This window comes from Saccopteryx bilineata, chromosome 3, assembly GCF_036850765.1.
Source record: "Saccopteryx bilineata isolate mSacBil1 chromosome 3, mSacBil1_pri_phased_curated, whole genome shotgun sequence".
Lineage (NCBI taxonomy): Eukaryota > Metazoa > Chordata > Mammalia > Chiroptera > Emballonuridae > Saccopteryx > Saccopteryx bilineata.
Window position 1 is genome coordinate 113,403,774 of NC_089492.1, and position 72,089 is coordinate 113,475,862.

At 35.8% G+C, this 72,089-nt stretch overlaps 2 non-coding genes across 2 annotated transcripts; one reads left to right on the forward strand and one right to left on the reverse strand.

The window, feature by feature from the left end:
• Positions 1-15,725: 15,725 nt before the first annotated feature.
• On the reverse strand, positions 15,726-15,889 carry LOC136332477 (U1 spliceosomal RNA). The gene has a single exon (XR_010730734.1). It is a non-coding gene; the product is annotated as a U1 spliceosomal RNA (small nuclear RNA).
• A 7,654-nt stretch (positions 15,890-23,543) lies between these two features.
• Positions 23,544-23,698, forward strand: LOC136332794 (small nucleolar RNA SNORA62/SNORA6 family). Its single transcript, XR_010730932.1, has one exon. It is a non-coding gene; the product is annotated as a small nucleolar RNA SNORA62/SNORA6 family (small nucleolar RNA).
• The last annotated feature ends 48,391 nt before the right edge of the window (positions 23,699-72,089 follow it).

Below are 72,089 nucleotides of genomic sequence, written 5' to 3' on the forward strand. Positions count from 1 at the left end.
TTCCAGGTTCATCCATGTTGTTGCAAAATGTAATATATCCTTCTTTTTCATGGCCCCATAGTATTCCACTGTATATATGTACCACTGCTTTTTAATCCACTCATCATTGACGGACACTTGGGCTGTTTCCAGATTTTTGCTATTGTGAACAATGCTGCCATAGACATGGGGGTGCATTTCATTTTTTGAATCAGTGATATGGTGTTCTTGGGATATATTCCTATAAGTGGGATGGCTGGGTCAACAGGCAGTTTAATTATTATTTTATTTTTTTGTATTTTTCCGAAGCCGGAAACGGGGAGAGACAGTCAGACAGACTCCCACATGCGCCCGACCGGGATCCACCCGGCACACCCACCAAGGGCAACTCTCTGCCCACCAGAGGGTGATGCTCTGCCCCTCTGGAGCGTCGCTCTGTCGCAACCAGAGCCACCCCAGTGCCTGGGGCAGAGGCCAAGGAGCCATCACCAGTGCCCGGGCCATCTCTGCTCCAATGGAGCCTTGCTGTGGGAGGGGAAGAGAGAGACAGAGAGGAAGGAGAGGGGGAGGGGTGGAGAAGCAGATGGGTGCCTCTCCTGTGTGCCCTGGCCGGGAATCGAACCTGGGACCCCTGCACGCCAGGTCGATACTCCACCACTGAGCCAACCGGCCAGGGCCTAATTTTTATTTTTTGAGAAATCTCCATACTGTTTTTCACAGTGGTTGCACCAGTCTGCATTCCCACCAGCAGTGCAGGAGGGTTCCCTTTTCTCCACACCCTTACCAGCACTTATAATATGTTGCTTTGTTAATGAGCGCCATTCTGACTGGTGTGAGGTGGTATTTTATTGTGGCTTTAATTTGCATTTCTCTAATGAATAGTGATGTTGAACATTTTTTTATCTGTCTGTTGGCCATCTGTATGTCCTCTTTGGAGAAGTGTCTATTCATTTCTTTTGCCCACTTTTGATTGGATTGTTTGTCTTCCTGGTGTTGAGTTTTACAAGTTCTTTATAAATTTTGGTTATTAACCCCTTATCAGATGTATTGTCGAATATATTCTCCAATTGTGTGGTTTGTCTTTTTATTCTGTTCATATTGTCTTTAGCTGTACAAAAGCTTTTTTTAGTTTGATATAGTCCCACATGTTTATCTTGCCTTTTATTTTATTTGCCCGTGGAGATAAATCAACAAATGTATTTCTGCGAGAGATGTCAGAGAGCTTACTGCCTATGTTTTCTTCTAAGATGCTTATGGTTTCATGACTTACATTTAAGTCTTTTATCCATTTTGAGTTTATTTTTGTGAATGATATAAGTTGGTGGTCTAGTTTCATTTTTTTTTCAGGTAGCTGTCCACTTTTCCCAACATCATTTGTTAAAGATACTGTCTTTACTCCATTGAATGTTCTTACTTCCTTTGTCAAATATTAATTGTCCATAAAGGCGTGGGTTTATTTCTAGGTTCTCTGTTCTGTTCCATTGATCTATATGCCTGTTCTTAGGCCAGTACCAAGTTGTTTTGAGTACAATGGCCTTGTAGTATAACTTGATATTAGGAAATGTGATACCTCCCACTTTATTCTTCTTTTTCAAGATTGCTGAGGCTATTCGTGTTCTTTTTTGGTTCCATATGAATGTTTGGAATATGTGTTCTATATCTTTGAAGTATGTCATTGGTATTTTAATTGGTTTTGCATTGAATTTATAAATTGCTTTGGGTAGTATAGACATTTTGATGATGTTTATTCTTTCTAACCATGAGCATAGTATATGCTTCCACTTGTTTGTATCTTCCTTGATTTCTTGTATCAATGTTTTATAATTTTTCGAGTACAAGTCTTTAGTCTCCTTGTTTAAATTTACTCCTAGGTACTTTATTTTTTTGGTTGCAATAGTGAAGGGATTTGTTTCCTTAATTTTTCTTTCTGACAGTTCATTGTTAGTGCATAAAAATGCCTCTGATTCTGTGTATTAATTTTATACCCTGCCACCTTGCTGAATTCATTTATAAGGTCCAGTAATTTTTTGACTGAAACTTTAGGGTTTTCTATATCAGTACCATATCATCTGCAAATAATGATAGTTTTACTTTTTCCAATTTGGATGCCTTTTATTTCTTCTTTTTGTCTGATTGCTGTAGATAGGACTTCCAGAACTATGTTGAATAAGAGTGGTGAAAGGGGTCACCCTTGTCTGGTTCCTGATCTTAGGAGGATTGCTTTAATTTTTGCCCATTAAGTATGATGTTGGCTGTGGGTTTGTCATAGATGGCCTTTATCATGTTGAGGTATGTTTCCTGTATTCCCACTTTGCTGAGAGTTTTGATCATAAATGGGTGCTAGATAATATCAAATGTTTTTTCTGCATCTATTAAAATTATCATGTGGTTTTTCTCCTTCCTTTTGTTTATGTGATGAATCACATTGATTGATTTAGAAATATTGTATCATCCTTGCTTCCCCAGAATAAGTCCTACTTGATCATGATGTATGATTTTTTTTTTTATGTATTGCTGGATCCAGTTTGCTAATATTTTGTTGAGGATTTTAGCATCTAAATTCATCAGGGAAATTGGCCTATAATATTCTTTCTTTGTGTTGCCTTTGCCTGATTTTGAAATCAGAATTATGCTCGTCTCATAAGAGGAGCTTGGAAGTCTTCCTTTACTTGAATTTTTTGAAATAGCTTGAGAAGGATAGGAGTTAGTTCTTTGAATCTTTGGTAGAATTCACCAGTGAAGCCATCTGGCCCAGGGCTTTTGTTAGTTGGGAGTTTTATGATAACTGTTTCGATCTCATTTATTGTAATTGGTCTGTTAGGTTTTCTGATTTTTCCAGATTGATTTTTGAAAGATTATATGTTTCAAGAAATTTGTCCATTTCATCTAGGTTTCCTAGTTTTTTGGCATACAGTTCTTCATAGTATTTTCTTACACTATTTTGTATTTCTGTTGTGTCAGTTGTTATTTCTCCACTCTCATTTCTAATTTCATTTATTTGAATCCTCTCTCTTTTTTTTTCTTGGTGAGTCTGGTTAAAGGTTCATCGATCTTGTATACCTTTTCAAAGAAACAGCTCTTGGTTTCATTGATCCTCTGTATTGTTTCTTTAGCCTCTATGTCATTTATTTCTGCTCTGATCTTTATTATTTCCTTCCTTCTACTACCTCTGGGCTTTACTTGCTCTTCTTTTTCTAGTTCTTTTAGATGCAGGGTTAGGTTGTTCATTTGAGCTTTTTCTAGCTTCTTAAGGTATGCGTGTAGTGCTATGAATTTTCCTCTCAGTACTACTTGTGCTGTGTCCCATAAATTTTGAGTTGTTGTATGCTTGTTATCATTCATTTCGAGGAATTTTTAAATTTTTTCCTTGATCTCATTGTTAATCCATTTGTTATTTAATATCATGCTATTTAGTGTGCATGTGTTTGAGTTTTTTTCAGTATTTCTGTTGTGGTTGATTTCTAGTTTCATGCCATTGTGATCAGAGAAAATGCTTGATATGATTTCAATCTTCTTAAATTTGTTGAGACCACTTTTGTGCCCTAACATGTGGTCTATCCTAGAGAGTGTACCATGAGCACCTGAAAAGAATGAATATTCTGCTGCTTTAGTGTGAAAGGTTCTGAAGATATCTATTAAATCCAGTTGATCTAGTGCAGCAGTTCTCAATCTGTGGGTCGTGACCCCGGCAGGGGTCGAACGACCAAAACACAGGGGTCGCCTAAAGCCATCGGAAATACATATTTTAATAAATATTTTAATAAATATGTATTTTCTGATGGCTTTAGGTGACCCCTGTGTTTTGGTCGTTCGACCCCTGCCAGGGTCACGACCCACAGGTTGAGAATCGCTGAGCTATGATTTGATTTAAAAAGGTTTTTATCCTTTGTTCTATCTTTTCTTCTTCAGGAACCCCTATGATGCAGATGTTATTTCTCTTCATGTTGTCACAGAGTCCTCTTAGAGTTTCGTTAGACTTTTTTGATTCTCTTTTCTTTTTGCTGCTCTGCTTCCATGCCTTCATTTATCTTGTCCTCTAACTCATTGATTCGATCCTCAGCTTCAGCCATCCTGCTTTTAAGTCCTTCCATGTGGTCTTCATTTCTGATATTGTATTTGTCATTTCTGACTGATTCTTTTTTATTATTTCAGTGTCCTTTCTTAAATTTGCTATCTCTTTAGGTGCTCATTATATCCATCTATTGCTGTTCTAAGATCTTTGAGCATCCTAACAATCATTATTTTAAACTCTGCTTCCAGTAATTTGTTTATATCTGACTCATTCAAGTCCTTTCCTGGGGATTTCTCTTGATTCATTTGTGTTGCATTTCTCTGCCTTCCCATTCTGTCTGTGTATAAGAAGGTGTGGCCACAGGAGTCCAATGGGTGTGGCCTCTGTATTCCCTAAGTGTGGTCTGTCTGCAGGCCCTTTATCCCCTCTGCCACTGCCTCAGGCATTCGATTACAGGCATTGTGTACTTTTAAAAATGGTGAATATTACTATTTTGAAATATACATAAATAAAATAGACTTTTAAATTATTGCACTACCTGTTCTGAGCTCCAATATATAATATCAATACTATAACTTTATTTTAATATAATATATTAAAATAAGCTTAATTGAATTTATTGGGGTGACTCTGGTTAAGAAAATTATATGGTTTCTGCTGCTCAATTCTATAATATATCTCTGTATTACCATAGTGTATGTCCATCTCCCCAAGTCAAGTCTTTGTCCATTACCATTTATCCCAACAAGTGACATGAGCATAGAGCAATCAGGAGTGGAACTTACAAATTTTAAGGTAGGTGCCATGTTCTCCATTTTATATATTAGGAAGCCCAACATGTGAGACATTAAATGATTTCTCTAAGATTAGACTGATATGCTAGAGTGTGGATTTGAATTCTAGTCTATTTGCCTCCAATGACCTTATGGTTATTCATTACATAATACTGTTTTACGTACTTCTCATTTTTAAAAGGATATTTTTTCTAGAAGACATTGTAACAGATGCTGTCAATGCTCTACCATATCCTCTGAGCACTTACCTATTCCCTGAACTCCAGCCTAACTTCCAGCACATTTTCTAACATCTATCACCTCCTGAATCTTCTTGCCTGAGGAATTCTTTGACCCAAGAACTTGCTCTGCACACATGGACAACAGGTAAGAAATACCAGGTAACTAAGGCCTCCCTAGGAACAGTCTCCTGACCAATGATTGATGGGAATTAAATGGTGAAGACCCTATCTCTTAACACTTCAATTGCAAAACTCTTGAGGTATGTGTCTCTGCTGTTCCCCAGTAGAATTGGCTCTCATCAATTTTTTGAAAATGATTAGCTTATCTTATATAATATAGTTTTCTATAAATATGTTATCTATAGAATATAATATTCTATAAATAAGTATATAAATTTGATGTCATATCAAAGCAAATTAATTAACTAGAAAATTCATATCATACTCTTCTCAGAAAACTATGTAAAGCTGCAGTTATTCTTCAAATATACTTCAAAGTATTAATTTTCTATTTCTATCTATAGTGGGTTCAGGCCTATCAAATGTAGAATGCCCAATAATTCAAGTTATTATAACTACAGAAAACATTTTATAACATAAAATATTTAAAGGTTGCTTAATTGAAAAGGCTTGAAAATACAAAGTTGCCTATATAATTAAAAATAGGTCTTTCATCTAACATTTTAGGCCATAGTCTGAAATATGATAATAATTAAATGATAGTCATTCTCTTATATTGTAGGTATTAAAGTATTTCAGATTTTTATTTCTTATATGCATAATATCATTTATCATTCAAATGTTCAGTATTAAATAATTCTGTATCCTTTTAAGAAATTCTTAAATTTTAGAATAAATGAAATAGTTTAAAATGCCTCATGTAGTGCTTGGTGTAAGTGGGTGCTGAACAATCATTACTTTCCTTTCCCCATTTCTGATTATTAGTTTTATTGTCAGTACATTAAAAAAATAATTATGCTTAAAAAACATAATTATGTAATCAACTTTCTTGAATAAAATTACCTTTATATTCATATGTTCAGTATTTCAAGAAGGGAGGTACTAAAAGGATCGGGGGATTGTTATAGTGGATCTGGCAACTTCTCATTTCCCCAAAGGAGAAGGTGTATGCATCATTTCTAATGCTCAGGAGGTCTAGACATTGGCATAGGGACCTCAAGAAGCACCATGGACACTGGATATTTTGGGAGGACTCCAGATGTACCAAATTTACAATCTCAGTGTCCACCAACCCATCTCTGTAATAAAAAATGGGATGTGCCTCTATGTTTGGAGCACTCACTTTGGAATTTAGTGCAGTGTTTTACATGAGATTTATATACTGTGTTTTGGGAACACTCATTCTGTGGTAAATTAATAGAATCACAAAAATACCAAGAGGTTCTGTGGTCACATAAACTTGGAAATGTTGTGATAAACAAATGTCAGTCTGATATTTAGCAATTGTAATGTTCTGAGAGGAAGATAGAAAAGACAAGCAAAAGAGGGGGGTGGATAAAAAAGACAGGAAAGAAAAACTACATAGAACCGATTTTGCATAACTGCATCTCTAAAGACCCGTGTTCTACATATCACACCTATGTACTTGGGAAATTTGTATAATACCTGAGCGTAACCTTTAGTGTAACATGAAAATCACCTTAGTTAGTGGAAGAGTAAAAAAAAACAACCCAAAAAACAAAAAGAAAGTACAACATTCTCTCTACTGGGTATACAGAGTGGGGCAAAAGTAGGTTTACAGCTATATGTCTGTAGAACACAGAGTTTATTTTTGTATTACTTATTAATTATTGTATTGTTTCCATAAAAACAAGTATAAACCTATTTTTCCCCACCCTGTATTTTTAAAGAAATAACTAACATAATTACAGGCTGTCTCACCATGCCCTCAAAATCCTCCAAAACACAGTTGGAAGAACAAATAGGAACAATGTTATAATATACAATGTTATGATATAGATTCTGAACAGGACAGTGTGGAAATTCTGTGAAGAGAAAGGGATAATAGAGTAAAAGTATCCTGTAAATTTAATCATTAGGCAAATAAAAGGGTGATTAGCAAATATTGGTACTAAAAATACAAACATACATTTAAGTTAAATGGTAAATAAAATAAAAAATCTCACTATATAAAATTAAAAAATCTCTTTACATAACATGATATTTACCTCCCTACATTTATAGTTTTTAAGATATTTGCAGGACTTAAATGTTAATTGTTTTCATGAATGTTCCATGTAATGAATATTCAAGTTTAAATAACTGTGGAAAGGAAATATACATGATAAAATCAGTCAGGATATTGTGTATTCTACTTTACATAATTCCATCCTACCTGATTGGAAAGGATTAGAAATGCATGTACTTTACTTATTTCTGATGGTGTGAAAAATGCAGTCACTTTCCCACATGGTAAGTACTGTGGTGTATTCTTCCTAGGGTTGGGCTCCAGTAATGGAAAATACCTCACATTTGGGGGAAAGTATGTTGCTCTAAAATAAAATGAATTTCTCCCTCTAATACTCCTTTCTATTTTTTTTATTTTAGTTTATAGCAGCTTGCTATCTAAAATATCTCAAGAGATATTTTTATGGTGGCTTTGTTTCTAGTTGTCACTATATGAATATTATTAAAGTTGAATTTAAGTGATTAAAAAAAACCCAGTCTGACCTGATTGCAAAGAAGTCCCATACCTGTTGATAACCACAGGAAGTCAGAGTATTGCACAAGAATTGTGAAAAAGCAAAAGGGAGGCTCCTTCTACCACATCATTGCTAGTTCATTTGTATTACTAATTGGCACTAACATACACCTTCTCTGTAATGTTATAATGTGGAGTACTTCAATTTAGAACCCATATCTCCACTCTAGACACACCTCACACCACACACACACACACACACACACACACACATACATCTGTACCTTCTCCCACAGTGAGAGAAAGAAAATACACATGCATCTACATGACAGAAGAAAGTCTAAAATTTCCACAAGGTAATATTTCTTCAAAGTATTAAAAATAGCAAAAGGTTAAAGATTTATATCAACAGAAATTTATTTTGATTATATATGTGAATGAAACCCATGAATGAAGTTGGTAGGAGTATGGAAGTGAAGAATAAGAAGCTGAGATCGCATCTGAAAAAGAACAGCAAGGCTGATCAAGAAGGAAAAAAGCACAGACACAGAAGGAGGACACTGGTTAGCCTGAATTGAATTTTTTTTCTAACTCTGATACAGCAGAGCAATAAAAATATCACTCTTACAGTTATTACTTCCATCACCATCACTACTAACTGCAGTTAATGTAAACAGAATAAACATGGAATCTCGGAACTAAATATAATTCTGCAAATCACATATCACCATAATTAAAGTAATAAAGCATTCTCTACACTGAATGCATCACATGCTTTATTATTTATTCCACATGTATTCAGCAGCCTTCTTACCTGCTTTCAAGTCATAAGAAACCTGAGATGACCTGGGATTTCTAGTCTCTCATCATTTGTAAGATTAAAGGTGTTTGTTTATTTGCCTATCTGTGGTTGTGCATTCAATAAATTGATGTAATCAGTGGGAGAAAGTTTATGTCCTGCAGTGATTATTTACAGATGTGAGACCCCCAAATGAAGTCAGTAAAATTTATAAAATAATAATAGTAATTAACACATTAAATAGACTTACATACTTAATATTCACAACAATACTTGGAGGTGTGTACTGTTGTGTTATTCTCATTTTATCTATGAGAAAGCTGAGGCAGAGAGTTAATAAGCCTAGCCATCAGGCAAAAATAAGAAATTTTTTTTAAAAAGTGAACAACATAAATCTTTCAGAAACAAATGTTTAATCTATCAAACTGGTTTCTTTACATTACAGATAATTTTATGAACATGTAAAATTTTGGAAAGCATCCTTAGCCAATGTTCCCAGCATTGGAAAAATGTCTCCTGGGAATGCACTCCTAGTTCTTACATTAAGGCTTTTGGCTTCTTAGCTGAATGTGGAGGTGCTATGCATTGTCCTGTAAACACCTCTATAAAAGGTTCTGACCTTGCTATGACAGTAGATGCTACACACAGAAAGGTCACATGGGATCAAAAAGACATTACTGCCTCAGATGAACTTTTCTGCTTTCTGATTGGTTTTCACTGGGCCCACATTCCAGGGTGGAGCATTCACCATAGGTCTAGGAACAAGGGGATATAGAAGAGGGCGTTTCACATCCTTCTCTGCTATTTAGAGGAAGATGTCAGAGCAGTAGTTTACAAACAAGACTAAAACGAATGGTTTATCCCACTGGCCTTCATGTGTTTATATTCTTTAAAGCAATATCAAAGCACCATCTGACATTGTCATGTCCTCAGTTTTTTCTTTACCTTCCCAATTTCACCATTGCTCATTCTTACCAGGGAAAAAAACCCTAGGAGAGTGCTAACCTAGAAAAGAGTGGAGGCGATAATTTAAAATATAAAAAAATAATAATAGTGCCAAAAGCCTAGGAAATTTAAGAAAATCTAAACTGGAAAATGTCCATTAAACTTTAGTACAATATCATAAAGTCAATAAATACAAAGACTGAGGAGGAAACAAGAAATGATAGATAAAAGTGTTTATTATTCTTTGAAATAAATTTGGTGAACTTGAAACTAAAATAACATTGAATGTCAAGTGCAGTTAAACAATAAAATAATTTTGATGAGGATGAATGGTGAGATAGAGCCCTAGCTAAAAAGGATAAAAAGATTAAGTAGTCTTTTGTTTTAAAATTGGAAGACCTGAGTATAAAAGGTAGATAAAGACAGACTAAAGAGGGTGATAGGGCCGCCATCCACAGCAGAAGAGCCAGGCTAGTTTGGGATGGGAGGAGGGACCTTATTTCCAAGAAAACCAAAATGTTGCAGAGAAAGCCTAACTGGATGGAAATGCACAGGGATATTAGTGAGAGTGAGAGAGTTCAAGGGGTTTTACACCTAATGGACTCAATCGTCATTAAGAAACAAGAGCCTAAGACATTTTCTGAGAGTGGGAAAACGGTTGTGGGGCAGAGCTGAAAGGAGTAGCAATGATACACATTACCAATTGAAGCAAAAATTTCTAAGAATATCTGAGCATACAACTAAGGCTGGGGATAATGTACATACAATAACTTCAGGGCAAACAGTTGTGGATCTTTTCCTCCAGGATTTAGTAACGGCAGGGTAAGGAGTGGAGAACTGAGCTGTTGGGTTTACACAAAGTTCTTATTTTTCTGGACACAAGTGGCTATTTTTAGATAATTTATGCTAACTTCAATAAGGAAAAGAAACGAGAAATATTAATCTAGGTATCTATTGAAGGAATGTTTGTCAGAAGAGTGTCCCTAACCTCTCTGAATCACAACTCACACATATACAACTAACAAGCCAGAGTCACAAAGTGATTATTTGCATGGGCATTGCAGTCAGAATGCTTGCTTTCAAGCCCAGCCTCTGACATTTTCTGGCTGTGTAACATCTTACTTTCCTTACTTTTAACATGGAAATAAAAGTAATTGTCTCCATTATCTCATGAATATTGAGATATTCATGAATTCATTATCTCATGAATATTGAAGACATAGAGCTAATACTCAGAACAGTGCCTGCCTGGTCATGCTAAACATTGTATAAATGTTGGTACTAATTAGACTTTATAATGGTCACTTCCTTAAATCAAGACAATCTCCAAATGATGAAATCAGGAAGTTAAACATATGCAAGGAATGAAGCCAAGAAATAATTATTTGATTTTTCTATCAATGTTATAAATAATATATGGAGTGTTTCATTTCTCAATTCCATTAACTACTGAATGAGGATAAGGTTCAGGGTTAATTTTTAAAAAGCAATTAGTTTGCTCCACTAGTGACAGAACCTATTAACTTATTGCCACTTACTCTATTTCTTTACACATGGACAAATTTTTAATTCAACTGTGAATATAGCTGTCCCAATAGCTAAGGCTTGCTTTACCAACAGCTCATTGGATCAGTTTTGAAATTTCCTGCTGAAATATGATATTTTAATGGCAACAGGTCTTCATATGCTAGGTAGAGCAAGGTAGGGAAATTTGAAGAGAATAAATTCTTCTCTAATCAGAAGCGATGAGGTGCTTAATTAAGGATGATTGGCACAACCTTATACCTATTTATAGGTCAAGAGAATAAACAATCAATTCCAAAATTCTCACTGTTCCCCTCTCTTCATTTGATCACTCATCTTGGAAAAGCGTGTGGGTCTGTGGTGGGTGGAAGAGGTGACCTTGCATAGAGTCTATATTTGGCAGTTGTGTCTGAGTAATTAATTGGACTAGCACCCCCAGCATCACCTGTTAGAAATGTAAAGTAGCAGGCCACATTTTAGACCTATGTAGACAGTTTTGTATTTCAACAAGATCTGGGCATCTGCATATATGTTAAAAAGCCCTGCCTAGTGAAGTAGCTCATACTCTGGGAAAATGAGAGCTGATTTAAGGTCTCAACATTCTGCCCTCTTCCATTCCTTTGGCTTCCGACTAACTAGAAAGATTGTTAAAGCAGACCTGGGAAATTTGAGAACAAGTCAGGAAGGCACTCCACCCCTACCTGCCTCTCTTTTCCCACATCCACGTGAAAAAGAGTCTGTGTGTTCACATACCCCCTGACCTTGATTCTCCTCATAAAGTGACACAGTTTTGGCTGAAGAAATAGGATGCTCGGGCTGTGGGTAACAGTTCAACTCATCAATTTTAGCAACCACAGTTTTTGAAAACAAAGTCATAAAATATGACTGAACCTGTAGTTTGAAGAACAGGGATAAATTTCCCTGTGACAAGAACATTTTTTAAACCCACAGGTTTGTACTGGGTAATATGTACTTTGTCAGTAAAGATAGTGGTTGTGTCAAGTTGTCACTAAGTGGATTTAAGAGAACAAGGAGGGATCGGACAACATAGCCCTAACATATTTGTTTGAAGTTATGAATTAAGGATTCCTTGCTTTATTTGTTTTACTGGCCTGGAAAATCTTCACTGTTAGTAGAGAAGGGGGGAAAATGAATTTAGTTTTCAAAACAAGATTTGAGATTAGAATTGAGTTCGAGCCTGACCAGGTGGTGGCGCAGTGGATAGAGCGTCGGACTGGGATGCGGAAGGACCCAGGTTCGAGACCCCGAGGTCGCCAGCTTGAGCGCCGGCTCATCTGGCTTGAGCAAAGAGCTCACCAGCTTGGACCCAAGGTCGCTGGCTCCAGCAGGGGGTTACTCGGTCTGCTGAAGGCCCATGGTCAAGGCACATGTGAGAAAGCAATCAATGAACAACTAAGAAGTCGCAACGCGCAACGAGAAACTGATGATTGATGCTTCTCATCTCTCTCCGTTCCTGTCTGTCTGTCCCTGTCTATCCCTCTCTCTGACTCACTCTCTGTCTCTGTAAAATAAATAAATAAATAAATAAAACTTATTTAAAAAAAAAAAAAGAATTGAGTTCGAAATGGCCCTAGTCATCTCAGATGTCGTCGTTTTAAATGATAAACCAAATCCTTATTTTGAAGTACTTAATAAAATTAAAGCCCTACAATGAAATGTGAACAAAATTTTTCTTTACCCAGTTCAAGTAGTATATATCTGAAGTAATTTTCAAATGAGATTTTCCTTCTGCAGACTAGAGTCTTTAAATATAGCAAATAGTGAGTGTCCTATTGCTGCACCATATCAATTTCTAGAAATACTTTATGTTGTCTATATTACCGTGCTGATAAGTTGAACATTTTTAAAAAGAGAACCTATTTTTCTTACCTTGATATATATTCTGTATATTAATTGCTATCTCAAAATTTACTCAAAGTTAAGAAACAATTTAAGAAAAAAAAGCTAAAATAAATGAGACAAAAAATAGTATTATTATGAATAATTTGCAGTAGTTAATCTGCAGTTTTCTTATGCTATCCATTGAGAATTTAAATGTTAGATAATCAGGCATTAGGGATTCAAGAACTATTTGGGACTTAAGAGTGACTGTTCACATTATAAGGATAATCCACACACTAGGTTACATGGTGACTGGGAACAGTGCTTCTCAACCCTGGGAGAAATGCTGAGTACAGCCTACTCCATCCCAACTGAATTAGAATCATTTAGGGGGTGTGGACTATGCATCAATATTAAAAACAAACAAACAAAAAACTCTCCAGATAATTTTAACTACAGAGTTGAGATCTACTTCCATCTGTTGGAGGATATTTATGGGCTTAGTAGTTGATGTATATAAAAAGCAATTCTAACTACAATTTTCTATAAAGAAAAATTATAACAACTTATTATACATGATGTCTGGGTATAAATTTTAAGTAGATAAAAGTCATCTTACAAGAGTATGACAATAATGCCTCTAGTTGAGTGAAATACTGGTTTAATATATAAAAATTACATCCTGCTGAAATATATGGACATATTTCTTTTGGGGGAGATCACAAATGTCACTGTTTCTTACTAGTGAAACTGAAACTTTATTGCCTTTTAAACTTTGTATAAGGAATAATATAGACTTGTAAATGTCTTTCTAAGAAAAATAGAATACAACTTACAGCTTGCATAGCTCTATCCACAACATAAAATAAACAGTTGGCCAGGAACAATATGAGGGTTAGGGGCGCCAATCATTTGCAGCTGAAGATCCACATATAACCTTTGATTGCTCTAAACTTAACTAACAACCCAGAAGCCTTACAAATAATGTAAGTCAATACATATTTTGTATGTTTTATGTATTATATACTTTATTCTTATAGTAAAGTAAGTTAGAGAAAAAAATGTTAAGAAAATCATAAAGAAGGGATTTTTTACCTATTTACTAAAAAAAAAAAAATCCAAACCCATGTTCTTCAAGGGTCAACTGTTACTGTAGTTCAGGAAATGAAAATTAATTTCTTTGTCTGATGTGATGGTCATTAAATAAAATATTGTTTAATTTTTCTTATAATGCTCAGATTTTAAAACATCAACAAGTATCACATTGAAACATTTTGGATGGCAATGAGCTAAGCCATTACCTCTATTTATGGCTTAGTGAGTTGTCCTATGTTTTGAGGGGGCAGTAGAGAAAATAGGTACTTTTTGTCCATTAATTTATCATTTTTTGTTTGGAAACATAGCTTCTCTGAGAGGTAGGTTTTATTGATATGTATGGTAAAGGAAATATTAGGAAGTGTACACATTTGCAAATAGATATAGACCTAAAATAAGAAAAGCAATATATTCTTTATATTTTAAAAACTGCTTTGAAGATTTAGAAAAGCAAACAAAGAAACCAAAAATCCTACTAAAACAATTCTTATTTTAAGACTGTAGATTGTATATTCTACTTAAATTCAAGTAACATATGATATAATAGTTTCATTAGTTTTGAGTGACTTAAAGCTGTTATCTAAAGTTTGGTAGAGAATTATTATTTTTAAATGGGTCACTATAGAATCCAATATCTCTAGTATAATTTAAAATATGTAGGAAAAGAAAGCATTTAAAAATTTAAAAGAGAGGTAACTAAGATACATACAGATGAAAGGAAATTATACATAATTTGTAATTCATGTTACTTACAGCCATTTTACAATTACACATTCAAAGAATAAGAGGCTGATTAGCTTGGGGAAGAAGGAAAAAGATATGATGATACCTAGGGAAATCATTGTTGAACAGAAAATAAAAGTGAGAGGCATTAAGATCTGAGGCTATAAATATAAAAGAGAATAAAAATCAAGAGAAGAAAACCAGGGAGCAAGACACTGATGACTTGACCTTTCACTTAGGGGTTGAAGTCTTAGAAAGGGGACTAGGAATGTGTCAGGTAAGTTTAAAGGGAAGTGTTTCCATCACTTCTCTGTATGATGCTAGTGTGGCTCTGAGTCTAACTCTGGGTCTGGGATGGCAGTTCCTCAGAGACTTATAGCTTTCACAGATAGTCAGTTCTCAAATGCCCTGTAGAGAGATAAAGAACATGTTTGATGCTGCTGAATAACAAGCTTCCCAAGGTGTTACTGAAGCTCAAGAGAAGGGATCCTATAGCTCAGCTCCACTGGGCAGCACATTTAGGTTTAAGATAAAGAAGGTGTCCAGCTATTCTCTAGAGAACCCAATCCAGGGAGAGCTAAGGTGGGGCCTGACTGAGCTGGATGGTATCATGAACAGGTTACCAGATGCAGAGAAAAAGTAGGTACTGGGAGAGCAAGCAGTGACTAAGAAGGCAAGAATACCCTCGCTGTGAAGGCCAGTGAGCATCCTGTAAGCTCTATTATACACCAGAGGTCTTCTATAGAAGAAGAGAAAGAGCCACAAACCAGTATTCAAAATTATGAAGCTGAGTTATCTAAAAAGTTTACTCAATCCCTTGAGACTAAAATATGACTGCATACTAAGTTTAAAATTTAACTTAAAGTTTAAATACCTACCTCTAGGGGGCAAAAAATAATAAAAGCAGTAGCAGAAATAAAAATGTATATTTGAGAATGTATGATGACTTTCCTATATATTTGTGATTATAGTTATCCTTCTATACTTTAGCTTCTGAAAAAGTCTTAACCATGAGAAAAGTGAAAGGTAAGCAAATGTCCCAGTTTATTTCTTCTCCACATTTACAAGTAGACTTTTACATAGGAGAGCTAGTAGTAGTGGTAACATAGTGCCATTATTTTTTTAAGATCAGGGGAGAGCACAAATGCAGTCCCTCACTACTACAAATTACACAGTCGAGTTTCCCACATTTGGGAAAATTGCAGGGGTCAGCATATCCGGAGTACAGTGGAAAAACCTCGCCCTGGGAAAACCACCTTCTTGATCATGCTATCTCCCCTGCCAGGTAAGTATGACATATTGCTTTTTATTGCTATGGCAACAATGCTTCTCCTGAGACAATGGTTATCTATTTTTGGTTCTGTTTTGAAATCATGTGTTTTCCAAGAGATATTGCTTTATGATGATGATTTTCAACTTAATCATCTCAAGCAATGTGCTTGTTGGACACTGTGCTATGTTGTATGTTGTCTAGATACTCCCACCAGGATTGAAAAATTGTTTCAACCAATTTTGAGAAGTGCCACTGTCAACCCTTTGGAAATTGACCTCAGCTTAAGAAAGCCTCCCTGTTCAAGGCCTTATCCCATTCCAGGCACAGCCTAAATCTAGTGACTGTTTAATACAGGATTTACAGCAGCAGTTCTCAACCTGTGGGTCGTGACCCCAGCGGGGGTTGAACGACCAAAACACAGGGGTTGCCTAAAGCCATCGGAAAATACATATTTATTATACAATACATCTTTAAATAAAATATGTATTTCTGATTGCATTAGGCGACCCCTGTGTTTTGGTCGTTCGACCCTCGTTGGGGTAGCGACCCACAGGTTGAGAACCCCTGATTTAGAGTAATGTCAGAAGAATGACAAAATGAGAGATCCCCTTAGTATCTCTTCTTGAAGTTTTAATAATTTAAATAACTATCATTTAAAAAAGGATTCCTTGCTCAACACACAAACATGAGAGATCTGCACATTAAGGTCTTAGAGGTGGGCAAATGGATGTGAATGGGGGGAGGGCAAGAAGGGAGAAAAGGGGAGATGGTCACAGACCAAATCTTGCAGCCAGGAGCTCATGGTGTGCTCAACCTGGAAAAGGGAGAAATCAAGTTGTGGCTTGCACGCTCATCAGCAAAAATATCTAGCAAGTATTTCTGAAGGAATGGGCAGTGAAAGTTGCAGCTAAGCCCAGTGACGTGGGCAGGAGACAAAGCACAGAGGTGCGACCTCAGTTGTCTGGAAATCAGCATTCTAGACAGAGAAACAAATCCACGAAGTCTGGCTGCCCTTTAACCTCCCCGAGCTGGCCTCCCCTCACCATTCACATGGATTGTAGAACATAGTTTCTGAAAACCTGAGAAATGGTACTATAAACTCCCTCTTTCCCTAGCAACAGGCACACTCTGTGACTAATCACAGATTTGGGTGGAGGTGCAGGGGGATGCTGTGGAGGCCCACTGGTCACAACTGCTGGGATAGACTCACTAAGGAAAAAAAAGAAAAATCTTATATAAACTAAATCAGAAATGAAAGAGAAGTTACCATATCACAGATATAAAAATGATCATATTAGAATACTATTAAAGACTATTTGCCAGCAGATTTAATAACCTAAAGGAAATGGATGTTACTAAGAGTTATATATCCTTCCTAGACTGAATTATGAAGAACTGGAAATTCTAAATAGACTAATCAACAGTGAGGAAATTGAAACAACTATCAAAAATCTCCCCTCTTAAAAAAGTCTAAGACCAGATGGCTCCAAAACTGAATTCTACCAAACATTCAAAGAAAATTTGATTTCTGTTCTTTTCAAACACTTCCAAAAATTTGAAGATGAGCCAGTAGTTCCTAAATAGTTTATGAAACCAATATAATCCTGATACCAAAAACTGGCAAAAACACAAAAAAAGAAAATTACCGACCGATATCTCTAATTAAGGCAGACTCAAAAATCCTAAACAAAATACTAGCAAATAGAATATTACAATACATTAATAAAATAGTACATAATGATCTAGTGGAGTTTATTTCAGAGGCACATGGATGGTTTAACATTTGAAAATCAATCAATGTAATACACTACACTTAAAAAACAAAGAATAAAAATCAAATGCTCATATTAATAGATGAATAAAAGCATTTGATAAGCTACAACATCCATTTATGATTAAAAAACTTAATAAAATGGGTGTAGAAGAAAACTACCTCAACATAATAAAGGTCTTATATGACAAACCATCAGGCAATATCATACTCAATGGTGAAAAACTGAAAGCTTTTCCTCTAAAACTAGGAACAAAACAAAGTTTCCCACTCTCATCATGCTTAGTCAACATAGTTCTGGAAGGCCTAGCCAGAGCAATCAATCAAGAATAAGATATGGCCCTGGCCGGTTGGCTCAGCGGTAGAGCGTCGGCCTGGCGTGCAGGGACCCGGGTTTGATTCCCGGCCAGGGCACATAGGAGAAGCGCCCATTTGCTTCTCCACCCCCCCCTCCTTCCTTTCTGTGTCTCTCTTCCCCTCCCGCAGCCGAGGCTCCATTGGAGCAAAGATGGCCCGGGTGCTGGGGATGGCTCCTTGGCCTCTGCCCCAGGTGCTAGAGTGGCTCTGGTTGCGGCAAAGCATCTCCCCAGAGGGGCAGAGCATCGCCTCCTGGTGGGCAGAGCTTCGCCCCTGGTGGGTGTGCCGGGTGGATCCCAGTCGGGCGCATGCGGGAGTCTGTCTGACTGTCTCTCCCCTTTTCCAGCTTCAGAAAAATACAAAAATACAAAAAAAAATACAAAAAAAAGAATAAGATATAAAAGGTATCCAAATTGGTAATGAAGAAGTGAAAGTGTCACTTTTGCAGATGACATGATTCTATTCAATATATATAGAAAACTCTAAAGACTCCATCAAAAAATCTTAGAAAAATAATAAACAAATACAGTAAAGTTACAGGATACAAAATCAATGTATAAAAATTTACTGTATTCCTATATACTAACAATGGCATTTCAGGAAAAAAAATTTCTTTTGCAATAGCAACAAAAAAAATACAATACTTAAGGATAAACTTAACAAACGATTGAAGAACCTATATACTGAGACAAGATAACTGTTTTTGGAAAACATTCTCGCAAAAAAATGTTCTCAAAAGATGAAAAGAGATTTGGCTAGTATATTTATAGGATATCTCATAGAAGCTTAAAAAAATAATGGCTGATAACAAGTGAAAACATGGCTATGGCCAATGACAGTCAAAGGGAAGAAACGATTCAGAGATATGGGCATGCCACAGTGGATATATGATGTAAGACTGGAAAAATTACGACATAATTATGTTCTGCAGGCTCCAGAAAGATACTTCATTTGACCAAATTTTAAGGAATATGCTGAAGCGAAAGCCATCAGCGATACAGCCTAGAGACTAAGCTAGGATATATGTTAGGAGAATGTTTTCTGAGCAGAATGGTATGTCTCCCTGATAAGAATGGTGATGGTAAATTCCCAAAATAATAGAGACAAGATAGTGGCTCTTAAAAGTTTAAAGCAAGGTTGGCTTAATGATTCTCATGGGTAGCAAGAGAAGTATGGCAAGCAGAGAGCCATAGCTAATATAGTTTTCTTGTGATCAAAATAGATGTACAAATAACAAGGGTATTATTGTTCTATTTCCTTAACACAATGATGACAACAAAAATCACAAGGGATGATTAAGAAAGGAGACTTAAGGCAGCCATCTTAGTAAAATATCTCAGTCTCTTGCCAAACATCCTGACGTGAACCAGTGTTTCAGCTCTGGGCCCACTGAGTGAAGGAGAGACTGGATCCCCGAGAGGAAGTATCCTGAAGCACTCCAGCTATAATAATTACCTCATCTTTTCCCAAAGATGCCTATACACCGAGGAAAGGGGAATACTAAAAAATTCTGAGAATTGTTACACACAAGAACTAAAGAGACACTGGTACTCAAGAACACAAACCATCTTCATAGTCCCCCTGTGAAGGTAGGAACACATAATTGCCAGGTAATAAATGGAGTCCTGGTGCAAATTCAACTCAAAACGTGTCTACTGGTTTCATGACTCAATGGAATCTTTCTCCAGTTCCAAATATATAATTTTAGTAAACCTTATTGACAATTGGCACAACCCCTAGATTAATTCCTTGGCCCAAATTGCAAAATATTATATATCATGATGGACAAGGCAAAATGAAAGTGTCTGACATATCCCACCAACACCAACACAGACAAAGTATTGAAAATATTCTAGGTAAAATGGCAAAGATTAATACCACTTTAAAGTTTAAAAGAAGCAGAGGTGATCTCTCCATAATATTTGCATTTATTTCACTATTCTGGCCCCAGAAAACTCAAACAGATCCTGGAAAATATAGATGACCACTACCTCAACCAAAAAGTAGCCACAATTAAAGCTACTAGAAGATGGAATGCCTTGGCTAGTGAAGACTGACCTCATCTCATGTGGAGGACATTTAGCCACTGACCTCCCAAACATGTTATTGTCCATCCTCATCAGAAAGGAAGAGAAAGAGTTAGCATATTCAAGTGTAATGCACAACAGCATTCATTTTCAGTTTTGGATTAAAGCTTTGCTAACTCTCCCACCCTTTGTTATCATATGGGTTGAAGAAACTCAGACCAGACCATGTGTACATCCTGTAGAACATCAAAGCAGTTCACTATGTTGATAACATCATGATGATAAACCTGTATAAGCAAGAAATAGAAAGTACAAAGGAAGGCCTGCTAAGACATGTGTGATCCAGGAGGTGGGAGATGAGCCCTATAATGGTTCATAGATTTGCAGTCAGTGAATCTGTAGGAAACTGATGGTCTGGAGCATGCTGGGACATGGCATAGATCATTTCATTTCACACCTCAATACAAAGAAAGAAGTTCTGTCAGTGATAACTTGATAGGTTTGCTTGGGATATGGAGGCAGCGTATTCTACACCTGTCACCATTATCATAGCTAAATCAGTTATGCACCAGCCATTTGATGAGGTGAAATGCTTCCAACTTTGGATGGGACTCATATGACCTGGTAGATTCTAAGCGTAAGTGATATCTGTGATAATAAAAGATGTCATGTGGAGTTTATGGTAATCCCCAATATGTGAATCATAATATGGACTAAGAGGATTCTGAAGAAAAACTATCTGTATCAGACTTTTAATATAAATCTTAATCTACATTAATTTTAATATATTTATGTTATATATTTAATATAAACACAGATCTAAACCCAGATACAATGATAAATAAGATCTATACATATATCAATATCCATATCTATATATCTATACCTTGCAGGTTCTGTTTGGCCCCCTACTGCATATATAAAATCCCCTGATTCAAATTCAAAACCCCTCTAGTTTATCATTTTCCATAAATGAGAACATTCTATAGGTCTTTAGATGCAACTAATTCAAAGTTCTCACTTGCAGAAATACTGACAGTTTGTTAAGAAAACCCAAAAGTTTAGGTATGTGAGATGTGCAAAAGATGACTAGATGATCTATTTTTTTCTTTTATATTTTATTTATTTATTTATTTAGAAAGCAAGGAAAGGGGATAGATAGAGAGAAACATTGATTTGTTGTTCCAGTTATTTATGCATTTATTAGTTGATTCTCATATATGCCCTGACTGGGGATCAAGCCCTTAACCTTGGTGAATTGGGGAGATGCTCTAAGGCAACCAGATGACCTATTAATGATGGCTGTTCAGCCAGCTCCTACATATCCAAATTATCCCCATGCATGGTTCTTTTACAAACAACATGTCATTTCCTATTCAATAGCCCCACCTCTTGGTCTAATAGCTTTGCTAGTTAACCCTGAATTTTCTGTATTTCTCTGTCTCTTTTCCTTAATGGTTGTCTACATTTGTCTCTTTACACAAAACCCTTCTGATCACCATTCCCTACACATTCCTTTGAGTGCTGGATCTGAACACATGTCATTGCCATTAGATAATTAGTTACTCTTCTATCTTAAGTCAAAGAATGATCATTTCTTAGAAACACAGTTTCTCCAAACCTGCTGTTTGCAGGGGAGAGATGTTTTTTTCCCATCATGGAGAAGCTTTCTCATCCTAACCTTCCACAGTAAGTTAGGCAATTCTTTTTTTAAATTTTTTTATTTTAAGTGAGAGGATGGAAGATAGAGAGACAGACTCCTGCATGTGCCCTTACCAGGTGGGATTCACCTGGCAGCCCCCATCTCAGGCCAATGCTTGAATCAACTGTGCTATCCTCAGTGGCTGGACAGATGCTCAAACCAATCAAGCCACTGGCTATGGGAGGAGAAGAGAAAGAGAAGGGGGAAAGGTAGAAGGAGAGAAATAGATGGTTGCTTCTCTTGTGTGTCCTGACTAGGAATCAAATCTTGGACATCCACACACTAGGCTGATACTCTACCCATTGAACCAACCAGCCAGGGCCAAGATAGACAATTCTCAATGCAACAAAAAAATGACTAGAAAGCACAAGAAATGTGAATTATCACAGTCAGGTACACTCTTTCTCCAAAGAGCTGTTTGCATTACGTGCATGTTATAATATATATTAACATTCTAGAGTTTTTCCTACTTTAAAATTATAATTTCTTTCCCTATTAGATATAAAATCTTATTTTTTTCTAAACTATATTACTATAGCTACTTGGGTAGTAAAAAAACTCTAAGTTAGTTTTCCTGATAGCTCCAAAAAGGCTCCCATTTTTCCAAAGCAAATACTGTTTTATAGTTTCTTTATACCAGACCTCCTATTAGTGCTTTTTTTTTTTCCTGACAGGTAAAGAGCTTAGATGATGAAAGAACTTATAGGAATATGCTATGAAGATGTGCAGCGTTAGGAAAACAATTAGAGACAGCAGGGCACCCTAAAGCAAAAGCCCTGAATGAACCAGAGTCCAGGGGCATCTCTGACCTGTACTTGAAACAGCAAAGCAGCAGGATAAGTTTCAGTAACAAGAAATGTTTAGGCTCTCAGAACAGAGATTAAAAGTCAGCATGTTCTTTTTCCTATACTTCACCCGCTGAAAACTTCTGCTGTCTTGTTCCCTTGAATTATTTGTACTGGCTAATAAATATCTGAATAAGGCTGGTGATGGGGCTTTAGTCCTTTGGTTTGCTGACCAAGGTTGTTGCCTCCCCTCAGCCCCTTGGAGCATTTTATCTGCTCTCAAATAGTTCATTGTCACCACAACAAGAACTCTCAAAGGCATTTAGCAAAGCCCTGACTCTTATTTGTATTTCTGCTTTGGTGGATCTATTTTTCTAATATACATTCCATATATATATATGTGTGTATGTCATGTGTGTGTATGTGTGTGTGTGTGTTTGAGTATGTATGTGTATATATATAACACACAAACACATATATATATATACACACATGGATATATGTATGTATTTGTATATGTATATGTATATTTACACAAGTAATCACTTTGGGTTTACAAAGAATGGAAATAAACAGTAAATAAATTCTATTTATCAAATAATAGAAAATACTAACACATGGAAAGAGAATTAGAAAGCGTAGAAGAGAAGGTGGTAGAGCACAGAAAATACAAAGGGCCCAAAGTGGGAATGTCTGTTCAGGTTGATTCTTCAGGTTGAAGCATAATCATTTGGGTACTCTCTTCTCAGCAGCCAATGGCATTATTATTGTTCACTACTTATAATAAATTCTACAAACATAGTTTCTAAGAACAGCAAAAACTTATGATCTGACAGTTTTGGAGTTCAGAAGCCTAACATGAGTCAGCAGAACTCCATTCCTTCTAGAGGCTCTCAAGGAGAATCCACATCCTTGCCTTTAACTTATGCAAGAGGCCACACATATTCCATGGCTCACAGCCCTGCATCTCTCCAGCTTCTGTGTCTGAGCTTGCATATCTGAGTTTGACACTCCTCCTTTTACAAAGAAGCTTTCCCACACATTTAGGGCTGATGAACTCATTGCTAGAGCACAGCAGATTAACTCACAGGTGTAGGTAGTTTGCTACAGTGAGGCAAGGTGTTTGCTAGCGCTACAAGGATCTCTGGCCCAGTGAGTGGAGTTTGATAGCAATCCTTGCTACAACAAATAAATAAATAAATAAATACTTGCAATAATATTGGTCTCACCTAGAAAATCTATGGTAGTTTTCTCATCTCAAGACTCTTAATTTAATTATATCTGCAAGGCCATGTAGGATAACACATTAATAGTCTTTGGAGATTAGTTTGTAAATATCTTTGGAGGCCACTATCATGCCTACTATCCCGGCCCCCTATCCCATTCAATATCTCAAGATGAGTAGTGTTTGACCATCTGGATTTCATCTCCAGAAAATATGGTTTCCTTGGCTTAGAGTTGAGGCCCAGGCATATATATTTTTTGAAAGATTCCCAATTGCACCCTAAGTTAAGAACCATTTTCATTATATACCATTGAATTACTCTCAACTGCTCTGGCCTGGCTCTAATTCCAAAGAAAGAGTATTCAAATATAATTGAGTTTTCCTTCAATTACTTATTAATTCTGCTATTCTCACAAAGGTTTTCTCCAGATTCAGTTGCCAAAATAAACTTATTCCTATATATCTTTGGTTAAAAATGTGAACTTTCCAGGCTAATTTGGACCCATGTTCTCTGCAAAACTGTAGGATCTCTCAAAAGTGTTATCTTTGTCTTTCAAATTTCTACCTATTTTTTTATACCCATTTTTTTAGGTTACCTAACTCAAAAGAAGTTGCTTACACCACTCCCTTGGCACTTTATAAAGACTGAATTGTATCTTGGATTGCTTTCCTACTCTTCATAGACAAAGGAAGCTAAAATTCTGGGCATGAGTCTTTGTTGCCATAGTATATGGCTCACTTTCCTAAAATATAAGCTAACCTTATTTGATAAAAATAGTAATGGTAATAATAAATTTCTTAAAATATTTTTAAAATTATTTAAAGTAAAATTAGCATTGCATAAAAACCAAAAGGAATCGTAATACAAATGCATTTTTTTTTCAGACTACAGTGATTCTGATTAATACTATTGGGTCTAAACAGCATCCTTTTGAAGGAAAAGAATGAAGTTTGGCAAGGTCAGTTCTGTTCTTAGATTATGGCATAAGAGACCTATGGGGCAGGGTGTCAGGAGGCACCATGTGAAAGAGCAGAGAGAAAATTTTGCAAAACAAACTATTGTGAAATATTGTTCATTTCCCATTGGGCAGAAACTAAGTGGAGGTCTTCAGAAGAGTAAAGAGCAGATGCTCAACTGCTGGACAACTACTTGCCTGCCTGTCTCTCCCTCGCCTTCCTCTTGCTTTCCCCCCCAACCTACTCCACTTCCTTTCTCTCAGCTAAAGGTACTTCTCACTCTTTGTTCCCCTCCACCCTCATTTAAGAACTCAGATGTTCTTAAAAGTTACAAAAGTCATTTGTATGTAGGCAAGCAACAAAGAATCTCCTTAGGGATAAAGAAAACAAAACATAATGATGGCTACATGCTTGGTGAAGAGAGAGAAAAACTTACACAAATTACAATCTCAATAAACTTTGTGGTCACACATTATAAAACCCTTCTCAGTAATACTCTCAGGGAAGTATCATTATGAAATACAAACTGCTTGGTCCCCAATCATTTAGTGAGTGTAAATATCAATGAACCCACTTACAGAAAAGCTAGCTTCGTGGCCTGGAGGAATTTCTCTGAGCCTCAGATTTTTCCTTTATAAAATGAGGATGTTAAGACCAGGTGATCTCTAAGGACCTTCTAAGCCCCAAATCTATCTTTTTCTTACTGAAACTGCATGAAGAAAAACAGCTCAGTGGGACAACAACTTACAAAAAATTTAACTTATTCCAGCCAGAGAGTCTTCATCTTTGCAGGTTTTATGTCACGAAGGGAACAGATGCCGTTTGACTTTGCGGTTTGAATTTAATTGATTTACAGGCTTATGGTGCCCTGCAGTGCAGGCGGCTTCTTCAAGTAGGAAAGAATTGCTACTCTAGAAGAACTTCAAATTCTCTGATATAAAATTAAGCTTACGTTTCAGGCTTTCAGACTTTCCCAAGGATCTGTCCTTGGCCTAATTTTCCTCTAGTCCCTCTCTTGTCATGCGCTTGCCTGTCATTCTCTGGGTCCTTATCTGAGAAGACTCTGAAATGTATCTCTTCACACGCCTTTCCTGAGTTTATCCTTTATTTCCATCTGCTTGTTGGAGAGCTCCACTTTTTTATAATTACAATTTATACTTAATATTATTTTGTATTAGTTTCAGGTGTACAGTACAGTGGTCAATCATACAATCCCAAAGAGTTCCTCCTGATATTTGTAGTACAATGCACCTGACACCATACCTAATTATTACATCTCTGTGAATACTCTGTAACAACCAATTTGTACTTCTTAATCCCCTCACCTTTCTACCCAGTCCCTCAACCTCTCCTTCCCTCTAGCAACCATCAGTTTGTTCTCTGTATCTATAAGTCTGTTTTAATTTTGTTTGATCATTTATTTTGTTCTTTAGATTCCAAATATGAGTGAAATCATATGGTACTTATCTTTCGCTGACTGGCTTATTTCACTTAGCATAATGATCCCTAGGTCTATTCATGCTGTTGTAAAAGGTTAGATACCATTTTTTTTTTTTACAGCTGAGTAGTATTCCATTGTGTGAGTGTACCACAGCTTTTTTATCCATTCATCTACTGATGAACACATGGGCTGCATTCAAATCATGGCTATTGTAAAAAACACTGCAATGAACATAGGGGTGCATATATTCTTTCAAATTACTGTGTGGGGTTTCTTCAGATAGGTTCCCAAAGGTGGAATCACTAGGTCATAAGGCAGATCCATTTTAAATTATTTGAGGTAACTTCATACTGTTTTCCACAGTGGCTATACCAGTCTGCATTCCCACCAGAAGTGCAGGAGGGTTCCCTTTTCTCCAAATCCTTGCCAGAACTTGTTGTTTGTTGATTTATTGATGACAGCCATTCTGACAGGTGTGAGGTCACATTTTATTGTGGCTTTAATTTGCATTTCTCAGGTGATTATTGAAACTGAGCATCTTTTTATTTTGGCCTAATATACAATACCTTTTAGTTCAACCATGGAGCAGTCTGATTAAATATTAATAATACTAGTTAACAGTATGGCTTTACAGTTTCCAGATATTTTTTAGGTATACGTTGCTTTATTTTTAGTCTTCTCCATGATGTGGTATCAGTATTTTCTTTACTCAGCACAGGGACTAGGATATAAAAATGATTACATTGCCCACCTACTTTGTAATGCAAGATCTGGGACTCAAATCCAGAGTTCTTGAATTAAAATGCGGACTCTTTCATTCTTTCATTCCTGCAACCCACGCGGTAGTTTGTATTCAAATTCAGCAGACCATAGTGACAACACTGTAAGTTATCCCTCTAAAAACATACTCCTACTCTGATCAGTGCTATTTTTACACAAAATAGTAAGTTCAGTTTGTCAGGACTGAATATCAAGCTTGCACATGCTGCACAGGCAGCCCCTGACAAGGAATAATGGCCCTGCTACAGATTTCTCACTGGAGTATAACAAGCCTCGGATGTAGAGGCTATGTGCCAGCTTGTTCTGAGGAATTGTGTTGTTCCTCTATAATTTGTTTACTTTCTCTCTGGAGTCCATTATCTCTGGATGATTTTAGTCCTGAAAAGAAGGCAGAGGTAGCAGCCAGCATCTGAATGTTTGCTGATAAATGCTGCTTTATTGTGCTGGAACACAAAAACATAGTATATGGAAGAGCTGCATATTTTTTTTGTAATGCTATAAAAAACCTATTGTTTTTTAAATTAAAAAAATATTGAGAGGTAAAAATAAATATTGATTCAGGGTTACTTACTGTGGGTGAGACAGATAATAATTTATTAATAAATGTGATCTGCTACATTTAAAATTATTTATTTTATTTGGTTGCCAGAAGAGCTAAAGTTTGAGATAAAACTGTATTTATACATTTTTTTCTCTCTGTTCTAAATGTGGAAGATAAAATTAATCTATATTAACTTTATATAAATCATATATAATTTATTACATAAGAATCATATATATTCTTACATAAAGTATTTAATCAAAATTAAATGTAAAATTCAGCATATTAAATTAATTTGGGATTCTCAAATAATGGGAACAAATTCCAAATGCTTCACAAAACCTTCCCTTTAAAATATTTACAAAGACAGTCTGACCAGGTGGTGGCACAGTGGACAGAGTGTTGGACTGGGGTGCAGAAGACCCAGGTTCCTGAAATCCCAAGGTCACAGGCTTGAGTGTGGGATAATAGACATGAACCCATGGCTGCTGGCTTGAACCCAAAGGTCACTGGCTTGAAACCCAAGGTCTCTGGCTTGGGTCCAAGATTGCTGGCTAGAGCAAGGGATCACTCGCTCTGCTGTTGCCCCCTAATCAAAGCACATATGAGAAAGGAATCAATGAACAACTAAGGTGTCACAATGAAGAATTGATGCTTCTCATCTCTCTCCCTTTCTGTCTGTCTGTCCCCATATGTCCCTCTCTATGACTCTCTCTCTGTCAAATCTATATCATCTATATCTATATCTATATCTATATCTATACCTATATCTATATCTATCTATATAGAGATATATATCTACAAAGACAGAAAATTGAAAAAGAGAAAATCAACTGAAAGTAAACCTATTAGCAAACTCACAACTATTGTACTCATAACAGTACATTTACGTATGCCCAGCTCTCTCTCTCTCTGTATATATATTTATATATTTGCAAGGTTTACAAGATACTAGAGCAACACACAGAAATAAGTTGTGTTTCTATATACTAGCAACTAGCAATGTGAAACTAAAAAATATTCAAATTATATATACAATAGCATTAAAAAGAAAAAAGTCCAAAAAAATAAATTTAACAAATAAGTCCAAAAGTTGTACACAAACCACAGAACATTGTTCAAATAAGTTAAACAATACCTAAACAAACAGAAAGATAATTTATGTTTATGGATTGGAAGATGTGACCTTTTTAAGATGCCAACACTTTCCAAATTGATCTGTAGATCCAGAGTCATCCCTATTAAAATTCCAAAGTTAGAAGACTCACACTTTCCAACTTTAAAACATATAAATGTGAGTATAGTCATCAGAGTGTTCTTCATAAAGATAGATATATAGATAAATGGAATATTTAGAGTTCAGTAATAAACTTTTACATTTAAGGCTAATTGATATTTATCAATCCTGCCAAGATCATTCTATGGGAAAAGAGCCCTCTCAATTAAATGACATTGAGACAACTGAATAAGCTACACATGAAAGGATAAATTTTGATTCCTAATTCACACCAGGTGTAAGCTTGAATCAGAGATACAGGTGCAGAATCTAAAACTATACAATTACAATGAAACAGCCTATGTGTAAATCCTCAAAAACTTGGATTCAAAAAAAACTTGTTTCTTTGATAGAAAACTCACAGAAATGAAGAAAATATTCACAAATTGCAACTGACAAGGCCTTAATACTTTAACTCAGTAATAAAGGAATAAACCAAATTTTAAAAATGAATAAATATTTAAATAGATATTCTCCAAAAAGGATATATCATATCTAATAAGCACATGACAAGATGCTCAACATCATTAGTTATTAGGGAATATAAAATTAATGCCAAAATGAGATACATCTTCATACCCACTGAGATATATATTGATATATATATATATATTTATATATATATAAACAGATACTAATGATTGTTAGTAAGGGTATGAAACCTTCATATATTGATTCTTCATTTAAAAATTTTGTTCCTCAAAACACTTTGGCAGTTCCTCAAAAAGTTCAACATAGGTTTACCATGTGGTAGAAGCCTACTTCTTGGTAAATGCACAAAAGAAAAAAATAGAGTACCAAATAATTAAAATTTTGAATGAAAGATGAGACAGTAATACTGATATCACAGAGATATTATAAGAGACTACTATGCTAACTAATTGAACAACCTGGATAAATTCCTAAATACATACAACGTACTACAACTGAATCATAAAGAAATAGAACAACAGAACAGACCAGTAATGAGTAGAGATTTTGATCAGTAATTGAAAACCTCTCAACAAAGAACCAGGACCAGCTGGTTTCACTGGTAAATTTTACCCAACTTTAAAGAAGAATAAATGTTAATACTTCTCAAACTCCTGCAAAAACATTGAAGAGATTCCTCCCAAACTCATTTTATAAAGCCAGAATTACCCTGATACCAAAGCCAGATAAAGATACTACAAGAAAATAGGCCAATATCCCTGATGAATATAGGTGCAAAAAACTGGCATCAAAATATGAGCAAACTGAATTCAATAGCATATTAAAGGATCATATACCATATTCAAGTGGGATTTGTCCCTGGGATTCATGGATGTTTCAAAATAAATCAATAATCTGATATACCACATTAATAGAATAAAGGCTAAAAGTCACATGCTCACCTCAACAGATTGAGAAAAAGTATTAGGCAAAATTCAACAGCCTTTCATGATAAAAATTGTCAACAAATTGGGTAGATAATGAATATACCTCAACAAAATAATGGCCACATCTTACAATTCTATAGTTAACATCATACTCGATGATCAAAAGTTGAAAACTTTTTTTCTAAGTTCAAGAAACAAGGCAAGGATGGCCATTCTTATCACTCCTATCCAGCATAGTACTAGAAGTCCAAGTCAGAACAATTAGGCAAGAAAAAGAAATAAAATATATCCAAATCAGAGAGAAGGATATTAAATTATCTCTTTGTAGATAACATAATCTTATATATAGAAAACCCCAACAAAAAGTGTTAGAACTGATAAAAGAATTTACTAAAGTTGCATATACAACATATAAAAACCAGTTGGATTTCTATACACTAACAACAAACTACCTAAAAAAAAATAAAGAAACAAAAACTAATTATAATAGCATCAAAAACAAATAAAATACTTAGGAATAAATGTAACCAAGGAAGTAAAAGATCTGTACACCAAAAATTATGACATTGATGAAAGAAATAAGATAGAAATAAACAATATTCTATGTTCAAAGATCAGAAGAATTAATATTGTTAAAATATCTGTACTACCCAAAACTATGCATAGAATATTCCTTACAATCCCTAAAATATGGCATTTTTTTCTAAGAAACAGAAAAATATTCTAAAATTTATATGTAAGCATAAAAGACCCCAGATTGCCATAGCAATCTTGAAATAGGTGAATAAAGCCGAGGAAACACTACCTACTGATTTCAAATTATATTAAAGAGGTATAGACATTTGAACAGTATGGAACTAGAATAAAAACATAGTTAATGGAACAGAATAGATTGCCTGGTAATAAATGCAAGCATATACAGTCAACTGATCTTTGATACTGTCATGTGGGGCAACATAGGTTAACCTTCAGTGCATTATGTTAAGAAAAATGATTCAGAGAGAGAAAGACAAAGACTCTGTGATCTCACTTATACTTGCCATCTAACCATTAAATGGTTCTCTTTTTTTATTATTTTTTACAGAGACAGAGAGAGAGTCAGAGAGAGAGAGAGAGATAGGGACAGACAGACAGGAACAGAGAGAGATGAGAAGCATCAATCATCAGTTTTTCGTTGAGGCACCTTAGTTGTTCATTGATTGCTTTCTCATATGTGCCTTGACCGTGGGCCTTCAGCAGACTGAGTAACCCCTTGCTCGAGCCAGCGACCTTGGGTCCAAGCTGGTGAGCGCTCAAGCTGGTGACCTCGTGGTCTCGAACCTGGGTCCTCAGCATCCCAGTTCAACACTCTATCCACTGTGCCACCGCCTGGTCAGGCTATACTTGCCATATAAAAGAGCTTATCTCATAGAAATGGATAGTAGATTGGTAGTTGCCAGGGGCTCAGGACTGGGCAAAATGGGGAGATATTGGTAAAAGATTACTTTTGTGTGCCTGAAAAGCCTATACCTTTCTAGTGAGATAGAACCCAGGCTGAAGATGATAAAAAAAAAACCCAATCTACTCACACATCAAGAATTTATCTAATTTAGAGTCAGCAGGTTTTATTAATATTTGCATATATTTTTGGTTTCAATTTATTTGTAAGTTTAACTCATAAAAAAAGCAAGATAATGTGGTTGCATAAATTGGTTCAAATATTAATGTCTTTAGATTTTGATATTTTAGAGAATTTAATTTTTGGATTTTAATATATACCAAGCACTTTTAAGACATGTCTTTGTTTTGCCATTCTTATGGATGTCTCTAAATTTATTTGATTTTTTGAAGTATCTTCATTTAGTATATAGAACAACTCCAATTGAGTTATAATGGACTACATGTTTGAACCCTATTTGTGTTGAGAAGAAGAATATGGAACTGAATTTTCAGCTTATAAACAAAGTGCCCTTGGAGATTATTAAGTCAAGGTACTGCTCCAATACATGTAAGAGATGTCCTGGGAACTCTAAAATCTCCATTCGACGCTAGTTTTCCCAAAAAAACACATAAAACAACTGCAATTGGTGATGGGAAAGTGGGTTAATAGAGTGTAAGGTACTCATGATTTCCTGTTCTGAGAGAGACAAGACTAACTCTGATAAAGAATAAATTTAATGGTTAAGCCCAGTGATAAAGGAACAACACACACAAGAAGCTAATTTAGGAGGAAATCTCTTTTCTCTAATGTTATGACAGCATTTGAAGAGAGCCACACTAAGGTAACAGTTTTAGCCTTTTGCTTTTTTTTTTTTTTAATTTTTATTCACTTCTTCTCAGTGGTGAATTTGAAGATATGTTGGAATTACTATATGCCATCCAAAGATGTCCACATTCTAACCCCTGGAATTTGGGAATATGTTGCCTTATATATGTTATGTCAAAAAAGCACTTTTTAGAAATGATTAAAGATCTTGAGATAGGGAGATCATACTGCATTGTCTGGGTGAGCTCAAAGTAATCACAAGGGTCCTTACGCAAGGGAGGCAAGAGAGTCAAAGAGGGACAAGGCAGTGTGATAAGAGAGGCAGCAGTTGGAATGATGAATTTATGATGATGGAGGAAAGTGGAAAGAAAGGACAAGGGCGTGTTCTCCCCTAGGGTTTTCACAAGGATGTCAACACCTTGATTTTGGGACCTCTGAACTTGAGAACCATAAGACAATAAGTGTACAATGTTTTAAGCTAATAAGTTTGCAGTAATTTTTATAGAAATGAGGAACTGTTACAGAGGATTTTATCATATTCATCCCTTCCTTCCTTTTTCTCCTTTTTACCCCGCTCTTTGTGGTTTGCCTGCCTGCAGAGGAAATACATTCTGTTCTGCTCTTTTCTGCCATACTTTTGTAGCAGATAACCCTGGAAACCCCTGATTTTTAAACGATGCCAGGAACAATGACTGGGTAAGTGTGTCCAATTTAGGGTTAAACTATGAGCAACTATGTTGGCAAATAAACTTAACGCTATGCTCTTCAACATAAGGAGCATAAGTAACAATCAATTTTTTTTATATACACCCATTTAATTCCAATATCTATTTCTTACTTTGTTCCCATGTCGGAAAGTGGAAAAGCTGATGCTAGATATTAGTTTTCTCAAATTCATGAAAGATCCTCCTAGGTTAGCTAACTCTTTCATAGCTGGTGACTTCGGGCAAGTCACAAGGCAGTCCATCTGCATCTCTTTGTCCTTATCGCTAAAATGTAACTAACAAAATACTTTCATCTCAGGGTTGTTCTAATGATTAAATACACTAATATTTGTAAAGTGCTTCAATCAGGGTCTGCCATGTAGTCAGTACTTTATCAATGTTAACTACCTCCTCTTGTAATTGTAAACTCTTACAGGGTTATTTTAGTGACTGCCTTCCAGAGGGCTTATACTGTGACACATGAGCTCAGTACTCAGTAAATATGACTGAAAAATGATTCTGTTTAGCACCAAATATTTTTAAATAGCTAAATTTCTCAGAAATGGCTTTTATTTTATAAAAGGTTTCAAATAGATCTTTTCCCATCTGCTAATTAGGGTCATTTGAGGGGGAAGGAAAAAAAAGTGTCAGGCCTGATAGGATGTTACCCAATTTCTGTTTCCTCTTCACTATCATAAATGCTTAGTCTGCCTTGGAAATAGTGATTCACTGGAAGCATAGACAATTTCAACTTTGAATATGTAAAACAAAAGGCAGCAAAAAAGCTTTATCTAGCTAAGAAATTATACCAGAAGAAAATATTTTGGAAAGAAAGAAGCCAAGTTTTTCATATAGCTATGAGTTCATTCATATATGCTCTAAAATATTAAGTAATACACTTAAAATCAGTTATCTGCTTAAATGATAGAAATGCTTGTTTTCTATTTTTACTTTGTTTACTGACATAGCAATTTAAAAATCATGAGGTAGAAGTAATATTGTAATTATGACTTTAAAGAATTATTGAACACAGTATGACAGGTTGTTCATGTCCATCAAATATGGGTAGAATTGTTGAAGAGCAGGTTGCCTTAACACAGTGTAATAGCTCAGGATAACTGTCTCTTTGCATACAAGTCATAGATGTTTATCAACCTTCTTTGTCCTTGTCATGCTGACAATACAGATAGCATAATACTAATATACATTTTCCAGGTCTTTGGGTTGCTTCAGAGTGAATTGCAGGCCTGGGAGGACCTCACAGGTTCATGTTAAGTACCACAGTTCTTTCATTTTGTCTATAGCTCTTGCCTTCAAAGAAAGCTTTCTAAAGGATTTACATTTCTCCTCTTTGCACTCAGTACTTGATAAAAGGTCAGGAAGTAAGCACAGCATTCTCTTCACATATCTATAAAAAAGAATCTGGATCCAATTTTATAACTAAGAATTTAAATGATCTTGGCAGCCTTTCTCATATATGTTTAGGAATTTAGTTTATTATATACCTAAAAATGATACCTTTATCCAGTTATTTTTTAATGTAAACTTTTTGAGGATTTATCTCAGTATAATAAATTTTAAGAGACTGGTTAAATTTAAGATGGTGCTGACATTTTCTGTTCTATTAAAAATTAATTCAAAGAAGGAACCATGTGAAGATTTTTTCACATTGATACAAAGTAACAAAACTATGTAACAATGTTGATGGTAGTTGACAATGACTGACAGATGGTCTCTGTACTTGGGCAATTGAAGTGAATATTTGTAGATGGGATAAATTAAATGGTAATTCATTTCCTCTTTGGGGGGACTCAAATCCTCTTTCTTGTTATTGAGCAGTTGTAGAATAAATTAGAACATCTCTTTTTCCTTCTTTTCTTATCTGTCAACCTCACTTTCACATGTAATGCTTGAGAATTGCAACAATTTCCAGTGTATTTATGAAGTCAAGGTCATGTCAACACCCATATGATCTAAACAGGTGAGTTGTGAGGTAAACTTCTTTCTTGAAATAAACTGGTACTTGTTCTGATTAAAATTATGTTTAACTGACGATAAGAAATATTTAATGGCTCAATAGGTATATTATCTAAAGTAATTTTTTTCCTTCAGTCCCTTTCACTTTGAGCCAGTTTGCTGCAGCTGGTATTAGAGATTTTCAAAATTTGTATACTTTCCAAAGGTTTTAAAATAATTTATCTTTAATTGGCATAATGTGGTTTCTCATAAGCTTCAGAGGACAGCAATGTATTGAACTTTGATTTCAATTAAGATATGTTCAGCCCTGGCCAGTTGGCTCAGTGGTGGAGCAGCGGCCCGGTGTATGAATGTCCTGGTTAAAGCACACAGGAGAAGTGCCTGTCTGCTTCTCCACCCTTCCCCTCTCGCTTCTCTCTCTCTCTCTCTCTCTCTCTCTCTCTCTCTCTCTCTTTGTCTTCTCCTCCTCTTTGTCTTCTCCTCCTGCAGCCTTGGCTTGATTGGAGCAAGTTGGCCCCAGGTGCTGAGGATGACTCCATGGCCTCCACCTCAGGCGCTAAGAAGAGATCGGTTGCTGAACAATGGAGCAATGCCACAGATGGACGAAGCATTACCCCCTAGTGGGCTTGCCGGGTGGACTCTGGTCAAGGCACATGCAGGAGTCTGTCTCTCTGCCTCCCCTCCTTTCACTGTACTAAAAAAAAGAAGACATGTTCATTCAGCAGAATCAGAAAGTAATCCTGAGGGTAGTTCTTTATAGTAGGGAAGCTTATTTCAAGTATCATTCCCTTGCTTAAATCTAGCAGTTTTGCATAGCATACCTCATTTTTGCTATAACAGGCTTAGATTTTGAAGGAGGTTTAGAGAAAGCTATTGGAAAATGTTTTCACTATAATTGAAATAAACATTCCAAATCTCTGCATTTATATGACTAAAAATAATAATACTATTATTATAGCATAAAAGTAATATTAGCTAATTCATTAGCTAGTGAAGACTGGACCTGTATAATTGCAAATTTTGCAAATAAAAAATCTCTTCATTTCCATATATTGACTTCAATTCATCCAGCCTGTGATTACTAATTCAAAGTCTCCATCTTCACCTTAACTAGTATCTGCCTCCTTATTTCATATATATTCCCATCACATGGTAATTCCAACATCTTAGAGTCTATGCTCCTTGACTGCATCAATATATATGAGTTGGAATGGCACAACTTAAACCTTAGTATCATCCAGAAAGACTAACTTTACTCTGAGACACAGCCTCTCCTAATTCTCCTTTTTATATATTTAGTATAACTTTTATTATACAGGATAATGCCCATCCCTTTTTATCAGACTATTTTCTACTGCTGGCTCTATATATTGACCTATCCATCCAGTTTCCATTGGTAATCATTCAACCCAGTATGCTCGGCTCTATTTTACTCTTGGGTTTTATGCAGGACTTACTTTGCAAATTGCCAAACCTGAAACAGACAAACAACCAGTCAACATTTCAGTTTTCACACTTTGAAAGATGTCAAACCTAGCTTTGGTCAAACTATACCCATGAGTTTCAAACCTGTAATTTCATTTACCTACTGAAATATTTTTCATATATATCTCAAAATCCACATACTTAAAACTTTCCTATCCATAACTTCTCCTCCTCCTACATTTCCACCTTTGGTTAATAGAGGAAACCATTCCCAACTCTAAGTGACTACAAGAAATTGCCTATTGTAGTGAGCCCTTATTTAAGAACTGGCATTTCAATCTGTTTAAGCTTTTATATTATATATAGTTTGTCTCGTATGAACCCTCTATTCAAGTGCTTATAATACTAGTATCATTTTATAAGTATTCTGAAACATATGTTAGCATATTTCCAGTGAATAATAACAAAAATAATAGAGCAATCTAATATTATGCATGTCTTAGAAATAAGAAAATCAGTTATATTAAGGAGTCTCCTAATTAACAACTTATGATTTTACATATATTTATCATAAATATTATTTAAATTTTTTTTCTTTTCTAACAGTTTTAGATAAGGGCTTTACATGGTGACACATTCATTTCTAGAAGAGGCATATACAGTTTGTCCGTAAAGTCATGGTGCACTTTTGACCGGTCACAGAAAAGCAACAAAAGATGATAGAAATGTGAAATCTGCACCAAATAAAAGGAAAACTCTCCCAGTTTCATACCTATTCAGTGCAGTTTGGTGTGGGTTCACGCACAGATTTTTTTAGGGCTCCTTAGGTAGCTATCCCGTATAGCCTCTACAGACTCGTCACTGACTGATGGCCTACCAGAATGGGGTTTCTCCACTAAACTGCCCATTTCCTTCAACTGTTTATCCCACCGAGTAATGTTATTCCTAAATGGTGGCGCTTTGTTATAAATGTGCCGATATTCATGTTGTGCTTTTGTCACGGATTCGAATTTAGCAAGCCACAGAACACATTGAACTTTCCTCTGTACCGTCCACATCTCGACTGGCATGGCCGTGGACTGCTCCACTGTATACAGTGTTACATCATCATCTGCGCATGTGCACATGCTGCCACATCATCCTACAGAAACTGGGAGAGTTTTCCTTTTATTTGGTGCAGATTTCACATTTCTATCATCTTTTGTTGCTTTCCTGTGACCGGTCAAAGTGCACTATGACTTTACGAACACACTGTATTAGTTTTGACAAATTATTCTGACATCTTCAGAATTTTACATTACAAGTAATAAACAATGTTTTCAAGCATGTTATAACAAAATTCATTTTCCAAATCTTATAGATGGTGCTCCCCCTAAAATAATAATTTCTCAATTTTGGTTTACTTCATATTTTGATTATAGTCCCAAAAGTGAAAATAAAATGTTTTGCTTAAAAGGATTCAGCTTTTATATAAAAAGAAAAATATCATAGCTTTAAGATATATACCAAATATAATTGTTAACTAATGCCATAACAAACTTAGGAAAATGTTTAAATTCTTATTCTGTGACTTTACAAGTCTTGCACAATTTTATAAAAGAACTGGGTCCCCTTAGTCAATTTTCAGATAGTTTGTATATAATATATTTAAAAAGGTGTATAGCTATTCATAAATAGTTTAAATGCATGCAAACTCATACCAGCGGCAGTAAACTATTATAGAAAGCAGTAATATCTCTTAATTTTCATATATTTGTTAGATACATAGTGCTTAAGATACATGATTGTGACTGTGACTCCTTTTAGTTTTTGAGTTCTGTGTCATTCACTGAAACAACTTAACATTGATTTGTGCAACACTTTTCAATCTACTTGAAATAACCTATTTTTTTCCATGATAGATACTTTCCTTCAAATACTATTTCTAAGCTTCAAACAGGAAATATAACATTGCCCTGAATGTTCTTTTGCTTTTCAGAAATAGCAAATGATGCTATACTCATGTCTGGAAATGATATAGCCTTATGACTACCATATGAGGACACTGTATTCCATCAGCCAACTGGTTTTACTATTCACTAGTTGGTTGGCTGTAGGCAAGTTGCTTAATTTTTCAATATAAAATTAGGATAATAGTGCCTATTTCATAGTCTTTGTGTGGATAAATACACACACATATGTTGCCTTGAATAGTGCAAAGCATATAAGTAAGTGTTCAGTTAATATTAGTTAATATTAAGTAAAATAAATAAATAAAAATATGAGCCAGACACATATTCCACTTTCTATAATTTCCCATTTGCTCCACTTAAAGAAAGAATTTTAAATCAGATGATTTGGTTCAAAATTCTTCTTTCCAATATATGCAAATTGTGGTCAATGACTCTCGTTTTTATTTTTATTTTTTTTATTTTCTAAGTACATGCTGAGTTTCTCTATTCTTATCTAGCTTACAGACAAAGCTGTTGGGCGTAATGAGAAGGGAGGAGGAATAACTTTGACAGAACAAGCCAGGACTAAGTATGATCACAGTTGTCTGTAAAAGAGCTATCTGAATTACCACAGAAAACTTAAAGCTCAGTTCATATTTCTAGGTAGAGATAGTACCATGCTGAGAGGCTAGAAAGGAAAATTAGGTAATGCAGGTTGTGGTATCAGTACTTAAGGCTCAAGTGAAATACAGAGTATGCAATGAAAGTTGGTTCAAGGTATAAATTTGTGCATCAGCAGGAATTATTGGTGTCATTTAAGTTTCAACACATTTCACACCGTAGTGTTTGCTAAATTAACTCCTTTATTGCAGTAGTTCTTAGTAATTTTTTTGTATTTTTTTTTGTATTTTTACAAAGTTAGAAGCAGGGAGGCAGTCAGACTCCCGCATGTGCCTGACCGGGATCCACCCAGCATGTCCACCAGTGGGTAATGCTCTGCCCATCTGGGGCATTGCTCTGTTGCCGTTGGAGCCATTCTAGCATCTGAGGCAGAGGCCATGGAGCCATCCTCAGTGCCCAGGCCAACTTTGCTTCAATGGAGCCCTAGCTGGCTGCAGGAGGGGAAGAGAGAGACAGAGAGGAAGGAGAGGGGGAAGAGTGGAGAAGAAGGTGGGCACTTCTCCTGTGTACCCTGGCCGGAAATCAAACCCAGGACTTCCACACACTGGGCCCACACTCTACGCTGAGCCAACCAGCCTGGAACAGTTATTAGTAATTTAAAGTCATCTCCTGTATAATAAACCATATAATCGAAAGTTCATCTAACCATAAATTTTTCAGCTGTCAAAGAAAAATAAGAAAAAAAAACAAAAACGGAGGATCCAAACAAAAGGGATAGCACAGTCTTGGTAAAGTTAGAGTAATTAAACAAGAGGCCATTAGACTGAGGTGGCTCTAATGTCTTGGTAGCCTGTGGAAGCTAACCAAAACCAAAGCCAGAGTCAATGCACTGGAACCTAGAAAGGACACTGAAGAAAGCCAATCACAAGCAGCCAAGAAAACATTCCCGAACAAAGGACCACTTAAGTTATAGGAAATCAAATAATTTCTTTGCTTTTGCATCTTCTTTAGAAAAACCTGTGGCTGGCTACTATCAGTGGAGTGCTGCTAACCACTTCCAGTTTGGCCCTGCTCAGGTGGGATCCATGTTTGCTCAGATAAACTCTTCAAAATTATAATGTGCCTCAGTTTACATTTTAGCTGAATCACTAGTCACTCAGGAATGTTTACCTATTATCATTTATTAAAGCTGTTATATATATACCAAAACTCTAAATAGCTTTCCTTTGGAAATAATAGTAAATTGACTGACTAAAAAAAGTAAGTATTTGTGAGTCTAGCTTGAAATACTACTTGCAAAGTTATTCTTTTTTTCTTTACTGTGTGTAAAATAAGAGTGGAAATTTACTGATGTGCTCTAGGCAAAATGTTTTATTAAATCAGGTAGACTTGATCCAATAAAGCATTGACAAATGTAGATGTTCTTTCTCAAATGAATTTGATTTCTTCTACAAATAAAATGTATAAAAGTGAATACAATTAAATGTATATAAATTGTGTATGTTCTTCACTCATTTTTGCCTGTTTAAAAGAATGTTTTCTATTTGTAGATGTGACCAACAATATATCCATTATCATTGCAATATACATATTATGCCATATATTGGATATTAACTGGATATTAAGTTGACTAGATTTGAGTCCATTATAAAAGTTTTATTTAGCTATAATTTATATGACATATATTTTATCTATTTAAATTGTATAATTCAGTAATTCTTAGTACATTCACAGATATGCACAAATATTACAACTGATTTTAGAATATTCCTATAACCTAAGAAGAAATCTATACCATGTAGCTATAACTTCTCCCCAGTTTATCCTATTATAACCTTAAGTAGCCAGTAATCTTTCTGTTTCCACAGATTTACCTCTTTTTGGAATTTCATATTAATGGAATCATATATTTATAATACATGGATTTCCACAACTGCCTTCTTTACTGAGCATAATGTTTTTGAAGTATAATCCATGTTATACCATGTATCAATGATCCATTCATTTTTCTGTGACAAAATAATAGTCCATTGTATGGTTCTACATTTTTTATGTATCTATCAATAAAGGGGTATAACTGGCTATTAAGAATAATGCTGATATAAGAGGGAGAAGAGAGAGAAAATGGAATGGAGAACATACTCAAACAAATAATAGATGAGAAATTTCCAAGCCTGTGGAAAGAACTAAAGCCTCAAGTTCAAGAAGCAAACAGAACTTCGAGTTTTCTTAACCCCAACAAACCTACTCCAAGGCATATCATAATGAAATTGACACAAACCAACAGCAAAGAAAAAATTCTCAAGGTAGTCAGGGAAAAGAAGAATACAACATATAAAGGAAGGCCCATTAAATTATCATCAGATTTCTCAGCAGAAACTCTACAAGCTAGAAGATAGTGGATCCCAATATTTAAAGTCCTGAAAGAGAGGAACTTTCAGCCATGAATACTATACCCATCAAAGCTATCCTTCAAATATGAAGGAGAAATAAAAACATTCACAGATACAGAAAAGATGAGGGAATTTATCACCAGAAAACCCCCACTCCAAGAATTACTAAAGGGGGTTCTCCAATCAGATACAAAGAACAAAAAAAAAACAGAGCCACAAGTAAAAACTCCAAGAAGAACACAATAAAACCAAATTTAAACTGTGACAACAACAAAAAGAAAGGGGGGAGAGGATGGAGATTAACAGTAGCAAAGGACGATGGAGTGCAAAAGTACTCACAAAATAGTGCACTACAATGAATAGGGTAGGAACCCTTTTCATTACCTAAAGGTAACCACCATTGAAAAAACCACCACAGAAGCACATGAGATAAAAAAAATAGCAACAGTGGAAAGATGTATAGAATACAACCAAATAAAAACAAAAGATAAAAAAATGAAAGAGAAGGATCAAACAAGACACAAAACTAACAGAAAGCAATCTATAATATGGCAATAGGGAACTCACAAGTGTCAATAATTACACTAAATGTAAACGGATTAAACTCACCAATAAAAAGACACAGAGTAGCAGAATGGATTAAAAAAGGAAATCCAACTGTATGCTGCCTACAGGAAACGCATCTAAGTAACAAGGATAAAAACAAACTCAAAGTGAAAGGCTGAAAAACAATACTCCAAGCAAATAACATCCAAAAAAAAGCAGGTGTAGCAATACTCATATCGGATAATGCTGACTACAAGACAGGAAAAGTACTCAGAGACAAAAATGACCATTTCATAATGGCTAAGGGGACACTGAATCAAGAAGACATAACAATTCTTAATATATATGCACCAAACCAAGGAGCACCAAAATATATAAGACAGCTACTTATTGATCTTAAAACAAAAACTGACAAAAATACAATCATACTTGGAGACCTCAATACACCGCTGACGGCTCTAGATCGGTCATCCAAACAGAGAATCAACAAAGACATAGTGGCCTTAAACAAAACACTAGAGCACCTGGATATGATAGACATCTACCGGACATTTCATCCCAAAGTGACTGTGTATACATTTTTCTCCAGTGTACATGGATCATTCTCAAGAATTGACCATATGTTGGGCCACAAAAACAACATCAGCAAATTCAGAAAAATCAAAGTTGTACCAAGCATATTTTCTGATCATAAAGCCTTGAAACTAGAATTCAACTGCAAAAAAGAAAAAAAAAATCCCACAAAAATGTGGAAACTAAACAACATACTTTTAAAAAATGAATGGGTCAAAGAAGAAATAAGTGCAGAGATCAAAAGATATATACAGACTAATGAAAATGACAATACGACATATCAGAATCTATGGGATGCAGCAAAAGCAGTGATAAGAGGGAAGTTCATATCACTTCAGGCATATATGAACAAACAAGAGAGAGCCCAAGTGAACCACTTAACTTCCCACCTTAAGGAACTAGAAAAAGAAGAACAAAGACAAGCAAAAACTAGCCAAAGAAAGGAGATAATAAAAATCAGAGCAGAAATAAATGAATTAGAGAACAGAAAAACTATAGAAAAAATTAATAGAACAAGGAGCTGGTTCGTTGAAAAGATCAACAAAATTGACAAACTCTTGGCAAGACTTACCAAGGAAAAAAGAGAAAGAACTCATATAAACAAAATCCAAAATGAAAGAGGAGAAATCACCACGGACACCGTAGATATACAAAGAATTATTGTAGAATACTATGAAAAACTTTATGACACTAAATTCAACAACCTAGAAGAAATGGATAAATTCCTAGAACAATACAACCTTCCTAGACTGAGTCAAGAAGAAGCAGAAAGCCTAAACAGACCTATCAGTAGAGAAGAAATAGAAAAAAACATTAAAAACCTCCCCAAAAATAAAAGTCCAGGCCCTGACGGCTATACCAGCGAATTTTATCAAACATTCAAAGAAGACTTGGTTCCTATTCTACTGAAAGTCTTCCAAAAAATTGAAGAAGAAGCAATACTTCCAAACACATTTTATGAGGCCAACATAACCCTCATCCCAAAACCAGGCAAGGATGGCACAAAAAAAGAAAACTACAGACCAATATCTCTAATGAATACAGATGCTAAAATACTAAACAAAATACTAGCAAATCGAATACAACAACATATTAAAAAAATAATACATCATGATCAAGTGGGATTCATCCCAGAATCTCAAGGATGGTTCAACATACGTAAAACGGTTAACGTAATACACCATATCAACAAAACAAAGAACAAAAACCACATGATCTTATCAATAGATGCAGAAAAGGCTTTCGATAAAATACAACACAATTTTATGTTTAAGACTCTCAACAAAATGGGTATAGAAGGAAAATATCTCAATATGATAAAGGCCATATATGATAAACCATCAGCTAACATCATATTAAATGGCACTAAACTGAAGGCTTTCCCCCTTAAATCAGGAACAAGACAGGGTTGTCCACTCTCTCCACTCTTATTTAATGTGGTACTAGAGGTTCTAGCCAGAGCAATCAGACAAGACAAAGAAATAAAAGGCACCCATATCAGAAAAGAAGAAGTAAAGGTATCACTTTTTGCAGATGATATGATCCTATACATCGAAAACCCCAAAGAATCCACAAAAAGACTACTAGAAACAATAAGCCAATAGAGTAAGGTCGCAGGATACAAAATTAGCATACAGAAGTCAATAGCCTTTCTATATGCCAACAATGAAACAATTGAGAATGAACTCAAAAGAATAATCCCCTTCACGATTGCAACAACAACAAAAAAAAATACTTAGGAATAAACATAACAAAGAATGTAAAGGACTTATATAATGAAAACTATAAACCACTGTTAAGGGAAATTGAAAAAGATATAATGAGATGGAAGAATATACCTTGTTCTTGGCTAGGAAGAATAAATATAATCAAGATGGCTATATTACCCAAAGCAATATATAAATTTAATGCAATTCCCATCAAACTTCCAATGATGTTTTTTAAAGAAATAGAGCAAAAAATCATCAGATTTATATGGAACTATAAAAAACCCCGAATAGCCAAAGCAATCTAAAGAAAAAGAATGAAGCTGGGGGCATTACAATACCTGACTTCAAACTCTATTATAGGGCCACGACAATCAAAACAGCATGGTATTGGCAGAAAAATAGACACTCAGACCAATGAAACAGAATAGAAAGTCCAGAAATAAAACCACATATATATAGTCAAATAATTTTTGATAAAGGGGCCAACAACACACAATGGAGAAAAGAAAGCCTTTTCATTAAATGGTGCTGGGAAAACTGGAAAGCCACATGCAAAAGAATGAAACTGGACTACAGTCTCTCCCCCTGTACAAAAATTAACTCAAAATGGATCAAAGATCTAAACATAAGACCTGAAACAATAAAGTACATAGAAGAAGACATAGGTACTCAACTCATGGACCTGGGTTTTAAAGAGCATTTTATGAATTTGACTCCAATGGCAAGAGAAGTGAAGGCAAAAATTAATGAATAGGACTACATCAGACTAAGAAGTTTTTGCTCAGCAAGAGAAACTGATAACAAAATAAACAGAAAGCCAACTAAATGGGAAATGATATTTTCAAACAACAGCTCAGATAAGGGCCTAATATCCAAAATATACAAAGAACTCATAAAACTCAACAACAAACAAACAAACAATCCAATAAAAAAATGGGAAGAGGATATGAATAGACACTTCTCCCAGGAAGAAATACAAATGGCCAACAGATATATGAAAAGATGCTCATCTTCTTTAGCTATTAGAGAAATGCAAATCAAAACAGCAATGAGATACCACCTCACACCTGTTCGATTAGCTGTTATTAGCAAGTTAGGTAATAGCAAATGTTGGAGAGGCTGTGGAGAAAAAGGAACCCTCATACACTGTTGGTGGGAATGTAAAGTAGTACAACCATTATGGAAGAAAGTATGGTGGTTCCTCAAAAAACTGCAAATAGAACTACCTTATGACCCAGCAATCCCTCTACTGGGTATATATCCCCAAAACTCAGAAACATTGATACGTAAAGACACATGCAGCCCCATGTTTATTGCAGCATTGTTCACAGTGGCCAGGACATGGAAACAACCAAAAAGCCCATCAATAGATGACTGGATAAAGAAGATGTGGCACATATACACTATGGAATACTACTCAGCCATAAGAAATGATGACATCGGAACATTTACAGCAAAATGGTGGGATCTTGATAACATGATACGAGGCGAAATAAGTAAATCAGAAAAAACCAGGAACTGCATTATTCCATACGTAGGTGGGACATAAAAGTGAAACTAAGAGACATTGATAAGAGTGTGGTGGTTACAGGGGGGAGGGGGGAAAGGGAGAGGGAAAGGGGGTGGGGAGGGGCACAAAGAAAACAAGATAGAAGGTGACAGAGGACAATCTTACTTTGGGTGGTGGGTATGCAACAGAATTGAACGACAAGATAACCTGGACTTGTTATCTTTGAATATATGTATCCTGATTTATTGATGTCACCCCATTAAAAAAATAAAATTATTTAAAAAAAAATCTGTGGTACATATATACAATGGAATACTATGGGGCCATGAAAAAGAAGGAAATCTTACCTTTTGCAACAACATGGATGGACCTAGAAACCATTATGTTAAGTGAAATAAGCCAAGCAGAGAAAGAAAAATATCATATGACCTCATTCATTTGAGGAATCCAATGAACAATGTGAACTGAGGAACGGAATTAAACCTGAAGGGAAGGGGGGAGGGAGCTTTTGGGAGGAGGGCAAGGAATACGTAGATGGGAATATGGGGGGGATGTAATCGGGGTGACACTAAAATCTATGTAAACACAATAAATTAAATTAAAAAAAGAAAAAAAAGAATAATGCTGATATAAACATTTATGTACAATTTTTTTTGGTGGACATAAGTTTTCATTTTTTTTTTGGTTATATACAAAAGACTGGAATTCTTGGATCATATGGTAATTTTATGTTTAACCATTTGAGGAGCTACCAGAATATTTTCCAAATTAGCTGCACTATTGTATATTCTAACCAGCCATAGGGTTCCAATTTCTCCACATCCTCAACAACATTTATTATCTAACTTTTTTGTTTCAGTCATCCTAGTGAATTGAAGTAGTAGTTCATTGTGGATTTGATTTGCATTTATCTGATGACTAATGATGTCAAGTATCTCTTCATATGCTCAATGTCTTTCTTCAGCAATGTGTATTTGGACTTTGTGCTCATTTTTATATTGAATTTTTTGTCTATTTTATATGTAGTTGTAAGAGTTCTTTATATATTCTAGATTCAAGTCCTTTATTAGATATATGATTTGTAAATATTCTCAGCTATTCCATGGGTGATCTTTTAATTTTCATAATAGTGTTTATTGAAGCAGAAAAGTTTTAATTTTTATGGTCCTATTAATTTTGTTTGTTTTTAAGAACTAATCATCATATATGATCTCAAAAATATTTACTTCAATATTTTCATCTAAAAGTCATATAGTTTTAGTTCTTACATTGGGGTTTTTAATACACTTTAATTTTGGGGCCCTGGCCAGTTGGCTCAGTAGATAGAGCATTGGCCCAGAGTATGGACATCTTTGTTTTGATTCCCGGTCCGGGCACGCAGAGAAGTAACCATCTGCTTCTCTCCCCCATCCTCTCACCTTTTTCCCCTCCCTTTTCCCCTCCTGCAGCCAGTGGCTCAATTGGTTTGAGCATCAGCCTTGGGTGCTAAAAATAACTAGGTTGATTCAAGCATCAGCCTCAGATGGGAGTTGCCAGGTCCATCCTGGTCAGGGTGCATGCAGGAGTCTGTCTCACTATCATCCCTTCTTTCACTTAAAAAAACAGTTGCATATGATGTGATATAAGGGTCCAATTCATACTTTTGCATGAGGTTATCCAGTTGTCCCACTACTATTTTGTGAAATGATTATTCTTTTCCCATTGAATTTCTTTAAGACCCATAGATACATAAAGTTTATTTCTGAGCTCTCAATTCATTTCATTGATCTTTAACTCTATTCATATGTCAGCACCTCATTGGCAAGTATCACTGTCTTGATTAATATTGCTTCATAGTAAGTTTTGAAATCAGAAAATGTGATTGCTCCCATTTTGTTTTTTATTAAAATTGTTTTTGCTATGCTGGATCTCTTTTGATACTGTATGATTTTAAAACTAGATGATCAATTTCTAATAAGAATCCAATAGGCTTTTGGATTACTTCAGTGAAGTCTATTTCTACCTGAAGTATGAAGCCTTTGATGTTGTTTCTCAGGGGACAGAGCCTTGGGTATACCCACAGTCACCCTAGGATAACACTGCTTTCAGCAGGGCTCTGTTTCCCTATTCACACTCACCCTTTAAGCTCCATTAGTTATTGGCTGGTTGTCTACTGTTTATAACAATTTTCTGGGCCATAAGCTGCTCACATATCAATCCAATCAAATCCAGACTCCTTTGAAGAGATAGCTCTATGGTGTTAGTGTACACAGGAACAAGGAAAAGCCCCAATACTAAAATTTATTAAAATTAATTAATTGAAAATAAAATCATAATTGTATGTGGTACCAGATGACTTGTCCTTGTTTATTAAGATCTTGCCTCCTAAAAACTTAGATGTTCTTTAATATAAATTAATATCAGGTTTAATCAAGAATTTGTGTGAGAAATTACATATAATAAAATTTCTATTATTATTCTATTCAAATTAAGTTTTTGCTATTTCTTGAAATAAATAATACTAACTTAGTTGCTTATCTATGGTGTATATGTCAATACACACATGCCACTTCTCATCACATTAATGATAATGTTCCAAAGTTAACAGATTAAAAAAAAAAGTTGCCATACTATTTTCAGAATTCCTTGGAATTAAACATATGAGCTTTCAGGGTCAGTTTCTTTAATGTTTGAACACAACTGGAAATTTATAATATTAATATCAAGTTATTAAAATATGTACTATCTTCAGTAACCCCTGTAGAACTATAATGACTATCAACCATTCAGGGAGTGATACAATTCAGGGGAGATCCTTCATTCAAAGTCATGTACCGCTCGGAAAAATGATTCAGCACCACGTAGGGCTTGCTGAAGTGTGTGAGCAGTCATCACCTATGTGAAGGCTACCATCGCTTATGACTCATTGTTACTTCTTAAAAATCACTGCCCCAGTTGTACTGGGTTCTTATCAATATTTGCAGGGCTTTCTTATACATTCTCCTGCACTCCAAACACACAGTGTATCTACATTTAGCCTAAATGTAGTAGTACTTCCAAGATAATCACTTCCAAAACAAGCATGCTTAAAGCTCTGTGATTTGGGCTTCAGTGCACACTGAATTAAGGTGGGAGGTCTTCTCAGAAAAGGCTTACACAACAGACATAGAAAAAGGCTGTATGTATCACAAATAGTGAGGAAAAAGAGAGTGCCAATAGCAATAATATTTATAACAAAAGCAATTGCTTATGTGGAACTTTCTAAATATTTTACAAAGGATATTAATAAAACTAAATAATGTCCTGAGTTTTTTATTATAACTCCCATTTTATAATTGAGAAAACAAGAGCTCAGAAAGATGAAAATAAGATAACCAGGGCTCTATTGGGGGAGAGCTGTGATGACTGGAGAGTGTGAAGTTGGTGGCCCAGGGAGGGACTCCATGGGGGAGCGACACCATGGGGGATGGCCACTGAAACCCCTGTGTTGAGTTGTTCCCCAGTACTGTAGCAGCCATCTTTCTTGGGCTGAGCAGTCCCCTTTGTGTGGCAGCAGCTTGAGGAAAAGCAACTGCCCCATCCTCAGGAGTCTCTCCTTCCCCACCCTATGGAAATTGGGCCATTCTGAGAAGCAGGGGATGTGTCAGTGACTCACTTTTCTGGCATTGAGGCTGAAGGTTTCCCCCACATGCTCCAAAACTATGACTGGTGTTTCTGCTTCATGGGAGACTCAGTAGAAACTGTCCGGACAGTGGGCAGTCCACTTCTCTGGGTCTCAGAGGCCACATCCACCAGACTCCTGGGGTCCAAACCCTACTGAGGTTTGTGAAAAAAGTCTGGAGAGACTGATACCTGGTGCCATGAGGTGGGAGCCACACCCACCACCCTTCTTAATCCCTGAATTGCTCCAGGATATAAACTCTACAAAAGGTTTTATTTCAGGGGCCGAGCCCAGGAAGCAGCCAGTAGACAGAGCAGCAGGAGGCAGATTTCAGGAAACCTTGGGTCTCTGGTGACTTGCCCCCAGGAGCAGCGTGGATAATAGCCAGCCTAGGTATTCAGCTTGGTACTTCCATGTGCACCTGGGCCTAGCAGAGCCAGCTGCAAACTCTGGTTTGCTTGTATTAAAGGATAGATGCCAAGAAGGCTGCAGAAGGCCAGTCATGGGCAGGGTCCTGCACTGGTCTGCACCAGGTCCCCTCCAAGGAGGCCTAGGGCTGGCACATCCAGTGGCCAGCTGTGGAGACCATCAAAGCAGGATCCAATAACCCTTGCTGGCAGCATGTCTGAAGGGAGGGCTTGTCAGACACTGGGCTCAGCAGAGGTGAGCTTTGCTTTCTGTGGTCAGCACTGGCACAGAGGCTGAAAGTGAAGGGATGGAAAAATATTTCATGCAAATGAAAATGAAAAAAATCTGGGGTAGCAATACTTATATCTGACAAAACAACCTTTAAAACAAAGGCTATACAAAGGGTCCTTGTGTTATGATACAGTTCCATTCCTATGACAGTGACGTAACCGAATTTTGGTGTAAGTGGAAACAAACCCTAGCCTAAGTCACTTACCTATTCTAACACAGTTGTAAAATCATAATTTAGAACATAAAAACACAACCAACCCACAGAAAAAGAAAAAGGACATAAATATACTGTAATGTACACTGACTATATATTCTTCTGCCGTGCACAACCAAACTAGTTTTCACACGTAGTCTGTAAGTACCACGCTAACGGCGTAAACCAAACACTCATGTCTCAATTTTTTTTATGTATGGGAGTGAGCATCGTAAACTTGAAACATCGTGTGTCAAGACCATTGTAACCTGAGGACCCACTGAAGTAAGGGACAAAGAAGATCACTACATAACGATAAAGGGAAAGATCCAACAAGAGGATATAATCATTGTATATATTTATGCACCTAATATAGAAGCACATACATATATAAAGCAGATTTTGATGGACACAAAAAAAATGAGATCAACAGCAATACTATAATAGTAGGGGATTTTAATATCTCACTATTATCAATGGATAGATGCTACAGACAGAAAATCAACAAAGAAACAGTGGCATTAAATGACACACTAGATCAACTGGATTTAATTGATATCTACAGAACCTTTCACCCTAAAGCAGCAGAATATACATTCTTTTTAAGTGCTCATGGTATGTTTTTTAGGATAGACCACATGTTAGAGCACAAAACAAGTCTCAATACATTTAAGAAGACTAAAATTATATCCAGCATCTTCTCTGATCACAATCACATGAAACTAGAAATCAACTACAAAAGAAAAACTGAAAAACATTCAAACATTTGGAGGCTAAATAGCATGTTATTAAATAACTGTAGGGTTAACAATTAGATAAAAGAAGAAATAAAATGTTCCTTGAAACAAATGAAAATGAACATACAACCCAAAATCTATGGGACACAGCAAAAGCAGTCCAGAGAGGTAAGTTCAAAACATTATAGGCATACCTTAAGAAGCAAGAAAAAATTCAAATAAACAACCTAACCTTGCCTCTAAAACAAGTAGAAAAAGGATGACAAATAAAGCTCAGAGGAAGTAGAAGGAAAGTATAATAAAGATCAGAGTGGAAATAAATGACATAAAGGCTAAAAAAAGTAAAAATTATCAACAAAACCAAGAGCTGGTTCTTTGAAAAGGTAAACAAGATTGATGAACCTTCAACCAGAGTCATCAAGAAAAAAAGAGATATGACCTACATAAATAAAATTAGAAATGGAAAAAAAATGAAGTAACAGCTGATATCACAGAAATACGAAGGATTGTAAGAAAATACAATGAAGATCTATATGTCAAAAAGTTGGACAACATGGGTGAAATAAATAAATTTTTAGAAATATACAATCTTCCAAAACCCAATCTGGAAGAATTAGAAAATCTGAGCAGACCAATTATAACAAATGAAATGGAAACAGTTATCAAAAAACTCCTGGCCCTGGCCGGTTGGCTCAGCAGTAGAGGGTCGGCCTGGCGTGCGGGGGACCTGGGTTCGATTCCTGGCCAGGGCACATAGGAGAGGCGCCCATTTGCTTCTTCACCCCCCCTCCTTCCTCTCTGTCTCTCTCTTCCCTTCCCGCAGCCAAGGCTCCATTGGAGCAAAGATGGCCCGGGCACTGGGGATGGCTCCTTGGCCTCTGCCCCAGGTGCTAGAGTGGCTCTGGTCATGGCAGAGCGACGCCCCAGAGGGGCAGAGCATCACCCCCTGGTGGGCAGAGCATCACCCCTGGTGGGTGTGCAGGGTGGATCCTGGTCGGGTGCATGCGGGAGTCTGACTGTCTCTCCTCATTTCCAGCTTCAGAAAAATACACACAAAAAAACAAAAAAAAAACAAAAAAGAACTCCCAGCAAACAAAAGGCCTGGATCAGATGGCTTCACAGGCAAATTTTACTGAACATTCATAGAAGAACTAACACCTATTCTTTTCAAGCTATTTCAAAAAATTCACAGGAGAAAAGACTTCCAAGCTAATTTAAGAGACAAGCATTATACTAATTCCAAAACAAGGTGAAGGTTCTACAAAGAAAGAAAACTGTAAGCCAATATTCCAAATAAACATTAGATGCTAAAATTCTCAACAAAATATCAGTAAACCAGATCCAGCAATACATTAAAAAGATCATTCATCATGATCAAGTGGGGTTTATTCCAGGGAGGCACAGCTAGCACAATATTTGCAAATAATAAATGTGACTCTTCACATAAACAAAATAAAAGATAGGAATCACTTGATCAGACCCCTGCTGGTTGGCTAAGTGGTAGAGCATCAGCTTATCATGTGGATGTCCTGGATTTAATTCCTGGTCAGGGCCCATAGGAGAAGTGATCATCTGCTTCTCCACCCATTCCCCTCTCCCTTCTCTCTATGTCTCTCTTCCCCTTATGCAGCCAAGGCTTCACTGGAGCAAGTTGGCCTGGGTGCTGAGGATGGCTACATGGCCTTGTCTCAGGTGCTAAAAATGGCTCCAGTTACAATGGAGCAATGGCTCCAGATGGGCAGAGCTTGCTGGGTGGATCCTGGTTGGGCGCATGCAGGAGTCTGTCTCTCTGTCTTTCTGCTTCTCACTTAAGAAAAAAAAAAAAGAATTCCTTGATCATATCAATAAATGCAGAAAAAGCATTCAGTAAAATTTATATACTATTGGAAGTCCTAGCCACAACAATCATACAATAAGAAATAAAAGGCATACAAATTTGAAGAAAATAAATAAAACTGTCATTATTTATTGATGATGTAATACTGTATGTAGAAAACCCTGAAGTCTCAGCCATAAAACTGGGACCTAATAAATTAATTCAGCAAAGTGGCAAGATATAAAATTAATATTCAGAAATCAGTGGCATTTTATACACCAACAATAAACTGTTATAAAGGGAAATTAAAGAAACAATTCCCTGCAATATTTCAACAACAACAGAAAAATAAAGTACCTAGAAGTAAATTTAACCAGTGAGGTAATATACTTGTAATCAAAAAAGTAGAAGACATCAAAAAAAGAAATCAAGGAAGATACTTACAAGTAGAAGCATATACCATGTTCATGTATAGGAAGAACTAACATTAAAATGTCCATACTACACAAAGCAATCTATAGATTTAATGCAATTCTTATTATAATACCAAAGGCATACATTACAGATCTAGAATAAATATTTCAAAAATTAATATGGAACCAAAAAAGAACCCAAACAATCACAGCAATCTTGAACATGAAGAAAAAAGTGACAGGTATCACACTTTATGATATCAAGTTATACTACAAGGCCATTGTAATCAAAACAGCCTGGTACTGGCATAGGAACAGGCATACAGATCAATGGAAAAGAACACAGAACACAGAAATAAACCCACACCTTTATGGTCAATTGATGTTTGACAAAGGAGGCAAGAGTGGAATAAAGATAGTCTCTTTAATAAATGATGTTGGAAAATTGGATAGGTGTATGCAAAAAAATGAAACTAGAATGCCAACTTACAATATTCACAAAAACAAAGTCAAAATGGATAAAAGACTTAAATTTAAGTTGCAAAACCATAAAAATCTTTAAAAAAAAACATAGGCAGTAAACTCTCTGATACCTCTTGTAGCAATATTTTGACTGATATATCTCCACAGGCAAGTGAAATAAAGGGCAAGATAAACAAATGGGACTATATCAAACTGAAAAACTTTTGCACAGCAAAAGACACCAGTAACAAAATAAAAAGACAACCCACACAATGGGAGAATATATTCACACTGATATGTCTGATAAGGGGTTAATAACCAAAATTTATAAAGAACTTCTAAAACTCAACACCAGGAAGGTAAACAATCCAATTAGAATTAAGCAAAGGACTTGGATAGACACTTCTCCAAAGAGGACATACAGATGACCAACAGGCATATGAAAAAATGCTTAATGTGACTAATCATCAGAGAAATGCAAATTAAAACCACAGAGATATTACCTCACACCTGCCAGAATGGCTGTCATTGACAATTCAACAAACAAGTGCTATAGAGGATGTGAAGAAAAGGGAATCCTCTTGCACTACTGCACACTTGAAACCATGTCGATACAATAAATTAAAAATTAAAAAAGAAAAATCCTACCATTTCCATGTAATTTATCCCAGTGCTATTTCTCTTTCTTCCTTTTGCTTTTCACATTAGTCCCCCTTCTTTCACATTCCTGCTGCCACCACCTCTTTTAGTCCATCATTACCTAAAACATGGATGGTAACAGTTGCTATGCAAATAGATTCTAATCATTTCTAGGTTCTCTTCAATGAAAACCACCCTAAACACACTGCCACACCAAATCCTCTTAATGCAGTAATTTGAAGTGGTCAATAATATTTGATGGCTCTCTATTACCTCCAGCATCAAATAAAATCTCTTTCCCTAAGTAGCAGATAAAAATTCAAATTTTCAATTAACATAGAATATAAAGTAAGGAATGAGAAGGAGAAAAACCTTCTGGTTGGAATAAAAATTTGTGCCATATTTTTGAAGCATAATATGCAAAATTTAGCAAATAATCAAGTGTGCAAAGTATTTGATCAAGATTGTTATATATTAAATTGTGTCTCCCTCCCTCATATTCATCTACTGAAGTCCTAACCTCAGACTGTATTTTAAGATAAAGTCTTTAAAGTGATAATTAAGTTCATTTGAGGTTTTATGAATTAGGGTGGGCTCTAAAGCAGTATGATTGGTATTCTTATAAGATGAAGATATTAAGACACAGATAAACACAGAGAGAAGACCATGTGAAAACACAGGGAAAAGACAGTCATCTGCAAGCCAAGAGAGAGGCTTCAGAAGAAACCAATCCTGGCAACATCTTGATCTTGACCTTCTGGCCTCCAGAATTGTGAGAAATAAATATATTTTTTTGTTTCTTTGTTTCAGCTAACCGGTAGATAGGTTACTGTTGTAGTTGTCCTAGAAAACTAATACTACTGTTCTCCTAAAATGAGTTTATCACATGGAAATACAAAAATGGAAGAAGACATATATGTTAATGATTACCAACTGAGTACCAAAGTGTACTATTTTAAAAATAGAAAATATCCCAAATATGCTTTATTTGGAGATTAAAGAGATACATTCATTTGCTGCCATAAATAGAAAAAAATGGAATATGTGAAAGGGAGTTCTTGTTAATGAAAAAAAAAAGTTTTTAGAATATGTAAAATGTAAACCCAATTGCATACATTAAAATAATAAAAAATCTTCAAAGGTGATTTTGCTCATTTTGTTTGCATGTTCTTGCTGATATTACAGCTTTTAACAGTATCCTGACTTACAATCTGTTTCAAAATAGAAAGTGTACTTTTTAAAAATAATTTTTAGTTGAATTGGTTCTCTTTCTAGACTTTAGAAAGTTTGTTTTTATTTGTTCTTGCTGGTTGTCTATTTTATTATACATAATATTTTAAGTGACCTTACATAGATTTTCCAATGCTTTATAATATTTGCCAATTATTTTACTTCTTACTCTATGCCCTTTATTTTGAACAAGATTAACCTAGTTTCCTCCTAATCCTGAAATTACTCTGCTTCTTGAACTGGTAAAGAGTTTCAAAGAAAGTTCAGCATAACCTGAGGGAAATCAGACCAGAAATAAATCTATTTTATTGCATTAGCAGCACTGTGGCTGATTTTTGAGTTACTAGTGCAATCAGAAAACATTTAATAAAACTTTCACTTCCTTAAATCTATACTGAAACACTACAAACTTGAGGACAAAGACCCTGTCTGTCTTTACCACTCTACCTCTAGCACCTCAAACAATACTTGACAAATAATTGGTTAAATGAAGAAATAAATAAACTTTGTAGATATTTTTCAAAACATACAAAAATCTTACTAAGCAAATATCATATACTCATAACTAACTATAATTGATGTAGAAAGATTGTATAGCCATTTTTATAATTTGAGAGAAACAACCTGCTATCTTACTTCGAAGATATTTGTAAGGGATATGAAATAATGGGTAAAAAACACAAAAGCAAAAATTATATTATTCAGGCTATACATGATGAAGAACCTTGGTTGGTATTTAAACTGTAGCCTGTATACCAGCATTATCAACATCATCTAAGAGGTTGTTGGAAATGCAGACCCTCAGGCCCATCCCAATGTATAGAATCTGAATCATCATAGTACCATTGGGTGATTTTTATTCAAGTTAACATTTAAGAAACATTCTGAGAGACATTGAATAATACAGATATTCAAAACAGGCCAAAGAGTGTCAGGAAAAACTTCAGATAGAAGAAACATGGGGATGTCACATATCTATGTAATTATAAAGAATAATAGACATGCTCCCAAACTCTAATAACTTTCTAAACATAAACTGAAATTGTTTAAAGTCACTGGTTTTTCTTATATTCAATTTATATTAAACAGTTTATTTATACTCATTGGAACTACAGTGGTACCTTGAGATACGAATTTAATTTGTTCTGTAACCGAGCTCGTAAGCCAGTCAACTCATATATCTAACTGCCAATATTGGACCCGTGCGCCAATGTGCCAACTAGCTGCAGCTTCCTGAATTACGACTCATATCTCAGAATTTTGCTTGGATCTCGAACAAAAATATAGACTGAGTTGCAGCTCGTGTCTTAAAAAAAAAAATTGTACGTTGGTCTGTTCGTATCTTAAGATAAAAGAAAAAAAATTATCCTTGTTATATGCTTTTAATGTATGAACCAGTATTATAACATCCTGAATACTCCCTTATCTGAAACTTTTTAATCAATGTGAACAGCCATTAGAAATCATTCAGGATTGCACCACATGAATGGTATAATTAGTTGGTGTGAAATTAATGAAGAAGCAACAGAGACAATGTACAAGAAGACAATTGATGGCCTTAAGGTTGGCTCAGGCAAGGCAGGAGCTCCGAGTCCCCTGAAACAATTAACTGCTCATTAATCTTCCAAGAACATAAACTAGATGCATGTAGCATTACAATTCTATTTTTTATAATTTATTTTTTTGAGGCATTGGAATCACAACTAGAAAAAGGCATAAAACATGAATCAAATCATAGCAGTTAGGTAAGTGTAATTTTAGACTGATCAAATTTCGGTATTCTTATTATCTTCTGACAGATTGAATAATTTTCACAAATGACCTTAACACTGATGGCCATTTTGGAAACCTCCGCTCAATGGTTTAAAGACTGCACAAGTTGTTGAAAATAACCTAACCAATAATTGATTAAATAGAATTGATGGTATATTAGCTATATATTGTGATGACTCTGAATTTTATAAAACCATATCAACTATACTTGTTAATTCTAAAGAATAATAAATAAGCAACATTAATTCAAAAATAATCTAAACTCCCTTTGTATTTTTCATTGAAATGGTATCTCAAACCTGACTTGCCTTTTCAGTTTGCTTCTGTAAAGTATTATTAATAAATATATGAATAAATAAATTTTATGTATAATTTCTAATTGATATAGCATAAGATGATAGTCACATGTTTACTGAAATTATATAAGAAATGTCTGACTACATAGAATAGAGAAATTAACTTAGGATATAAATTTTTGATAATTAAAATAACAACTTTTATTAATTTAACTTGTCATATTATGTAAGTTTATAGACCGATAGGAATCACACTAAGATTCTGCAAGGAAGTTCATTTTAGGATGGTATAATTCCTGTTGTATATGCTTTATACTTAGGAAGAAAATGATTGAAAATTAGATCTTTTTTTATTATTGATTTTAACTTATTGTCTTTACATAGATTCTAGTGTTATCTCGAATGCATCCTCCCTCTCCCGTATTCCCCTCAACATCTCCCTTGCCTCCCTCCCCATGGCACCCTGCCCCCTTCTCTTCAGGTTTAATCCCTCCTATCATCACCTTTCCCTCCATCCTCTTTTCCTCTGTCTCAATTCTATTCCTCAGTTCACATTATTCATTGTATTCCTCAAAGGAGTGAGCTCATATATATTTTTTTCTCTATATGGCTTATTTCATTTAGCATAATAGTTTCCAAGTCCATCCAAGTTGTTGCAAAAGATAAAATTTCCTTCTTTTTCATGGCCCCATAGTATTCCATTGAATATATGTACCACTGCTTTTTAATCCACTTGTCCACTGACGGACACTTGGGCTGTTTCCAGATCTTTGCTGTTGAGAACAATGCTGCCATAAACATGGGGGTGCATTTCTTCTTTTGAATCAGTGATATGGTGTTCTTAGGATATATTCCTAAAAGTGAGATGGCTGGGTCAAAAGGCAGTTCGATTTTTAATTTTTTGAGGAATCTCCATACTGTTTTCCACAGTGGCTGCACCAGTCTGCATTCCCACCAGCAGTGCAGGAGGGTTCCCTTTTCTACACACCCTTGCCAGCACTTATAGTGTGTTGCTTTGTTAATGAGTGCCATTCTGACAGGTGTGAAGTGGTATTTCATTGTGGTTTTAATTTCCATTTCTCTGATGATTAGTGACATTGAACATTTTTTCATATGCCTATTGGCCATTTGTATGTCCTCTTTGGAGAAGTGTCTATTCATTTCTTTTGCCCATTTTTTGATTGGATTGTTTGTCTTTCTGGTGTTGAGATTTACAAGTTCTTTATAAATTTTGGTTATTAACCCCTTATCAGACGTATTGTCAAATATGTTCTCCCATTATGTAGTTTGTCTTTTCATTCTGTTCATATTGTCTTTAGCTGTGTAAAAGCTTTTTAGTTTGATATAGTCCCGTTTGTGCATCCTGTCCTTTATTTCACTTGCCTGTGGAGATAAATCAGCAAACATATTGCTGCAAGAGATGTCGGTGAGCTTACTGCCTATGTTTGTTTTTTTTTAAACATCCTTTGCAAGGTCTTTTTTTTTTCTTTTTTTTTTCTTTTTTTTTTTGTATTTTTCTGAAGCTGGAAACGGGGATAGACAGTCAGACAGACTCCCACATGCGCCCGACCGGGATCCACCCGGCACGCCCACCAGGGGGCAATACTCTGCCCACCAGGGGGCGTTGCTCTGTCGAGACCAGAGCTGCTCTAGCGCCTGGGGCAGAGGCCAAGGAGCCATCCCCAGTGCCCGGGCCATCTTTGCTCCAATGGAGCCTTGGCTGCGGGAGGGGAAGAGAGAGACAGAGAGGAAGAAAGGGGTAGGGGTGGAGAAGCATATGAGCGCTTCTCCTGTGTGCCCTGGCCGGGAATCGAACCCGGGACTTCTGCACGCCAGGCCGATGCTCTACCACTGAGCCAACCAACCAGGGCCTATTTTTTCTTTTAAAATGCTTATGGTTTCACAACTTACATTTAAGTCTTTATCCATTTTGAGTTCAGAAAATGAGATCTTTTTAAACAAAGTGTCTCAAACACTTCACAGATATTGCATGTTTCCTTATTTGTTATATCTGCTTTTCTTCAAAAAAAGGTTTTTTAAAGTTTAACCATTGTCATGAAGATTGTTTTGATTTATTATAGTTTCTCTCTATACAATGAGTTTATAACCGACAATGCTGTGATTTGGGGTATTTTTTAAAGCTCCATGTGTTTTAATATTTTGTTCTTATCTGTTTTATTATACAATTACTATCACTTACTGATTAGTTATTTTACATTAAAATGGATTGTAATTAATCTTTGGCATTTAACTCTCCTTTATAAAATTATATTGAAAGAGCAACTATTAACTTTATAAGCATTCATCAAACAATCCTCCTTCACTTAGTTGATATTAAACTGTCTTATAACATCGTGATAGCAAAAATAATGTCAATGATTTACCATAAAACATCAAATTAAGAAACTAAGTCAAAAAGTAAGCTCATTTTAAATCCATATATATTTAAAGAAAATTTTTTTACAGAGACAGAGAGATAGAAGAACAGATAGGGACAGACAGACAGAAAGGGAGAGAGATGAGAAGCATTAATTCTTTGTTGCAGTACCTTAGTTGTTCATTGACTGCTTTCTTATATGTGCCTTGATGGGGAGGGGCTACAGCAGAGCAAGTGACCCCTTGCTCAAGCCAGAGACCTTAGGCTTCAAGTTGCTGACCTTTTGGCTCAAGTTAGCGACCCTGAGCTCAAGCTGGTGAGCCAGCACTCAAGCTGGCAACCTTGGGGTTTTGAACCTGGGTCCTCTGAGTCCCAGTTTGACATTCACTATGCCACAGCCTGGTCAGTCTTAATACATATAATTTTTTTTTATTTATTTATTTATTTATTTTGTATTTTTTTGAAGTTGGAATCGGGGAAGCAGTCAGACAGACTCCTGCATGTGCCTGACTGGGATCCACCCGGCATGCCCACCAGGGGGCGATGCTTTGCCCATCTGGGGCATTGCTCTGTTGCAACCAGAGCCATTCTAGCGCCTAAGGCAGAGGCCACAGAGCCATCCCCAGCGCCCGGGCCAACCTTGCTCCAGTGAAGCCTCGGCTGCGGGAGGGGAAGAGAGAGACAGAGAGGAAGGAGAGGGGGAGGAGTGGAGAAGCAGATGGGTGCTTCTCCTGTGTGCCCTGGCTGGGAATTGAACCCAGGACTTCTGCACGCCACGCCAACGCTCTACCACTGAGCCAACCTGCCAGGGCCCATATATTTTTTAAAGCAAAACTTAAATAAAAACAAATAAAGCAAAGCATTACAAATTATCTTTCCTCCTGGCTTTAATATTTACAAATACAAAATTCAATGGTTTTTCATTTTGAAAAACTAATGTGAGATCTCATATATAACCCAATCCTGGTGATGCTGTAGCAGTAAGAAGGAATCCCAGGTATCCAGAATCTAACATTTAAAAAAAAAAAAGAAGAAATCCTCTTAGGAAGCAGAATGTGTAAGACAAGTAGTAGTTTAGCAAAGAAGCTGTTAGTGGTGGAAATGGGGATCACGGCTCTCCATTATTTTGTTCCACCTTGCTTACTTCAGTGCCTCATGACAAGCTCAGAAAGCGGCAGTGTCAGACCAGGACTGCCAGGTTGACAGAGAAACATCAGGCCATCCCTGGATCCCAGCAGCACTGTAACAAGTGTAGATAAGCTGGCCTATCTCTGATTAGTTGCCCTTCTATGTCGTCTATGGTTTAAATCAAAATGCAATCTATATTATACCTGAAACTTTTCTATCATCCCATTTCCTAAACACCAAGAACAGAAGCTGGGTCATAGAGTTCAGCACTTTCCCAGAGGTAACACCAATGGTTGTGAAAGCCGAAAATTGCAAGGAAATATGAGGTTAAGATGGAAAATAATGTGTCACTAGTGAAATTTCAAACTCTATGGCAAACAAATAAGTAACTAACATATAACAGAGTTCCTAAGAAACAGAGCTTGGGGCAAAATATATGTTGTAATATGACTGTAATGTGCAATCTTAGTGCAATGTGAGTGATGGGACGGGACACAAGCTGCAGTGCAGGGAACAAACACGACGTGATACATTACCCTGCTGGCCCCGAGGGCACGTCCACTCACCCTCCGTAAGCTACTGCTCCACTAGGAAGACAAAAAGGGCATTTCAAATCTCTGGTGTCAGTGTCAGCTCAGACCCCATATCAAACAGCCCTCAAAGAGTTTTCAGATTATGTTAAATAACTGCAGATATTAGTGGAAGTATTAGAGCATGCACTTTATTGAATCTGTTGGGGTGACATTGGTTAATAAAATTATACAGCCTTCAGATGCACAATTCTACTATATGCTTCTTTTGAATTTAAATATCTGTTGCTTTTATTTCTTTAGGTGTCTATAAAACTTTTTTGTTCTAGGGGGCACACATATGCTAATATCCTTATATAGTTTCCTTAGTCCCAGTCTGCCTCACCTAGAATTTTACTAATGGTTTGTTCACTTAAAATTTTAGAGATTACTCAACTTTTTTACTTGTGTGATGATCAATAATACAATTCCACTTTTACTTTCACTTGTCTCTCCCCTCCCACTTTTGAAGTTTTAGTTATTTCAGTTTGTCAGAACATGTAACATGTATGTATAATTGTTATGCTTTTAAAGCCATCTAGTTCATCCAGTGCTCTATAACAGTTCTTTTGTCAAGTTTCCCTATTCACCTCTTAGATGAATGAAGTTAAATGTCAACAAGACCATTAAAGAAGAGCTTATTAGTACAAAATTACTTACTACTGGGTATTCAAAACTGATTTTTTCATACCCTTTCTTTTTGGAAAGCTTAGTTTGATATAAAAATAATTTTTTAGATATACTCAGATTTAATAAATAGTATGTGTACTATATTTTATATGTAGTCATGAGATAACAAAAACAATATGTGTAATTTCTCTGCACTAAATTTTGAAAATTTAATTACTGAAATAATTACTCTAAAATAAGGCAAGATATAAAAAAAAGAAAACAAGGAACTGCTGAAGGCAACTAGAAGTTACAAAATGTATGTTAGAGCTATGACTCAAATATTTTGATAATTCCATAAACAATCTGATCAAAAGACAAAGATCATCAGACTGGATTTGAACAATCTAACTTTTTTTAATAAATTTATCTAAAAAATTCCAAAGTAAAAAAAATGATGAAGATACCACATGCACATATCCACATTAATAATTATAAAATGACCTCTAGACAGAAAACATTTACAGAGACATGTAATGCTATTCCATAAAAAGAAGTTCATTTTTATCTGGAAAGCAAACTATTTTGAATTTACATATCTCAATGTGAAAAAAATTAATAATTACTAGAAGAAATACACAAATTAATTTTACCGAGCAATATTAACAATTTTCAGCAATTGATAGAAACGGTAGACAAAAATCAAGGACAGACTATTAATAAACCTAGGATTTATAAAAAATACTTTAACTATAACTTTCAGACTATCCATCTTTGTTTCACACTCACAGGGAGAATTTACAAAGATGAATCATATGCTGCTGGGCCTTAAAGCAATGCCAATACATTTCAAAGTGTTGAATTCATACAGAATATGTTTCTGACCTCATAGATATTAAGGTAGAAATCAATAAGGACCACAAAAATCCAAAAGACCTCAGTGCTTCGGTGTTTGAAAATTAACAGAGAAGAGCCTTGCAGGAATTGAAGGTCATGATGTGCCCTGAACAGAGTGCATTTTCAACTCTATTCTATATAAGTAAAAAGGGGCAGGAAAAGGGGAAGGGAAGACAGAGAGAGCAGGAGAGCCAGAGGGGAGCAAAGGAAAGGAAGGGTAATGGAGGAAAGAATGGGGAGGGGAGAGGAGGAGAGAGAAAAGAAAGGAAGGGTAAAGGTTAAGGGGAAAGAAAAGTGGGAAGGAGAAGCAATATCTAGCCCACGAGAGACAGGCCCCTGACCTCTTCTGTTAGTGGGAATAAAATCAAATTTACTTATCTCTTTTTTCTATTTTGATAGGCTGTACTAGCCAAACCTTGCCTTTAGACTTTTTCAGATGTAGTCAGGTATACTCCCAATAGCTCCTAAACTCTGCTGAGACATGTCAAATGATTCAGATGGTTCTCTGAAGTTACCGTCACTTCCTTGGTTGAAAGACAGAAAATGTCTCAAATTTCTAATAACTCTCAAGATATAAATCCTTTCTAACCCTCTCCTGACCCATCTCCATGACCCTGGAAGCATCCAAAATGATAAGATAAACCACATGCTACAAAATTGGTGTTACAATTGGTTACCATACTATATAGTAGATATTTTAGCATCTAAAATCCAAGCATTTAGGAAATATAAAATTCTGAGACAATAGGAAATGGCAATTAATTTTCAATAAAAAATATTGATACATACATGTATTTACATGTTTATATACACAAGGCATATATTTTATAGGCTACTACATCCATATATGCGAACTCACAGACAAGCATAACATATACACAGTTCATAAACAAGTATAATATTTGGGCATTTATATATAGTAATACAAAATGTGTCTCATAAATTATTGAACCAGTTTATTAAATATTAGATAGCTATTACCACAATAGAAATGAAAACCAGCTATCTTGGTATTCTATCTGACTATTAAACTGGGAGAATTGAGTCTAAAGTTCAAAAATATACAAATGTAAGAAGGGTCATTTATTAAGTATTATGTAATTTTAAAACATCAATATTGATTGACAGAAAAGTACACAATTTAACAAAGTTAGGTTTGGTCATCATAAAATTGGAACAGTAACTCTGATTGCATTATTTTTCAATGGGGAAAAAATCCACCATTCAACTACCAGAGATATGTTAATTTAGGTAGATAGCCTCTGATCTATATAAAGCTAAATACAATACAAGCCAGAAGTCCAAAATCCAAAACTAATAAGGGGCATAGTGTATACAGATGGAATAAAGAAGTCTTGGGATTTTACAAATTCTTAAGTTGGTTTTCCTTGAACTTATCATCAAAATATGAGAAAAAATGGGTTAATAAAGAAATAAAAACAACAATAAAATCTAAAATAAAATAATTTAACAAGAATTCTACAGCAAAAGGAAATATGCACAGTGGATACCACATGAAAAAATGTTCAACACCACTAAAAAAAATAGCAAAGCATAATGAGATGCCCTCTTTCACCTACAAATCAGCCTTCAGAGCCAAAGCGGGCTTAGATGGGCACTTTGATACACTACTTAATGGAGTGTAAATTGCGATTACTTTTCTGAATGGCAATTTGACAACCAAGGACCTGAGAATGCTTCATTATCTTTGCCACAGTATCTTTACTTCCAACATGAGAAAATAACTAAAGAAAGCCTTACAAATAAAGACATGTTACAGTTATTTTTAATATTAAACAATCAAAATTCCTAATAAGAAAAGAGTGCCTAATTAAATTATACTCACATTATGAATGTGATGCAGAGATAGTTATGGGAAAGTATAAAATTAATGAGACAAAAATTATATAAAAATATAATCCCAACTCGGAACAATTATGACCCCTAACTCCTGGCAGAAACAAATACAGAACCTTTCTGCAGAAAGGAACCTTAACTCAAACTTCTTAGTCTCTAGTACATAAATTTAAAAAACAAACAAACTAAGAAAATGATAGAATGAAGGAGCTAACCAGCAACTGTGAGTAAGACTTTTTCAGATGTAACTTACATATATAACCAGTAAAAATATCTTTAGTACCATTGAAAAATTATGATCAGCAAATAAGAAACCATCAAAAATAATAAGAAAATATGGATAAAAATCAAATACAACCTCTTGAGTAAAAATATTTATGCTATACATTACATAATAATATATCATGTAAAATAAAATCACATGTGTATTTAAATACTGCTGAAAATTAATAACTAGATGATAGAGCTAAATTTTACAGTTTTTTTCTCTTAAGGTAACTAACTCTTTATTTCCAACAATCTACGTCATAGTTGAATTTGAAAGCAGAGAAATGGATTCTATATTTATCCACTTAAATAAGATTTGCTTCAGCTGTACTCATATAAAGATATTCTGAAATACTCCTTTCCTTGGTCCTAATGACCTTATTTTAAGATTTCTTTATTTCGTGCTATTGGCAGAACTGAGATGAGAAGCTGTTCTATTTATACTAGTGACCAGCACTAAAGTATTCTCATTGCCTAGGGCATTGATTTGATCCTATATGGATGTCAAAATTGATTCTGACAAGAATGTCTTTAGAGAAGATCATCATGACCTTCATATGCAAAGTGAAAGTTCACAATATTGTCCATGTAAACTAAAATAGTAGGACTGGAATATAAAGAATGAATTTGCAGTATAAGCAGTAAGCTCTGACATGTATTTCTTCAATTTTGAAACGCAGATCTTGGAACTATAACATGCCATGTTGGTAACAAGTGTGTCTTCAGTTTTTCACATATTCTATAGAAGCCTTGGTTGAAATATTTTAATAATCTATAACAGTTTTGATAGACAGTGTGTCCGTAAAGTCATGGTGCACTTTTGACCGGCCACAGGAAAGCAACAAAAGATGATAGAAATGTGAAATCTGCACCAAATAAAAGGAAAACTCTCCGAATTTCATACCTATTCAGTGCAGTTCAATGTGGGCTCACACACAGATTTTTTAGAGCTCCTTAGGTAGCTATCCTGTATAGCCTCTACAGACTCGTCACTGACTGATGGCCTACCAGAACGGGTTTCTCCACCAAACTGCTGGTTTCCTTCAGAGCCACAGAACACACTGAACTTTCCTCTGTACCATCCACATCTCTACTGGCATGGCCATGTGCTGCTCTGCTGTATATATACACGGTGTTATGTCATCATTTGCACATGCTGCCACATCATCCTACAGGAACTAGGAGGGTTTTCCTTTTATTTGGTGCAGATTTCACATTTCTGTCATCTTTTGTTGCTTTCCTGTGACTGGTCAAAAGTGCACCATGACTTTACAGACACACTGTATTGTATTAGCCTCTCCAAAATAAGGAGAGGACCTTCAAAGCTTAAATCAGTATTAATACAGATTTCTTTATGGAAAAAAAATTTAGAAAGAACCTAATATTTATTGAATATATCCTATGTGCCAAGAACTGTGACAGATATTTTACAATTGTTATTTCCTTTTACCTCTACAATAACCTTAAAGGTACTATTATTTTACATATTAAAAAAAAAAAGATTTAGAGCTAAGTAACATAATAAATCACACACAGAACTGGAGTTTGTTATTCCAATCCAGGACAGTGTGGCTTTAAACCCTAAGTCCCTCCAATAGAATATACTTTCTTACAATATCTTTTTTTTTTAATTTAGTGAGAGAAAGAGAGGCAGAGACAGACTGCTGCATGTGACCTGGATTAGGAGTCATCCCGAAGAGCCCAGTAGGGGGTGATGCTCTACCCAACTGGGGGGTGGGGTGCTTCATTGCTCAGTAACTGAGCTCTTTTTCATTTCTAAGTCCTAGGCCATGGAGCCATCCTCAGCACCCAGGACCAATTTGCTCCAATCGAGCCATGGCTACAGGAGGGGGAGAAAGAGAGAGAGAGAGAGAGAGAGAGAGAGAGAGAGGCAAGATGCAGAAGGGTGGAGAAGCAGATGGGTGCTTTACCTTTGTGCCCTGACCGAGAATCAAAAGTGGGACTACCACATGCCAGGCCAATGCTCTAGCACTGAGCAAACAGGCCAGGAACACAACTTTAATACAATTCACAAGTTCTTCATAATTTATTAAATAAAAACTTACTATATAGTGTATTTCATTTTTTTACTGCTTTTTATGTTACAAGATCAGATTTATATTGCTTTTATGCTTTATACATTTTATTTTTACAGTTATACAATGAATTCTGCCAAATATTCCAAAGAAGAAGTCATTGCAAAGTCATACAAAAATCTTTAGATATTAGAAAAAAAGTAAATGCTTCCCAACTAATTTGAAAATATTAGTATAATATTTATAACAAAATCAATGACTAGAGTAGGAAAAAGTTACGCATCAATCTCATGCATTTAAATATAGATAAAATGCTAAATAAAAATATAGCACTATATGAAAACATAAACCCTGATCTGATTAAATTTATCTAAGAGGAGATGACGTCAGAGTAATGGCAGAGTAGGAAGCGATACCGATAAATCTCCCCCAAACCTCAACAAGATCTTCAACCAGAAACAGAAAAACCTATCCTTGGAGCCTCCAGATGTTTTGCAATACACCCAAAGGTATGATCGAGCGAAAAATTGGCTAAATATATAACCAAACCCCGAAGGAAATAGGGAGTAAGAAATGCTCCGCCTTCCTTACTAACCTAAACAGGGCGGCTTTCTCTGGTAACTGTGAATATAGAAACTGAGGTGGGCAAAGGGGGTGAATAGATCCAGGCCGTGGCACAAACGGCCGAACCAGGCTGTGGCATAGAGATCCAAGCCAAGGAAAAACTGTTCCTGTGACAACCTGGGCAATACAGCTAACACTCGCACCAAACCTAGACAAAGAAAGACAAGCGGAGCGGCCATTTTACCTGATCCCCTGGTAGCCGCATAGTGGGTGAGAGATTCCTTCCAAAGCCCCCGGAGGGTGCGCCCGTGTTACTCCACAGAGAGGCAGAGTCAGAGGCCTTTGTGTGGGCCGAAGCCTCCAGGCTGCCCCAGCACCCAGGGAGAGCTGCACAGGGGATGGAAGCGAGAGCTAATTCCAACACTGGAACTTTTCAGTGCGGGCGGGAGGTTTCCACTCAGAGGGCTAGACTCCGAACCTCCACATCCTGGTCTGCTGCGCTCGGAGACGTGGGAAGGAGACTCCTCCCAGCACCTCCGGATAGTGGGAACCTGTGCTGTCCCACGGTAGGGGCAGAGAGTCTGGGGGCCTTTGTATGGGTCCGAGGGCAGAGTCCACAGGCTGGCCCAAGCAACCTTGAAGAGCGGCACACAGGGAATGAGCGAGAGCCCCATTCCAACATTTGGAACTTTTTCAGTGCTGGTGCGCGGGTGTTTTCACTTCAGAGGGCGAGACTTCTGGTCTAACACACCTGGTCTGCCGTGCGCAGACCCCGCCGTGTTACCGGACAGAGTGACAGAGCCAGAGGTCTTTGAGTAGGCGAAAGCCCCGGCTCATTATGCTAGCAGCTCTGACTGACTGAGCCTTACCCCAGAGCCCTGTGCTGAGTGGAAATAAGAGTGGGGAGTTGACCGCTCTTAGAGCCTCTTACTATCCAGGCCGAGGCAGCAGCAACCCCATAGTTGGATTCTCAGGCTGCTGGTTGAGGAAGAAAGACTAGGAGAGAGGTTCCTGGAACACGGACTCTCATCACTGTCGGAGGCTATAAACGCTAATGAGCCTCGACTGCCAACGAGACTGAAGCACCATACATGACATCGCCATAGAGACTTATCAACTGCAAACCTCTACCTGAGCGTGCCAAAGGGGCAGAACCCGGGTACAGAGTTGCCTGACCAGGAAGAGGGAGAGAAAAGAAAAAGCAAGAAGATAACCTCTCAAAATCAGAATAATCCTCAGACTTTATAACCTATTCCCATTTATTATATTTGTTCGTTTTGTTTCTTTATCTTCATCCTTGATTTTTTTTCTTCTCTTTTTCTTTTTTTTTTCCTCCTCCAATTTGGTCGTTTAACTCCCTACCAGTCTTACTCCCCTCCTCTCCTTGAACTACATACCCATAAGTGTTAATACTCCCATTATCTTTTTCTTTCCCTCTTCATTTCTCTCTATGAGGGTTGCACTCCAAAAACCCTTAACTCTCTCTCTCTCTCTTTTTTTCTTTTTTTCTCTTTTAGTGGTTTCCCTCTTTTTTTTCTCTCTCTCTCTCTTCTTTTTCTCCCTCTATATTAGTTTCTTCCTTTTTTCCTTTACATCTCCTCTTCATTCAAACCTCAATAACAAACAAATTATTTATCTGGACTCAACTTATGTTTGTGGCATTTTGGGGGTTTTTACTTCAACTTTTTAACTCACTAGCAGTGCTCCCACCCTGGACTCTCCATTTTATCAAGCTCTTGTTCCACTAATACAATAGTAATTTTTTAATTTGTCCCCCCATTTCCTGTTTCCCTCTTACTCCTCTCATCATAATTCTTAGTCAACCAACACCTAAACGCAAATCATTTTATTCTTGATCCAAATTTTTTCATTATTTGCTTTTTGTGGGTCCATACCACCACCCCTTTTTTATTTATTTATTTTTTTCTTGCCCCTTTATTACTTTTCCCCAATTCAGGCCCTCCATTACAGGCATTGTTTGTTTTATTAAATACAATATAATTCACAGTTCACCACAAAATTTTCTCAAGAAAGAGGGGAGAGGAGAGGAGAGAAAAAAGGAGGGGGAGAATAATTTCCCTTTTTTAAATTTTTATTTTATTTTATTTTTCTTTATTTCATTATTAATTTTTTAAAAAAACAACTTTTTTTCAATTTTTTATTTTTTTAACTTTTTATTTTTATTAAATCTCATTAATACTATCAACAAAACCACCCTCAGATGCCATTAAGGAAGAGAAAATCAAATATCATGGATACAAAAGAAAGAGAGGTAACACAGATAGAAGAGGAAAAATCTATGGAGAAAAAATTTAATATATTGGAAACCTTGGAGTTAAATGACAGAGAATTCAAGATAGAAATCCTAAAAATACTCAGAGATATACAAGAAAACACAGAAAGCTCAGAAAACAACTCAATGAACACAAAGAATATATGTCCAAGGAAATTGAAACTATAAAAACAAATCAAACAGAGATGAAAAACTCAATTCACGAGCTGAAAAATGAGGTAACAAGCTTGGCTAATAGAACAGGCCAGATAGAAGAGAGGATTAGTGAAATAGAAAACAAGCAACTTGAGGCACAACAGAGACAGGAAGAAAGAGACTCAAAAATTTAAAAAAAATGAGATAGCCCTACAAGAATTATCTGACTCCATCAGAAAGAATAACATAAGAATAATAGGTATATCAGAGGGAGAAGAGAGAGAAAATGGAATGGAGAACATACTCAAACAAATAATAGATGAGAACTTCCCAAGCCTGTGGAAAGAACTAAAGCCTCAAATTCATGAAGCAACAGAACTCTGAGTTTTCTTAACCCCAACAAACCTACTCCAAGGCACATCATAATGAAATTGGCACAAACCAATGGCAAAAAAAAAATTCTCAAGGCAGCCAGGGAAAAGAAGAATACAACATATAAAGGAAGGCCCATTAGACTATCATCAGATTTCTCAGCAGAAACCCTACAAGCTAGAAGAGAGTGGAACTCAATATTTAAAGTCCTGAAAGAGAGGAACTTTCAGCCACGAATACTATACCCATCAAAGCTATCCTTCAAATATGAAGGAGAAATAAAAACATTCACAGATACAGAAAAGATGAGGGAATTTATCATCAGAAAACCCCCACTCCAGGAATTACTAAAGGGGGTTCTCCAATCAGATACAAAGAACAAAAAAAAAATAAAGCCATAATTAATGTTCCAAGAAGAACACAATGAAACCAAATTTAAACTGTGACAACAACAAAAAGAAAGGGGGGAGAGGATGGAGATTAACAGTAGCAAAGGACGATGGAGTGCAAAAGTACTCACAAAATAGTGCGCTACAATGAACAGGGTAGGAACCCTTTTCATTACCTAAAGGTAACCACCATTGAAAAAACCACCACAGAAGCACATGAGATAAAAAAGATAGCAACACTGGAAAGATGTATGGAATACAACCAAATAAAATAAAAGATAAAAAAACGAAAGAGAAGGATCAAACAAGACACAAAACTAACAGAAAACAATCTATAAAATGGCAATAGGGAACTCACAAGTGTCAATAATTACACTAAATGTAACAGATTAAACTCACCAATAAAAAGGCACAGAGTAGCAGAATGGATTAAAAAAGAAAATCCAACTGTATGCTGCCTACAGGAAACTCATCTAAGTAACAAGGATAAAACAAACTTCAAAGTGAAAGGCTGGAAAAACAATACTCCAAGCAAATAACATCCAAAAAAGGCAGGCATAGCAATACTCATATCTGATAATGCTGACTACAAGACAACAAAAGTACTCAGAGACAAAAATGGCCATTTCATAATGGCTAAGGGGACACTGAATCAAGAAGACATAACAATTCTTAATATATATGCACCAAACCAAGGAGCACCAAATATATAAGACAGCTACTTATTGACCTTAAAACAAAAACTGACAAAAATACAATCATACTTGGAGACCTCAATACACCGCTGACGGCTCTAGATCGGTCATCCAAACAGAGAATCAACAAAGATATAGTGGCCTTAAACAAAACACTAGAGCACCTGGATATGATAGACATCTACAGGACATTTCATCCCAAAGTGACTGAGTATACATTTTTCTCCAGTGTACATGGATCATTCTCAAGAATTGACCATATGTTGGGCCACAAAACAAC